Here is a 60,948-nt window from a genome sequence, read left to right as displayed (position 1 = left end):
TAACCATGTCCGTACACCGTCAGCGCAGGTATTTTGAGCACTTGTGTTTTACCGGCCTGCAAATATTTGTGAAAAGTTAGTTTTCAGCTTAAGGTTCGAATATTCACCAAAAGTAGATTTCAAACTGTATAAGGGACTCTCAGTATTTCAGGCCATATTATATCATTATTGCCATTCGGTCAGAGAGCAGAAACTATGTCCCCTGACTTAATTTGCAATCATATTCATAACACTCTTTAAGATCAATCTGAAGACCACGGTTTATTTGCTGAAGAAATTCACCCGGAATTTCAAAGAGTGAATACATTTGAGAGTTTTCCAGTTTGCTCCCAGTCACACTCCGCGAACAGATTAAAAAACGTGAAATGCATCAAATCGACTGGGTACAGGAAAGACCCTACAGAGTAACCGTGCAAGTTCCTTCCCACACCAAAGCTAAGGCAAGGCATGTGCTTACTGCAGATGCAATGAGTTAGTTCTGGCTCTTGTGTATAGATGGACATGGCTTCTTTCCCTCTTTTGTAAAAGGAATTTCATATGCTGGAGACTCTTTGTACATATTTGTAATGACTTTATTAAAAAAATCAATTGTTCACTGGGAAGAAAAGGTCTTACTTTTTATTTTTTCTCCAAAATAGAGAAGATCATTTACTATGAATTCTTTCCCCAACCTTGCTCCTGCTCCTACTGAAGTCGATCCAAGTTTTGCCATTGACGTTCACTAGAGTAGGCGTCGGCCCTGTGTTACCTTCTGGAAGGCTAACTGCCATGTCTGAGAAGAGGCTAAGACTCTTTTGCCCCATGAATAAGAATCACCACAACTAATATGAGACAGGGCAGCTCAAGGAATTGCTAATAGACTATAGAGCCCATTACCTCTGTGCTGCCCAGCACATGTTGATAATGACCAAAAAAAAAAAAAAAAGTATTTGACCCACAGCTGTTTGGTGGAATATGTGAACTGAGTCCACCTCTGCCCTTCATGTGCAACAAGTGCCCACAGTACAAAAACACCACTATACGTGGCACTAAACAATCTCAGGAGGGAGGGGGAAGGTCCAAGGAGACTGAGCTAGTCTCTCACCTCCAGACATGGCTCTTCCACATCAGGACTGAAGTCCATTGGCAGCAATCAGCATGAAGAGAGTTACTCTGCTACGGCTAGCTCTGCACCTGCTCTGTAGCGAAAGGGAGTCTCCATTTCAGGCTCCAGGAGCGTCAGACCAAAACCCTCATGTGCTTCTGTAATTATAGAGACACTGGAAGCTTAGCATGGCTCGCTCCCTCAGGGCGGTCTGATCACATATCATGGCCTAATGTACTGAAATAGAACATAGGAGAACCATGCACATGTCTCTGAAGCTAGAATACAGGTCTGGAACAGAGGGGAGAAACAAGAGTCAATAGGGCACTTTGAGGAGGCACAGAGATGGAGAAAAGGCGCTCACATCTCCCAGCAAATTAGTGTGTTGTGGCAGGTGTATAATTCTACTGAAAGCCTCAACCAAACGGAGAGATTCTCCCCAGTGAGCAGTAGTATCAAGCCTTGTGTTAGGCTTTTCTGGAGTGTTTTGGCAGAAGTGGAGTGTTTTAATCCTATCAAGTTACTATTAAGATGCTAATTCACTCTCATGTTCGCAGCTGGAAGACAATAGTCAGGGGGGGAAAAAGGGAAGAGAAGAGAAAAGACCAATAACAGATATATTTTGCACCTATTGATGGCAGGGGAGGAAACACTAAACAAAAAAAAGCTTATTTACAATCAGAATGTCAAATGCCATCAGTAGTTTTAATCTTTCTCCTATTAACATTTTAATGCACTTCACTATCGTTCCCCACAACACAGATTTAGTTCCTAAAGGCAAGCAAAGAAAGAGTCACTGCTAACTGGAACCAGGTTTTCAGAACAGCCTTGAGACTCTAGAAAGCAGAAACTACATATTAACCTATAAGTTTCACTCAATGGTATTACACAAAGAGAACTGAAGCTGAACCCATTCATACTACATTCACCTGTGTTTCCTTGCAGAGTCAGCCATTTGCCATTCCACCCAGATAAAAGTTCACCCAGGCTATGATACACATGTCAAAATTTTATGCCAGTTGGAAATCTCTCCTGTTTCTTACAGAATCTAAGGGACCTTTCCTTTGGAGACAACCAGAGGACTGTTTGACTTAGTCCATGCTTTTCTAAAGAGGCTTTTAACAAAGGCACCTCGCATTTTGTGGGGCAAAGCCTATACTCCTCTCCCTTCATCCCAGCTCTCTCTTAATTCAGGTTTGATTCAGATTCTGCCTGCATCATTTCTCCTTTGTCCTATTTTTTTCCAAAGAAAGTTAAGACAAAACCCAGTTGCCATTAGCTCCTGTTTGCTTTAATTTTTCCCCCAAGGAGGCTTTACAGTAGGAGGGGAGGAAAGCAACCAATACATACGTGCAGCCCTGTTTCCCTGAGATACAGTTCTTCCTGCTTGATTATCCAGTCAAGTGGGATTGTAACCTTACAGCCATTTCCACAGTAATGAGCATGGAAGATGCCATGATTGCTTAATGAAGCCATTTCTCTGTGCGTTCAGCAAAAAGTAAATTGTCTAGTGAAAGAGAAAGCTCCAGCTTGAGACACAGTGAACAAACATCAAATCCATTTGCATCCTAGTGCCAGCATAAGATTCTCGACAGACACTGTGACAGCAGAATACAGACTCATGCTACTCCAGCACATAGTCTGTTCATTTGCCTATTAAGGGTACAAGCCACTGTCCTTAAAAAGCTTTTTCTGAAGCTGAGGCATTTGCTTGTTTAGGTGAGCTGTGGTTTATCAATAGAGAAAGTTTGTCCCAGTCTACCCTGGATGGTGGAACCTGACTGCAGGGTCCTCATAATGAACAAACTCTCAAGTAAAATGCACCCTGCATCTATTTCACACAACCCTCATAGAAGGAGGGGGCCACTAATTGCTTTTATTAGAGGAGTTGTCACTGTGATAGGGAATTTAGAAATATTGTCTGTTTGCATGGAGGCTGGCCACATCCAGATATATACCCTAGATCTAGGAGAAATCTTAAAATGAGCTACAGGACCGTCTTTGGACATCTCAAATGAAGCTCGAAAGACTCCAAATTCTTTATGCCTGTACAGACTGGTAGCATTTGCATGCAACGCTCCACCCTGTTAGCAGGCATCAGTCCTGCTAGGAAACAATGAGGTGGATTCTGCTGACTCCCTACAGAGAGAGGATCAAGTGTGGGCTGAGCAGCCCCGAAAGAGGAGCCTTCGTAACAGCCAAGCCTAGGAAGAAAGTTCTGAGCTAAACTATATGTTATTGGATTGCCATTTTGTTTTTAAATAAAGCCAATCCCCAGGAAACAGCACAAGGTGCTTTTTTTTTTTTTTTAATTAACTCTATAGAGTTTGTGGGCTGTGTTTGAGAAAGCCACCTCCGGACATGGCCTTCAATTAGCACTTGAGCTTTTGTAGTAAAATTCAGACCTGGCTTTAATCTCTCCCCATCTCGCCATGCTCTCCCACTTGCAGAGGAAGCAGGTAATCTGACCATGAACATTAAAGATGGAACATTCCAAAACTGAGAAAATGCCACCCCCTCGTGGTCTCTTTAGTATGGCCCTCTCCTATTTCTCTTGAGGTTTCAGAAAGATCAAGATGGCAACCCATGTGTTTTAGGGTATCAATGACAACAACAGGGTTATCGGCCACCGGCCTCTCCCAAAACCCTAAATGAACCTCTGAACCAGTGGTACTGAAGGAGTGTTTCCCCAGGTAATATAATAGTGGCCATGTAACTTTATGATGACAGATTCTGGGGAGTCAGGAGGCTGTTTAATGACATAACTCCAGTCTGCTGTCCTCTCATGAGTCAGTTGAGGAAAGCTTTCCTCCAATATTATGGACTACACACATACAATGGGAAACTCTCATCATGTTTTCCCTACAAACAAGACATTTATGTACACTCAGATAACAGACAAAGAGGGGCCAGCCTGGGGTAATTTGTGCTGTAGACAGCAAGTTCAAGCAAGGACCTCGGCCCCAAGTTAGCAGTGAAGAGTGGCAGGGATGGATTCTGACTCTGAAGAGTTGAAAACCCACTCCCCTTCCCTCTCCTTAGAGAACTCTTCATGCTAACGGACTCTGCTCCCTGCTACAGACGTAACAACATGCCAACCTGCTCCCCTGGTTGGATGGAGAGAGAGAGCTGCGTGAAAGACCGGGACAACAACCCACTAAATACTTGGAAGCAAGGAGTTTCCCAGCTTTTTCTTCTGTCTGCTCACATGTCATCCTGATGGTGGTATGTGTTGTGGTTAATAAACCTGGAAGTGAGCTGAGGTGGTACCATCTTTCCAACAGCGCAGAGTCTCCACCGCGATGGAGCGACAAAGGGGACAGGTCTTCTCCCTGTCAAACCACAGGCAGAGGCACTCTTCACAAAACACATGCTGTGGAGAAAAAGGGACTCGTCAGGCTGAGGGGAGGGGAACAACCCCGTCACCCAGTGCCCGGATGCAACAGAAAAGCTTTGGTACAGGAAGCAATGCAAGTTCAGAAGGAGGGAGCAACCTGTAGGATCTCACTCACCCATCTGCATGAACAATAAACCCAAACATGAGCACACTAGCCCCACACAGGTAATAACTCAGACATCGGCATCTCTTAATGAAGAAATGGAAACACACCTGTCCAAACTATAGTTCAGTGCGGGATGTCTCTCTGAGTGCATAACAGCAGGGCTCTGTGCTCTGCCCTAGCTATCTCTTCTCTTCAAAGTGCAATTCCAGGTGCGGGCCAGGCTCTCCAAACCTAGGGGTATGTCTAGGCAACATTTTGGAGTGAGTCACAGCAAGGCTCATGCTAGGGCTCTAAAAACAGCCGTGTGGGCAGCACTTTGAAGTTGCAGCTTCAGCCAGAGCTCGGGCTTTGAAGCCTACGGACGGCGGTTGGCTTCAAAGCCTGAGCTGCAACTTCCAAGCGCTGTCCACACAGCTATTTCTAGCCCAGGTCTGTTGACCCTCTGTGTGGACCAGCACTAGAGAAGGATGAGACACACAGTGCCTGCAAGTTTCACAGATGTTTGCTGACAGTAGAAGAATGGAGAGACTTGGGGATCTTGGTTATAATCTAGGCTCTGCAGGGGAGTATCTATGTCTATGCTATGTTGGGTGCTTGGACAGATGTCCACTGGGCACTAGACAGAGATACTATGTCTATTTCTATGCTATGTTTAGAAGTGACAAGGCTAAGTTTGATCCCACAATGGGTTTGTCAATTTTGGTGTTCTTACCTGGCACATAAGGATCAAAGGTTCCCTGAACTCCACTTGGCAAATAGCACAGATGTCTCCAGCCTCACTGCACTGCTGGCTGGTTGCACGGACTCCATAGGTCTGTTAGGGAGAGGGAAGAAAAACCTCTCATTGCAAAAGGATTTAGATTGCCTGGTTTGTTCTTGTACACGCACACAGATGCTTCTTTTCATGCCCAGCTTTTCTACACTTACGAGAGCCCACTGGAAACTAAGTTACATCGCTGCACTGTGGCGGATACACAGAACTTGGGAGTCTGGAGATGAGGGTCCTAGTCCCCGCTTTCACAGTGACTTTGTTGCAGGATGTTGGGTAAGTCACTTCACCCCTCTGTGCCACAGAGTCTACAGCTGTGGAATAAGGATAATGATATTTATTGAGCTCAGTGGGGTGTTGTAAGGATTAGTTCAATATCGTTTGCAAAGCACTGATAGAAGGTGCTTGGAAAGTGCTAAGTATTATTATCAACAAGTTACCTCCAAAAAACCCCCAAAACACTTTTCATCCACAGACCTCCAAGCTCTTTATAAAAAGGAGGGTTTATGTCATTACCCGCACTGTGCGAATGGGGAAACAGAAACCTAGAGAGGTGAAGTGACCTGCCCAAAACCATATGATGAGAGAGTCAAGTGTCCCAACTCATAGTCCAGTCCCCTATCCATTGGGCCACACTGTCTCCAAACATACACAGTGCCCATGCCAAGTGCTGAGAAAGTACCATGGTGTTAGGTCCCATATCTATACTCCACATGGCAGAAAAGCCACTATAAAAGATAATAACCACAGTATTCTCCAGCAGTGGCTGTAAATACCACCATAACACCACTGAACGTTGCCATGTTTGGGGCGAATACGGTAGTATTTATTTTAATAAAACTGCACATCAGGGGATGTCTTAAAGTCTCTGCCTCACACAGACACACACACAAACGGCAATTCGCCGTTTTATTAGACTCAGTGCATCAAACAATACTATTCAGCACCTCTCACCGTCACATCTCGTACATACTTGTCAATCTGTTTCCAGAAAAGGGATGCAGCATCTTGCAATAGACCCGCCATGTTTCATTAACATTGTTGGGAAAGGGCAGACATCAGGAATTGCTTCCCCACCCAAAAGTTAGGTAGGGCTACCCGTCACAGCCATGGGGTGGTGGGTGTCTTTTTCAAAAGTACCATAGATCTGGCACCCTGAGCAATGCTTTACTGAACCTTTCCTTTGTGGCAACATTTCCCACGTCAACCTGGCCACACACATTGACTACTTACCTGAGGGGTGCAAAGGACCTTCAGTGCCTTCCGGACACTCCCCACACGGCCACAGATGTCAAAAGACTGCAATAGAAACATTTAGCTTTAGACACTGTTCACAGGGTTATAACAGACGTAGAGTCCTGTAACTTGGAGAGCATCTAGGGTCTTTTTCTCCAAACCAATACTCACAGGAAAGAAAGAGCCTGGGAAGCAGTAATACCCAAAGAGACTTAGGGGCGACAAAGAGCAGAGAAACAGACATGAGCGGTCACTGCAATATGGTAAATAAAAAGGACTATAACTTTAAGCTGCATACCCAGAGACTTCACGTTAGAGGAAGGGGGACAAAATAGTCTCTCTCACTTTCTCGACACCTCTGATGTGACCACATCTGGAACATGGTGGAACATGGAACATTTCTGGACTCTTCATTATAAATTGGGAGGAGTTCAGAGAGGATCAACAAAAATGGGGGCGGGGCCTGATTTCTGAGAAAAGATTAAAGGATCTAAATACATACAGCATGGCTAAGTGTGACAAAAGGTGAGTGAGTGTGTGTGGTGAGGGACACGACACCTGTCTACATATCTCAAGGAGGCCGAGAAATTATTTTGCATAAAAATAGCAGTGAGGATAGAGGTAAGAAAGGGAAAAGTCTGACAGAGCATCAGGGATACATTTCGGAGAGTTTAATCTCTCAGCCTGTGGGACAATCTCCCAAGACAAATAGAGAAAGCCATACTGCAAACTAGACTAGACAAGATGTGAGAAAAGGCCCCATAGGGAACAGCTCTGCATTAGCAGGGAGTGGGGCTGCATGGCATAACAGGACTTTTCCATCTCTAGCTTGTCTGGATACGAAGCGAGTGGGAGGGCAAGGGAAAGACCTAATATGAAGAACTGCATTAGACTTACAGGATATGCACACACATCAGAAACACTGGATTTTTTTGTGTGAGGGTTTTTTTTTCTTTTTGGTTAGTGTGACTAAGTGGGCTCTCTGCAGAGAATGCCTGTGAGATCACCATGCAATAGATGTGGAATAAAATGCAGGCAGCAGTAATGCTTCCAGTCAGCAGATAAAAGGGCTCCAAGGGTCCTTCCGTAATGTTTCCAGTCAGCTCCTAGGGCTTGAGGCTGCGGACTGTTACGGATCTTTGAAAGTTAATGATCCCTAGATAGGTAGCAGCAGCTCTCTCTCACGCAACCCCATTCTCTCTCTCTGGGGCTTATTTGTATCTCTGCTGGGGCCCCACAGTCTCTTCTAGCATCCTCCCTACAACGTGTGTTTCCCTTGCCACCCACTGAAATCTAAATTGCAGCCACCATCTTTCTGGCCGAGGAATTGCTTCACCTCTGTTCACAGCTAGCCAGTGCTGCTCCTTAATGAGCCGGAAGGGCAGCCATAAAGCAACACCAAGTACCTTCAGCCTCCACTGGTCCAAGGAGAGTGAGACTGGATGGGGCTCAGATCAGGGTCCCTGATTTGGCAATACAAATTCCTGCCTGTAGGCCGGTGAGCCAGCCCTTCCAAACTGTTTTCCCAACCCCTCTCCTCTCCTATGCAAGTGAAGCCTATAGAACTTTGGGCAGAACTCCTCTCTCTGGTAGGGCATTAAGACATGGGCGTGCATGCATATTAACAGCTGGGATTCCCGCACCAACAACAATCCCTGTGTTTACACGTAAGTCAGCCATAGGCATTGAGGTGACCACTGCCAGCTGCTCTACACAACCTCCCTATAACTCGAGCCTGCCCTTTGTGCCTTGGAGAGGTGATACAGTCCAAGCTAAGCCCTGGATTTCTGCCAAGAGCACAGAAGGTCTGAGCACCAAATAGGCTTTTGTGGTTTTTCTAATGTGGTTTGTGGCTTTGCTAATGTGGACTCTTAGGGGTATATTTTCAGTGTGTCGGGCAAAGAATTAGACTTGCAACTCCTGTGACTGTAAATGGGATCCGAGCATCTAATATTCCATGCACTGTATTGGAAATGTATACCAGCCTATTCCCTCTCCCAGTCCACATCTCTCACACAGTGTCTCCAGTGAAAGGGGAGCTGAAATCCCTAGCCTGATTGTCCAGGATTTGGGGTATGGCTGACAGACACTAGGGGCACCATAAATGAGTCCGGACTCTCAGCCACTGGGTTGTATTATCTTCCCACTTACACTGGTTTAACTCTACTGACTTCAACAGAGTTACTCCCAACTTACTTCAGCGCAGAATGAGAGGAGAATCAGGCCACGTTTTGACAACTTCTTTGGCTTTTCCCAACACTAGGCTGTAGGCTAGAGGCCTTGGTTGCAGGCAGGAATTTAGGATTAAAACAGGTGTTTCCTGGTTAAAGGTAGCAGATATTTGCTTACAGCAGAAGCGGCCGGGTAGTTCCCTCCCATTCCTGACCTCTGCTGTTGGTTATGAGCCATGCGTTGGCAGTGTCATGAGCAGGACAGGGCAGAATTGGCAGTCAGAATTACGCAAGCGAAGAATTCACAAAAGATGCCGAAGAAGGGCAGCTTTAGTGGCAGTGGGGCAAGGTCCTGATCTGCTACAAAGGTGCTCTTCTGAAGTATGTGCACTGACGTCTCTCCTCCCACCACAGAGCCCTTGTATATCAACAAGGTCCTTGAATAAAGCAGGAAGGAAAGAAACTTGCACGCTAACAACATATGCAGAGAGACTTCAACAGAAGGGAGCCCTGCAGTGCTACTCCTGAGCCACAGTGGAGGGCAGTAGATTGTTATTCTCCTTCGATACTGCAGCTTCTAAATCACAAAATAGGAGAACTTTTCAGGACAATCAATGGCTTCATCAATCCAACTTGCCATCCAGGTACCTCAGAAGTCAGCACCTCACCCTGTGGAGAAATGTCAGCCTATTCCATAAAGAAGAATGACCTGAACCTGGGATGCTCTCTCCAGACAACAGGAGCCATATGAGGAGCCCAAGACTGGAAACATCCCTTCCCCTTTCCCAGGCGCTGCCCATTTACATAACAAGAGACACCTAAAATACTACAGGAAATCAGAGTCACTGCATGATTCAAAGCCACGCCCCACATGGTGCAGGAAGGACACAGAAGATCGCTTAGGCCCCTCCTGGAAGCTTACACTCAATCCCACTTTTGTGTAGGGAAGCTTCCTACCACCCTAAAACATGAAACAGTTCAGTCCTCCAAAAGCACAGTGGAGAGCACAGGCAGGCAGTGTGCACCAGTGGATAGGCACTGCACTGGGACTCAGGAGTCCTGGTTCCATTCCTGGTTCTGCCACTGACCTGCTATGACCTTGAGCAAATCACTTCAGCGCTCTGTGCCTCAGTTTCCCCTCTCTCCATTTGTCTTGTAATCTCTTTAGACCAGGGACTGTCCCTCATTAATGTCTGTACAATACCTAGAACAAATGGAGCTCTCTAGGCAATACAAATATATTACAAAGAAGCAGCTATCTCTGGACTTTACAGACTTAGGCCATATCTAGCTGAGCAACTTGCACTGACTTAAGAAAATCTGTTTAAAAACTAATTCCAGTTAAATTGGTCCAGCCCCCTTATGTGGACAGACTGATTTTGGTTTAAGAGTGTCCACATAAGAGGCTTACACTGTTTTAACTTAATCAGTGATGCACCTTTTTAGTTTAGAGAAGGCTGTAAGCTAAGCATTCAGCCTGCCTTTCTTGAGCAAACTAATGGAAAGCATGGCAAGAGCAGTCTTCAATTACATCTGTCCACCACTCAGCCCCTGGATCTCTAATCAGCCCGGTTTCAGGCAAGGACACTGAATGGAAATGGCACTACTCATTTTGTCCACATAGGGCAGCAGAAAAGACTTATTCTCCTATTACTAGACCAGAGGTTCTCAACCTGCGGGCCCAATCAGTACACAGCTGCAGCCCATGTGACATCCTCAGGGCCATACAAGATGCAGTCCACATAACACAGAGAGGGCTGCATAGGGCACCCACAATGGTAAATAGGTTGAGAACCATTGCACTAGACCCTTCTGTATTCAGTACTGTTGATTACATTATACTTTTATTCTGCCTCACAGGAGGAGCAGGGATTGATGGGGAAACCCGGAGCTGGCTGCAATCTTTCCTCTGAGGCTGCACTCAGAGAGAATGGTGATGGGCAACTTCTCCTTGTGCTACCAGACAGTTCATCTGCAAAGTCTCTCAAGGCCCTAGACTGTCTCCCATCCTCTTCACTGCTTCTAGATACTTGGACAGCTACAGCTGCTCAAACCAGCTTTTTCCATCTGTAATTGGCCAAGGGCTGTCTGTCCAGGACCCAGGCAAAGCAATCCATGCCTTTGTGATTTCTAGGGTTGGCTACCACAATTCATTGGACTAGAACACATTGACCTTAGAAAACTCCAGCTCGTCCAGAATGCAGCAGCTCGCCTCCTTAGCAACACTAGCCACGAAGAACATAGCACTGCAGCTCTCGAATCACCGCACTGGCTCCCCAGACAGAACTGGGTAACTGCCACGATCACAGTCCTCATCCTGAAGGTCATCCATCACAACAGACCAATTACCCAAGAGCAAGACCTCCCTTGGGAGTTATGTTCCACAGGAATAAGAAAACCATCAGCAGCATAGGTCAGACTGATGAAAGCGGGGCACACAGCTTGCTCAGAAACCACCTCAAGGCAATGGTGAGAATCACACTAAGGACCTTACATCCTTCAGAACTAACTGCAAAACTCACTTCTCTTCCCTCGTCTTGCCTCGGGTGAAAAGCAGAGAGGAAGATGAGAAACTCTTATACACACACACCTCTCCCAGAAACCGCCTGCAGAAGAGGGTGAAATTTAGTTCATTTGTCCATCTCTTAGTCTGGGATCTAACATTTATGCTTGTAAATGCAATTCTGCCCTAGAGCCTGGTTATTGTAATTAAGAACAACGTCAAACTCCAGGAAGCTTCCCATCTGGACAAGATCCATCGTGCTGGTGGGGATGCCAGCCTCAGTCTCCAGTGGTGTTAATCCAGTATCTGCCATAAAACTATGTCCATCGGTCAGAGCTCTCGTTCTGGCTGCACTAGTATGATGTCCTCACAGGCACATAACTAAGCATGGCTGCTTTCATAAGTGTAACGGGTAAAAGGATGAAACAGCAATTAAGGTGCCAGCCTGATACACAGGGCTTGTCTACGTGAACATTTAGACCGTGGCAAGCTATAAATCTATCTCGCACGAGTCTGCTGTGGTCTCACTGTCCATGTGGACCCTGCTGAGGCGTGTGAACAGTTAGCTAGAGCACTCGGAGCTAGAGCAAAGTGCTCTGAGGAATTGTTAACGCACATCAGCACGGTGCAGGCTGACAGACAGTGGCAGGCCAGTGAGGGGCAGGATTCAGACCCCAGCTTGCTGAGGTCTAATTGTTCATGTAGGCACACTCTCAGAAGACTAGGATTCAATTCCCAGCTCCACACAGACTTCCTGTAGAACCTTAGGCCACTCATTTAAATCTCTCTGAGCCTCAGTTTCACCATCTGCAAAGTGGGGATAATAGTACTTCTCATGGGTGTTGGGTGGATAAAATACTTTGAAGAGCATGAAGTGCTCAGATACTTATATGGCCCCCATGAGTGTTATATCTAAACTAGTACATTTTAAAAGAGCTTATTTAAAAAAAAATCAGGGATTTTGCTGCCGTGTACAGAGTTTACTCACCAGGCATCCCCTTACCTTGCAGAGACTATACAGTATGATCAGGATCCCTCCTAGGAAATAGCTGCTGGACGGATCATCCCCCATGATGTATTTGCACCACAACTGGATGGGGACAAGCGAGCGGAACAGCTGGCTCAGCTCTTCAATAACCAGATAAAACTTTCCCTGTAAAGCATAAATGATACAAATCATCATCACTGCCAGGGGCCCAAAAGGAGAAAAGAGAGGCTCAGACATAAGAGTTCATGCTATGAGGAGTCCTGCGTGTCCATTAGCCACTCAGGCACTTTGCAAATGGTTGCACACACCAGTATCAGTGAGTTGCAACTATTGCCCTCTTCACTGTCATCTAATTCAGTGCCCAGAAAGGGAAAAGTATCATCTCATTGCTTCCTTGTGCTCCCGCAAGCAGTTTGTTTTATCCAGTTGTTGTCTACAGTCCTACACTTAGAAGATTTTCAGGGCAGGGACTCTTTGCTATATGTTTGTATAGTGCCCACAAGGCACTGGCTTGTAGGCATTGTTGTATGACCAATAATACTAACAAATAGGAAGAGGAGTACAAAGACATATTTCACTTTCCCTGGTCCCACCACTATGCTGAAGGCAGAGAATTACTATTGTACAATCAGCTTGGCCTCCCTATTTTGCAGAGAATCCTGGTGAATCAAATTGCAACAGGCCCTCCCTTGCTTTCCAGCATTCCCTTCTGCGCAGTATGTGCTGGTCTCACATACAAACTCTGAGACACAAAGACCAGCTCTGAAATACAACCTTTAGTTTCAGAGTTGCTAAATCCTCCTAAGAATTGTATTGGGAGAGAGAGTTCATCCAACTAACTGCTCTACATTAGGGAGCCATGCACCTTGCAGGAATGGGCCCTATGCCCTTTTTAAACCTCTACTGAAACAATCCTCTCATCTTGGGTATTTCCTCTAGATTGGAAACCATTTGTTCTTACAAAGGACACCATCAAGACGTCATTGATTACCTCCAGGTTTTTCATAACCCCGGGAGGCTGCAACAGAAGTACGTTTTCTAACCACATTTTCTTTCACTCTATAGCAGCACCGAGAAGCTGGTCACATAAGTAGGATCTAATTTTGGGTCTCCCAGCCTTGATGAGGATTTGTTTTTGTGTTGTCACTCATAGTTTAGAAGGAAGAATTGATGCCAGGGCAAAGGGGTGAGATATGGGGTCGTAAACGTAAACGAACAGATCAGATGTCATGGCGTTAACACTCTGAAAAGTTAAATTTCAAGATGTCAAGATTTGGGATGGGAAAAATTCCCCTAGAATTTTGCTGCGTGCATCACAGTAACAATATCGTTGATGATGTCATCACAGGTCGCTGTCATTAATCGCCATCGGTGGGGCGCAGGGATTCAATCCTCTGCAGTCCAGGAAGAAAGCAGCAGCCAGCACCCTCCCCCTGGGTCTCAGAGATGAGATCACTTGGCAGGCTGTCCTGCTGTGCTGAACAAATCGAATCCTTCAGAGAGCTCTGGCATTCTCATGATCTCATATCCCCCCTGGGACAGTGAGTGAGGTCACACCAGCTAAAGGACCTGGGCTTTTTTTCCCCTTCCCCCAAGCCTCCTCTTTTTAATCCCGTGTGGCATCACATAGCAAAAATGTAACAGCAACAATCTGGGATTCTAAATGTAAGCAATTTATTAAATTAGCACAAAAGGCTCTCTCGCCAGACTCACGCTTCAGTACGATCATCATTTATTTCATAAGCCCCTGTGACAGAGGGTCGCAGTTTGCTAATGACTAGTCTATCACTTCCTTTAGCATAGGCAGCTCTCCACACACACATACACACACCCAGCATCCAACCCTGATGAAAACAACTGGCAAGTAAAATGCACTGCAAATTCCTAAAGCAATCCACTTTGCCTCTCCTTTTTAATCCTTTCTCCCACTAGACTCAGACTTTTCCTTCATCCAATTCAGCATCCGTAACAGACGGCCCTGGTATAGGTCAACACTTGATCCGCCAAAGATTTCAGATGTCTTCTGTGAAGCTATGGGATAACAAGAGGAGTGCCACTCCTGTGAAGCTCGGGAGCTAGCAGGGCTAAAACTAAGCTCCTGCAGAGTTTCTGAGCTTCCCGGGGGTGGAGCACAGGGCTTGGAAACATTCAAGTGAGCTCTGGCCAGGGAGCAGAAGCGTAGGAAGAGGCAGAGATGTACTTGCAGCAAATGGAAGACTCTGATTCTGTTAACTATGGTGCCTCCACTCCTGTAAAGCTAAGAAGTGTTACATATAATTCCAACTCAGTCACGTCCCCTAGGCTAGCACTTCCCACAGGCTTTTACTGGTAACTGGAGGACTTCTCAGCAGCCTGGAGATGTGTTAACAGCCCCAGCTACCAGCATGAAATGGGTATGCACCATCCTAGATGACTCACCACCACCAGAATGACCATCCAAGAGAACCCTGCAATCGGATACACTATTGTCACAGCCAGGACGGGTGCAGCTACATAGATAGCGAAATGAGATTTCATAAAAGGAAAGAGTGCCCTATGAAATGTTGCCCCAACAAAATTAAAAGCATTGCCTTCTGGGAGCATGGAGTACAGAGCCTGTACCCATCAAGTACACCAAGTCTCAACCCTCCAGGACATTTGTCTGTGACATGGCCTCTTTTTAAATTTAGGAAAAATCTCAGAATAGCAATAAAACACTGGCAGAGATATGAGCCAGGAAAGAAGTAAGGTCCTTCTCTTTTACCAGGTATATAGTTTCCTTTACCCTCAGCTGAAAAATTTAGCATTTCTGATGTCCATAACTCATTACAGGCATCTTTGTGAGTGCTGCCTATTATTAAGGTTGGCTGACATGTCCCATTCTAAGACCCTGTTTCCAGTTGCTTATAAAACTTTGCTGAACTTTAACCATGTGGGCTGAAGTTTTCCATGCCACGTGTCCTCCTCAGGCTTTATGTTATTTATTTAATTAATTTGTAAGTTTCAGCTATTTCTGATAATGAGGTGAGGGAAAAGTCCATTGCTTCGCCAGTGTTAAAAATAAATCAGTCATAATGCAACCCTTTCCCTAAGAAGGTCCAGCACCCCTACACTTCAGAGCAGGGACCAAGGAGTGGCCTCTGTCAGGATATGCCTTTTGCTATTCCCATCACCATCTTCACAAATGTGGCCAAACTATTAGCCTTTGAAAAAAATCTCCCTTCATACATGCTTCTTAGAGACTTGTTAGAGCGTCACCTAAAACCTGAGGATTCTGTCCACACCAAGCATTCGCCAGCCTCCCACTGCTCCTTCGTGTGACTGGATTGCACATGTGCCATCCCAACAGAGCAGATGAGCATGCTCCAGCCCAGGGCTGCAGGGGCTGAGGAGGCTCCTGAAACTGCAGCTCTCACCTGCTCCAAGACAGGGTGGGGCAAGGAACCAGAACTATGAGCAGAGCTTCTGTCTCTCCTGTGCTCTCACTGACTCCTGGCTGGTGTCCAGTATGGAGGAGGAGGAAAGTGCATGGATAGAATGTAGAGAAAAGTTGAGGGAAGGGGACAAGGAGAGAAAGAGAAATTGGGACAGGGAGCTGAAGTGGGGCAGTGACTAGAACTGGTTGGAAAAGGAAATAGGATCTGGGATAAAAAGCTTGAGGAGTGGAGACTGAGAATGGAATGGGGAGTCAGTGATGGGGAAGAGATAGGACTAGGACAGTGAAAAATTGGAGGGGACAGAAGGGTCTGTGACCACTAGAGAATAGTCTTTTCCAGAGTCTGGAATGGAACCCAAGATCCCAAAGTCTCACCATTCCTCTACTGTCAGCAATTACCTGTGAAACTCACTAGCAAAGTATGTGTTTCATTTCCCTCTGGTGCTGGTCCACATAGTGGATGACAGCCTACTACTGCTCTCAGTTATTCCAATAGCTCAACTGGCAGAGATCTGTGTGGTAGATCGAAAGGTGATAAGACATGATGGAATTTCTTTTTTCACTTTCCTTTTTCTATCTCCCCGCCTCCCGCAAACAGAGGAAATTACACACAAAACTAGGGGAAAATATTATGAAGGTTGCACTGTGAGAAGTTAGGAAATGCCAGAATTAAGGTTGCCTGTACAACCTTAATTCAGACCCCATGTGTGTATGCTTTATGATACAGTCTTAATTATATGATCACATACTTTTTTCCTCACAAGCCCTCTGCTTCATTCAGTGCACAGGATGGATGGTGCTCATTTAATGAACAATTATTCAATATTTTGTCTTCATGTCATTCCATGCATGATCTCAGGCCTCATTTACTGCACAGTGTTTAAACCCTGCTCTGAAGCCAGAATTAATTTCCGCACAGGCTTTTCTATGGCTCTCATCCCCATAGTATCTGAATGCGTCACAAACATTAATTTATTTTCACAACACCCCAGAGAGAGGTAAGAAGGTGCTATCCCCATTTTACAGATGCAGAACTGAGGCACAGAGAGACTAAGATCAGAAGTATCCACTAATTTTGGGTGCCCAGTTTGAGAGACCTAGCACCCAATGTTTCTGAGTGCTTCCCATTATATAGCACTTTATCTGTTCAAACCGCAGCTCCTGACTTGAGTTGCAGCTGTGAGTGCTCAGCATTTCAGCAAATCAGCCCATAGAGTCTCACACCAGGCACCCTGAAAACGAGGAACACACTCTTACTGACCTCCTGCGGAAAGTCTGTTCAAGTGACTTGCCCAGCATTGCACAGGCACTCTGTGGCAGAGGCAGAGAGAGAATCCAGTGCTCCAGGGTGGCATTCAGCTGCCTTAACCATGAAGCCATCCTCACCTCATTCACTATACACCTCCAACTTCTGCAAGAAATGAAGCAGAGGACCTACAGAGAAAAGTGTCCTTCACTACACAACCCTGATTCATTCCTAGAGCAGGCTGAGCCAGTGCATTGAATGTGAGGGGTCCTGTGGAGAAAACAGCATGGTGCTCATGTAGTTAAAGACTTGCATAACACATATGCGCAAATGGGCCAAATTGAGGCTGTAGGGGCAACATTAACTCTGGTATTTCCTAACTTTTGAGTGCTTGACGTTGCAACCTTAATGTTCTTTTAACGGTGGGTGGGTGTGCGTGGCAATGAGACAACTGTAAATTGCGTGTGATTGATTCCCTGGAGAAGTTCTGAGTCACCCTTGTCCAGTTGCCAGCATTGTTAGGACATATCCTAAAAGAAGAGTTGCAGTGGGGGAGGTTTAGATTGGATATTAGGAAAAACTTTTTCACTAAGAGGGTGGTGAAACACTGGAATGCGTTACCTAGGGAGGTGGTAGAATCTCCTTCCTTAGAGGTTTTTAAGGTCAGGCTTGACAAAGCCCTGGCTGGGATTATTTAACTGGGAATTGGTCCTGCTTTGAGCAGGGGGTTGGACTAGATGACCTTCTGGGGTCCCTTCCAACCCTGATATTCTATGATTCTATGATTCTAAGAGGATGCTGAAGAAATCTCTAAGAGAAACCTGCTGGCTTTCAGACCACAGGACAGCAGGGAGATAGGCTCTAAGGGAGAGGGCTTTTGGTTACTTTGCCAGCATAAGGAAGGAAACAGGTTGGATAGAATGAAAAAAGAAAAGAAAAGACTGTTGCCAATATGTAAAGGCAGGTGAAAATTCACTGCAGCTAACTATGAATAATTTAAAAGGGGTTTTCTTTTTTCAATTTCAGTAAACGTGAGCAACTCCCATTGGACCTCTGCCTAGTCATTGGGAGTTGAAGGTGCTCAGCACTTCTGAAGATCAGGTCCCAGATCTCTCAAGTTGGCAAGTCAAAAAACTAAGGTACCCAAAATCAGTGGCCACCTCTGAAAATGCTGCTACGACCCTACCTCACGGGGCATTACGAAGGTAAAGACATTAAAGACTGTGAGGCACTCAGATACCACTAAAAGAAAAGGAGGACTTGTGGCACCTCAGAGACTAACAAATTTATTTGAGCATAAGCTATCGTTAGCTACAGCTCACTTCATCGGATGCATTCAGTGGAAAATACAGTGGGGAGATTTATATACATAGAGAACATGAAACAATGGGTGTTACCATACACACTGTAACCAGAGTGATCACTTAAGGTGAGCTATTACCAGCAGGAGAGCGGGGGTGGGGTGGGGTGGGGGGGAACCTTTTGTAGTGATAATCAAGGTGGGCCATTTCCAGCAGTTGACAAGAACATCTGAGGAACAGTGGGGGGTGTGGGGTGGGGAATAAACATGGGGAAATAGTTTTACTTTGTGTAATGACCCATCCACTCCCAGTCTCTATTCAAGCCTAAGTTAACTGTATCCAGTTTGCAAATTAATTCCAATTCAGCAGTCTCTCGTTGGAGTCTGTTTTTGAAGTTTTTTTGTTGAAGAATTGCAACTTTTAGGTCTGTAATCGAGTGACCAAAGAGATCAAAGTGTTCTCCGACTGGTTTTTGAATGTTGTAATTCTTGACGTCTGATTTGTGTCCATTTATTCTTTTACGTAGAGACTGTCCAGTTTGACCAATGTACATGGCAGAGGGGCATTCCTGGCAAATGATGGCATATATCACATTGGCATATGTGCAGATGAACGAGCCTCTGATAGTGTGGCTGATGTGATTAGGCCCCAACGAGAGACTGCTGAATTGGAATTAATTTGCAAACTGGATACAATTAACTTAGGCTTGAATAGAGACTGGGAGTGGATGGGTCATTACACAAAGTAAAACTGTTTCCCCATGTTTATTCACTGAATGCATCCGATGAAGTGAGCTGTAGCTCACGAAAGCTTATGCTCAAATAAATTTGTTAGTCTCTAAGGTGCCACAAGTCCTCCTTTTCTTTTTGCGAATACCGACTAACACGGCTGCTACTCTGAAACCTGTCAGATACCACTAAGCACCATAACCACTTGGCTTTGTGGTGATCAAGGCATAGTTTGTTACCAGCAACGGACTGCGACATGTGAATGTGTGAGTCATCTCTTCCTTTGCAGATTCAAGTGTCATCAAGGACGGGAGAGGAACGGACACCTTTGGCTAGCACCGCTATCGGAACAAACCATTGTTTTTCAGTCACACTATAGCAGAGGATTGGGAAAAACTTAGTCATGGAATGTGAGTTACACAAAAGAACCCTCCTGTGTCTCCCACACTGCGTCTAGGCCAACGCTGAAGCCACAGATGATGAGACAAACTATGGTGATGCCGTGAGGCGGGGAGGAAGCGAGTAAAGGGAGACTGAACTGAATGGAGCAGTGGAAGGGTGGCAATTTCAGGCACAGGGTCCAACCCTTCACCTTTGAAGCCAGTAGAGCATTTTAATGGGAGCAGGATCAGGCCTATAATGACAGAATGTAAATTACCCACAATGTTAAAAAGGCCTCTTTTTCCACCTAAAAAAGCCCAGTGGAGCAGAGCAGAAATTTAAATAGCAGCTGGGTTCCTAATTTCCACAGGAGTGGGGCTTGGCTGCCACCCCACATGCTGAAAGCTCTCCATTAAAAAAAAAAAAAACAACAAATATCATTTGGTTCAATATAAAATGAATTAAAGTAAATTAAACTGTAGGAGCCATGTGGCCTGTGAAGGCCTCCATTGTTGTACATCTATAAATGGCAGCTTTTCATCTTCACTGCTAAGGAACGACAGCTTGGTGGGTGTGGAATTAAAAGTAAATAAATAGAAGAGACACGCTTACTGAAGATTGCAGTTTAGAAAATCCCAGGTGCATGTGAGACTCCCCCATCCCCTTCCCATGTGGCTATTAAACAATCTTTGCTGCTCTTTCAGGGAATGGAATAAAGGGGAACAAACAAAAAAAAGAGAGAAAGATGCAAAAATGCGTGAGGTAAGAGAGAAAGGAACCAGGCTTCTACTAGGGACAAACTTCCATCCAAGGAATCTTGTTTGCTGGAGGCTTTTTAACAATTGATGGGGGCAACTTTTCTTCATGGCAAAAGGGCTTTCCTGGTCCTGTTTCGTATTATCCATCTTCCCCAGGAGAATCATGGAAACCAGAAGCTCCATTTAGAGGGGAGAAAATAAATACAAGGGGAAAAAAATCCAAGGGCTCAATTGTTTTAAAGCACTTTAATGAAATACTTATCACTCCTTTTAAAGATCTGGACCCAAATACTCCCAAATGTCCAGGGCGTTTAATATGGCCCATTGTGATTTGGGTCCTGGTCCTGAAAAGATTTATGCATGCACCAAGTCTGTGCCCTTGTGAGTAGTCCCAATGGTAGGTATTCAGCACCTCTGAAAGTCAGGGCTGAGCTATATAAAGTCGGCCACTCAGGACAGAATCCCCTTTTGAAAACTTGTAAGTGACTTATCAAAGGACGCAGTGTCAGAGATGAGATTAGAACTCAGGAATTCCTGGGTTCCTGGCCTGGATCAGACTACTACTCCATACCTCTTATCAACCTCTATTCCTCGTCTCCCTTCCAACCCAAGGATTTTCAACATGCCCAAGAGAAAGAGGAGAATGAGAGCATTGGAGAAAGCCACATAATGTTCAGAAAAGCCTGGGAACTTTGATGAAGGGTAGGAAAATCTTGAGGCGTGGCCAGAAGAGCCAGAGTAGTTTTGGACTCAGAAGGATGGGACTAATCTGAAAGTGACTGGTCTGAAGTCAAACTGAGAAAGATAAAAGCCTGTACATTAGGCCCCAATTACCAAGTTTCACTATAACCATTGCCGAACACCAGAGAGGCACTGCCAGCAAACACAGGAGAAAATCCCGGCCCACCCCCTTCCTTCTCCATGGTGTTGAAATATATCATCTCTTTCACTGGTGGCATGAGGTTTTCCACTCCTGCTCCTAGGCCTGGCAGCTGGAAACCACTGCTTTGATCAGGAAGAAGAATCCAGTAGCACCAGCATTATCTCATGGCAGCTGAAATAAGCATCCATCTCTCCACTCTGATTTTAAGTGGACATTCCTCTGGTAGCTTTCACCTTGAAGGATCCCAAAGCATTTTGCTACATTAGCCACATATAGATAAGACTCACCTCCCCCGTCAATGAAATCACAGACTCATAGAATATCAGGATTGGAAGGGACCTCAGGAGGTCATCTAGTCCCACCCCCTGCTCAAAGCAGGACCAATCCTCAACTAAATCATCCCAGCCAGGGCTTTGTCAAGCCGGGCCTTAAAAACCTCTAAGGATGGAGATTCCGCCACCTCCCTAGGTAACCCATTCCAGGGCTTCACCACCCTCCTAGTGAAATAGTGTTTCCTAAATCCAACCTAGACCTCCCCCACTGCAACTTGAGACCACTGGAAATGGAAAGCAGCAGCTGTTTAAACTGCAAACAGCAATGCCATAATTATAATTTTGGGCAGAAAGTGAAGAATACCCTATCTGGCTGACACTGCAAGAGGAGCTGTCAGACTGTAAATACCTTGAATGGATTTTGGCCAAAATACAAAGAGTATGTCTACACTGCAAATGGGAGCATGCCTCCCAGCCTGGGGAGATAGACACTTTCTAGGTTCACTTGAGCTAGTATGCTAAAAATAGCAGCATGGACATTGTGGCACAGGCTAGCCACTCAAACGTGGACCCTGGGGATTGCACTACTAGATCCACTAGCTACTAGATCGCACGCCCTGGTTCTCATGGGTGACTTTAATTTTCCTGATATCTGCTGGGAGAGCAGTACAGCGGTGCACAGACAATCCAGGAAGTTTTTGGAAAGCGTGGGGGACAATTTCCTGGCGCAAGTGCTAGAGGAGCCAACTGGCGGGGAGCTTTTCTTGACCTGCTGCTCACAAACCGGGAAGAATTAGTGGGGGAAGCAAAAGTGGATGGGAATCTGGGAGGCAGTGACCATGAGTTGGTTGAGTTCAGGATCCTGACACAGGGAAGAAAGGTAAGCAGCAGGATACGGACCCTGGACTTCAGGAAAGCAGACTTCGACTCCCTCAGGGAACGGATGGGTAGGATCCCCTGGGGGACTAACATGAGGGGGAAAGGAGTCCAGGAGAGCTGGCTGTATTTCAAGGAATCCCTGTTGAGGTTACAGGGACAAACCATCCCGATGTGTCGAAAGAATAGTAAATATGGCAGGCGACCAGCTTGGCTTAACGGTGAAATCCTAGCGGATCTTAAACATAAAAAAGAAGCTTACTAGAAGTGGAAGGTTGGACATATGACCAGGGAAGAGTATAAAAATATTGCTCGGGCATGTAGGAATGAAATCAGGAGGGCCAAATCACACCTGGAGCTGCAGCTAGCGAGAGATGTTAAGAGTAACAAGAAGGGTTTCTTCAGGTATGTTGGCAACAAGAAGAAAGCCAAGGAAAGTGTGGGCCCCTTAATGAATGAGGGAGGCAACCTAGTGACAGAGGATGTGGAAAAAGCTAATGTACTCAATGCTTTTTTTGCCTCTGTCTTCACGAACAAGGTCAGCTCCCAGACTGCTGCGCTGGGCATCACAACATGGGGAATAGATGGCCAGCCCTCTGTGGAGAAAGAGGTGGTTAGGGACTATTTAGAAAAGCTGGACGTGCACAAGTCCATGGGGCCGGACGAGTTGCATCCGAGAGTGCTAAAGGAACTGGCGGCTGTGATTGCAGAGCCATTGGCCATTATCTTTGAAAACTCGTGGCGAACGGGGGAAGTCCCGGATGACTGGAAAAAGGCTAATGTAGTGCCAATCTTTAAAAAAGGGAAGAAGGTGGATCCTGGGAACTACAGGCCTCAGCCTCACTTCAGTCCCCGGAAAAATCATGGAGCAGGTCCTCAAAGAATCAATCCTGAAGTACTTACATGAGAGGAAAGTGATCAGGAACAGTCAGCATGGATTCACCAAGGGAAGGTCATGCCTGACTAATCTAATCGCCTTCTATGATGAGATTACTGGTTCTGTGGATGAAGGGAAAGCAGTGGATGTATTGTATCTTGACTTTAGCAAAGCTTTTGACACCGTCTCCCACAGTATTCTTGTCAGCAAGTTAAAGAAGTACGGGCTGGATGAATGCACTACAAGGTGGGTAGAAAGTTGGCTAGATTGTCGGGCTCAACGAGTAGTGATCAATGGCTCCATGTCTAGTTGGCAGCCGGTGTCAAGTGGAGTGCCCCAGGGGTCGGTCCTGGGGCCGGTTTTGTTCAATATCTTCATAAATGATCTGGAGGATGGTGTGGATTGCACTCTCAGCAAATTTGCGGATGATACTAAACTGGGAGGAGTGGTAGATACACTGGAGGGCAGGGATAGGATACAGAGGGAGCTAGACAAATTGGAGGACTGGGCCAAAAGAAATCTGATGAGGTTCAATAAGGATAAGTGCAGGGTCCTGCACTTAGGACGGAAGAACCCAATGTACAGCTACAGACTAGGGACCGAATGGCTAGGCAGCAGTTCTGCGGAAAAGGACCTAGGGGTGACAGTGGACGAGAAGCTGGATATGAGTCAGCAGTGTGCCCTTGTTGCCAAGAAGGCCAATGGCATTTTGGGATGTATAAGTAGGGGCATAGCGAGCAGATCGAGGGACGTAATCGTCCCCCTCTATTCAACATTGGTGAGGCCTCATCTGGAGTAGTGTGTCCAGTTTTGGGCCCCACACTACAAGAAGGATGTGGATAAATTGGAAAGAGTCCAGCGGAGGGCAACAAAAATGATTAGGGGTCTGGAACACATGACTTATGAGGAGAGGCTGAGGGAACTGAGATTATTTAGTCTGCAGAAGAGAAGAATGAGGGGGGATTTGATAGGTGCTTTCAACTACCTGAGAGGTGGTTCCAGAGAGGATTGTTCTAGACTATTCTCAGTGGTAGAAGATGACAGGACAAGGAGTAATGGTCTCAAGTTGCAGTGGGGGAGGTTTAGGGTGGATATTAGGAAAAACTTTTTCACTAGGAGGGTGGTGAAACACTGGAATGCGTTGCCTAGGGAGGTGGTGGAATCTCCTTCCTTAGAAGTTTTTAAGGTCAGGCTTGACAAAGCCCTGGCTGGGATGATTTAATTGGGGATTGGTCCTGCTTTTGAGCAGGGGGTTGGACTAGATGACCTCCTGAGGTCCCTTCCAACCCTGATATTCTATGATTCTATGGACGGGCTTGTATTCAGGCAGGCAGCCTGTGTTGCAACATCCATTTTTAGTGTGCTAGACATACAAGCTTTGCTTGAGCTCTCTACCCAGGCTGGGAGGCATGCTTTCAGCTGCAGTGTAGACATACCTCAAGGTTGATGCATCTTAGAATCTTCAAAAAGAAAAGGAGGACTTGTGGCACCTTAGAGACTAACCAATTTATTTGAGCATAAGCTTTTGTGAGCTACAGCTCACTTCATCGGATGCATACTGTGGAAACTGCAGAAGACGTTATATACACAGAGACCATGAAACAATTATTATTTTAATAATATTTTAATATTATTAAGGTATTGTTTCATGGTCTCTGTGTATATAACGTCTTCTGCAGTTTCCACAGTATGCATCCGATGAAGTGAGCTGTATCTCACGAAAGCTCATGCTCAAATAAATTGGTTAGTCTCTAAGGTGCCACAAGTCCTCCTGTTCTTTTTGCGAATACAGACTAACACGGCTGTTACTCTGAAACCTTAGGATCTTCAATACTCTTAAGTGGACGAGAGCTTGGGTTCTCCTCTGCCAGTGGGGCTTCCAGCATCTCAATGCGCCCTAAAACTAAGCTGGGGCATCATCTCAGCAAAACCTGCTCGACTCCATCACTAATAGCACTTCCTGCAGTGTGCTGGGTTTTTCTTCGAGGTCTCCCATTCAGGTCTGATCCTGCTTAGTTTTCGAGATCAGAACAGATCACAGCCCCAAATGGTTTGACGGATGCAGAGAGAACAGTGTATGTGTGTGTGCGCGCAAACCCATGATTAAGTGATAGCAACAGAGCCTCAGATGTCAAGGGACAGAGAAACCATCAACAACATCTCAAGACAAAAATGGACGAAAAAAAATTGGAGAAATATCACTGTGCAGAAAAAGGTATTAAAAATGAAGCATCTGTGCTGCAAGCCATTATAGGCCCTTGACAGATGTGATCTTACCAGCCTCCCACTGTAGCTGCAAATAAAGACCCAGTCTCTTTCTTCTCCCCGGACAAGGATTAATGAGTACTTGGGATAGCTCTCAGACTAGCAAGCAAAGGCTGTGAACCTTTTCCAGTGCAGCAATTTATCTTGGGATGACTATTCACATCACTTTTTTTGCAAGCTGGATTATGCTCTGACCCAGCACATTAATCTCCCAAAATAAAATAATAACAATAATAGAAAAAAAAAAGAACTGGACAATCGCCAGAGATAAATTAATAACCATCTCAAGTACCCCTGGTGCACAGGAACAAACAGCTCAACTCCCCTGCCACCCATCTTATTTGTAAGCATAACTATTCCTGCTTTAAAAATTCCCTTTAAGTGCTTTGCCTGAGACTTTCAGTGAGGGATGATGATAGTAATATCTTGCATTTATATAGTGTCTTTCATTCCAAAGGCCACCAAAGTGTCTCCTTACAAAATTTAACTGATCCACAAGCTCTACTTACCACATCCATCACTGGTGACGGGTTGGGGGTGGGGGCAAAGAGAACATGACAGCTCTAATAGTGAACAGGAACTTTACACAACTGTTTAGGACAGGAAGTGAAAAACCATCATACACTGAGACCTAGTCTACACACAGTTTCAGTATCGATGGAATAGGTTCAGTTAGGGATGCAATTTTCTACTGAAATAGTTAAATGGGTACTGCACCTGCTTTGGGTGCAAAGGTGCCAATATAGCTTTCCCCCTTCCCTTACAAGAATAAGCTATACCCATATAAGTCACCTTCAGACCCACATAACTGCATCCACACAGGAAGGAGGTGTTGTGCTGCTTTAACCTGTGTGCAGACAAACCTTTAGGGTGATATAAAGTAATTATTTAAGCTGGAATGTTCCCAGAACACTGGGGTTAACACATCTATTCTTGTAAAACTATAAAATAAAAAGAGTGTTACAGGTCTGCAGTGAACACAAGAGCTCAGAACCAGAGTTTCACATCTCATCCAAGAATCACAGCAGCATAATGTACCCTAAACATGCTGGGGGATTGGATAAGTACTGGCTCAGAAGGAAGATCAGCCCCCACCGGCCCCCCGGGGGGTGGGGGGCAGAGATCTCAGGTTCAGTGCCCAAAATTAGAAACTACTTTTTTTAAACAAACATTCACCTGCCATAAGAACTCAAATGCAAGAGCACTGAGATCCCGCATGCACATCAGGAAACCAAGTCCATAAAATGAAATGGATTCTAAACATGAAATGACACTGGCCTGTTTAGTTTCATTGTACACAATGAGTGATGATAGAATTCAGGGTAAAAAACAAGAATGGTGAGGGAAGGGAGAGAGATTGTATCAATTAATAAGTACATATAACAGAGAAGTTTCTATCAGTTCTACAGTCAGTCAGAAAAATAACCCAGGAAAAATGGTGCAAAAATTTTACCAAAACTTTCCAGGATGTTTTCTTCCCTAACATCACATTTTCATCAAAATGTTGATATTTGAAAAATTGTGACCAGTTCTACTACATACATGGTAAATCAGATTTTTAAAATTCCATTTTAATAATTTAAGGTGTTATCAGTTACAAGGATACGGATGCTTGTCTTCCACAAAGCATGCAATTTTTATCACTTTAATCTACTGTTTTTCCAGCAGTGGGAGGAAGGGGTGGGGGGGTTCTTCACAAAAGGCTACATAGTGCAAACTGCCCACAGCCTGTAGCAAGGGGCAGTGCTTCACTCTCACCCATTGTTGTTGGCATTAGCCCCACCTCCCCCCTTCCCTTTTTGGAGCAATATGCAGTTCTGGGAGGGAGGGAGCCAGCAGCCCTCACCCTACCTTGAACATAGGAGTGAAAATCTGTCTGGTCCTTGCACAAATCATGCAAGGGTTTGGGAAAATGGAGACTCCATTGCCTTTGCACACCCAGGCAAGGACCAAGCAGAATCTGTATCTAACCTCAGAGGCATAGTTTCATTGTGTGGCTCCCATCAGACAAGGACCAGGAAGAAAGCGGAGTCCTTTACCTTTGACTTGACAGCCAGAATGATTTTAGGCAGGGCAACGACCAGGCATTTCAAAGAGATGGTGAGATACTTCAGCACAAAGTCCGTGATCCCCACAGTCCACATCAGGTCAAAGAAATCCAGGCTCTCCAGGTTGGGTTTCAGAAATATCAGGCTGAAAAGCAGGACAGCAAGACCCAAACATTAATGAATGGCACATCATCTGCCCTTCATCAAAGCTCCAGTACAAAGAATGGGCCCAGGGACTCCACCAAACGTGAGCACAGGTTCTTAAGAGCAAGTGTAACAGGAGTAAGGTCAGCAGGTTAGTCCCATAGTCCCTCCGGGCCTTTGACCCAGGCCTGCTCTTATCCAGCCCCACTGAGGTCAACGGCTTCAGACTTGCCCATTTTCAATAAAGGGAACATAGTCATCCACAAAGCCTATGGTGGAAATTAACCCCCTGCACTCCAGGCCGATATAAGAAACTTCCCTCCAGGGGGGTGTTCCCAATATCAGCAGCTCTGGTCTCCAAGTTTTCCCCCTCCATCCTATTCCTGAAGGAAAAGCCACCTACATCTCTCCGTCTTTACACTGGGGAATGCTCTGAACCATGCACTCCACTGCAGTTCAGAGCCGCGCTGTGGGTCGTTGCCATTCCTCAGTCGGAACAGCACAGGCCAATCCAAGAGCACCGTGCTCTGTAGACCAGTCTTGAAGCCCCACAAAAGCACATTCTGGCAAAAGCAGAACTACTGCAGGTACAGTATTCTCCACAGCACCAAGCTGGCTGGGTATGCAGGGCAGGCATGTGACAAGGGCAGCATCGCATTAGACATAGAACGCTCAGGGCCATTCAGCATGGGGTAATTGCACTGAGACAGTGGCTCACAAACTTCTGAGGCCGACTAAGAGCTGAGCTCTGTGAATCAGCATCGCCGATTGAAGCGCATGTATTCCAAACCTATAGAAAGTGGAATCCAAGCTCGGTCACAGATTCCAGCAAAGACAAACTAATGGGAGGTGGAGAGCAGTGACCCAGCAGGGCTCAGCATGCAGACCCTGCAGCTGCAAAGGATCCTGGGGCCGCAGAAACCAGCATGGTTCTGCTGCAGAGCGACAGAAGGCTGGATTCCAGGCGGCTGTTCAAGGTGTACATGCTCCATGTGCGGCATTCAGCCCAGCAGCTCACACTGAACAGGAAGGAGCGGGGCATGGGTGGGGTAGGGTCAGAGTATCCACTGCGGCACACATGATCTGATTAAGCCCCTCACATGCGTTGGGGACACATTAGGGAATGTGCAAGTCTACTTCAGCCATGGGCTAGAACAGCCTTCACAGAGCAGCAGAAAGATGCCTCTCTTTTTCCTCCTCCTGCCACCCCCCGTTCAGCAACTGGGGCTGGACACTGAGTTGAATATTTGCTCCCTTAGGTAGGAGGAGCCTAGGGTACCAGTATTTCAGGATATCACTGCATGGGGTACCAATTAAATCAGGACCTTCTTCAGCAGCCACAAGGGGCTTCTTGTTGCTATTACTGTCCACCAAGCTCTCTCATGTGAAAAGCAAAAACTTAACAAGAAAAACCCAAAACAAAAAGCCTGAGCATGAAATTAAAATACTCACAACTCTGGCACAGCACAACAGGTAAAATTAAACCCTAAAAACAGAAACAAAATCAGAGACTTAAATATTATTGTGGGCTAGGAAAATAAATACACAAAAACAGCAGCAAAATCAGGAAATGAAAAATAACTGAAAGGAACAAAAAGCAAATGGCAATTTCTAACCTCACAAGCCTGTGCAGGACTCCGGGCCCCAGTGCTGCCAGGGTCTCCACATAGACAGACCTCTCCATCCACACGGAGCACTGCTGAAGTCCAGGGGACTCTGCATGGGGCTGCTTGGCGGATCAGGCCTTGGTGTGGAACTCTTTGTCAGCCTTTTCAATATATTTAACCCTTTCATATCAACACACCACTCCCCAAAGAAAGGGGCACAATATTCCTGTTTTGCTGAAACTCTTTGAACTAACCTGCCCCTCTCCCAGCCCACCTCTGCTGTTCCTTTCCAAATCTGCCTGGCCTCATCAGCTCCCCCACACCTCCATCTCACCTTCCAGCTGCCCCATACCCCGATCATCATCCTCATCAGATCCCCCACACCCCATCTCACCCCCGCTGCTGCTCAGAGCCTCCCAGCAGCCTCCTTGCTGCCTTCTGTTTCCCAGCTGCCCACTATGGCAGCCTTTCCAGCACATTCTCTCAACCTGTTTCTCCTGTTCCACTCTGACGCAATCCTTCCCTCCAGAGCCTCTGAACTGCAACTTTCCCTACCATGTCCCTTCACTCGTCTGCTTCCAGTCTGATTCATACTACAGCAGCCCCTTCACTCCAAACACCCAGGCAGAATCCCAGATGAGAGTCATATTTTTTTTAAATAAAATAATTCAGTGTCGGGGTCAAATGAAACTCATTTTTCTCCAAGCAACAGTTAAAGACACAGGTATTTCTAATAACTGCTAATGACAAATTTGGTTTAATAAAGCAAATTCAGATGGGTGCCATGGTTCTGAGCGTACAAACGTTCTACCAGTCAATGTGCATTTTTTCCAGGGAAGAGATGGTTCTATTACCGCTGCCTTATCACAATTAAAAATAGAAACACTCTACCTGTGATGTCATCTAAGCTATTGTTGCTCATCTGATGCAAGACTGTTCAATACAATGCATAATCCAATGATTTCTTTAATATATACAGTTCCAAGTCTCAATCAACACTGTCAGTGGGACTCCCAAAACTTCCCTTGGGAAATTATTCCACAGGGGTACAGATCTCACTGTCAGACCAATTTTCTTAACGTTTGGCCTAAATTTGCCCTTGCATCATTTCACCCCATTTATCCTAGTTACACTTGCTTAGCCTAACTCCAATAGCTTCTCCTATTTTTAGCATTTAATTCTTCCTTTGTCACTGTAACAAGAGATTGACCCCAACCAAAACCCTCAGCTTCGGAAAAGTTGAGCTCCATAACTAAATTTGGAGACTGGCCCCTATTTGCACCAGATCCAAACACCCGCAAATGCTGGGAACATTTGGCTCTGGATCCAAATCTAAATGTTACTACTCAAGTCCATCTTTAGTAACAGAGTAAAAGCCTGATACATAGCAATGGAAAGAAGCCATTTTGGGAAGGGAAAATGAATGTCAGTATTATCATCTGGTTCCAGCACTCAGGCTCTCTATATCTCAATTACACCATGATAGAAAATTCCAGCTTCCATGGGCAAAAAGTGACCCGCATGCTTTCCCTCCATTTACTGTAGCAGAGATGGCAGATTCCATGGAACTACACTTTCATCTCATAAAAGTGTGAGAGAAGGTGGGCACCCTCTGTTCCACCCTGGCAATTACTGCCTGTTTCCACCAGGCAGGAGTTACCACATGCCCACCTGTTGTATAGCTGCTGGGAGCTGAAAGTGTAAAGCAAGTATAAGGTATTCCCCAGGAGGAAGGCCAGGATCCAGAAGACAATCAGCACCGACCTCTTCTCCTGAGCACAAACAAGAGGCAGACAAGACATATTCAAAAGTCTAAAGGGAACATGCATATTGTGCACAAAGCCTTTAACTGCTGAAAAATGTGAGACCAACCCAGGGGACAAACACACACTTCTGAGCATTCAGTAATTAGTTATTTACATGGGAGTGAGACATAAAAATAGGCAGCAAGGTACAGACATAGATAAACAGGACCAGAATCTGCTCTCGTTTACTTTATCAAGCACAGTTACTCCATTGAAATCAAGGGAATTACACTGGCAGAAAGGGAGAGTCAGACCCACATAACCCAGTTTTCAAAGGTGGGTGCCTCAACAGGACATCCAAATCCTACATGCTTACACTCAGCTTGATAAGTAGGAGCAGATATGCTGTACCATAGGTCTGAGCTTCCATAAGCAGGATCTAGATGGCCTTATCAGGGGACACATTTGATAACTGGACCTATCACATCTAAACATGTAGCTTTCAAAACAATATATTACCTAGACTCTTTTAGACCATTATCATACCTAGAACATACTGCATAGAGCATGAATGGACAGTGTTTGGATGCAGGGTGGTTTCAGAGCATGTGATATAAGCAAGAAACAACCGAACAGATGAAAGAACCAACAGTAGCGTAAATTCTACATCTGTGAAGATGGGAATGAATGACAGAATATTAGATCCTAAACTCAGCACGTGTGAAGGTCTGAAGGTTGCCTCTTCTGAGCCTTGGACCAGCGTAATTTTGAGAAGGAAATTCCCCATTTGGGAGGGAAAATGAGAAAGAATTTTTCGGGCAGGTTTATTTAGTAAAAATGTGGCTCTGTGAAGCTGTTCAGAGGAATGCTAGATTGAGTCTTCAAGCTAACGTATTAATGGGCAGGGTAAGGTTTGGCAGTCAAATGTGCAAGACAGAGATAATTAATACCTAATTGAGCAATTTATCCCATCAGTCTGCATTTTGTCACATTTATTTCATTACCACATGTGCATAATTATATATTTATGCCACTCACATATCAGCTATATGAAAATGCAGCCCCAACCTGGCACTGCCATGCTGTTGAGATATCCCAATGAGACTATAAAACATGATACCTGAAGAAGCCAATTGGTTTATTTAAGATGTAACCAGAACACCAAGTATATTAATAAGTAATACTTCTATAGCATCTTTCATCTGAAAATCTACAGGCTCTCTGTAAGCATTAATGAATTAAGCCTCACCACATCCTGGTGAAAGGGGCATTATTATCCATTGTTACATATAGGCAAACTGGGGCACATAGCTGTTGCTTGAAGTTGCACTGCAAATCAGTGACAGGGCCAGGAATAGAAACCAGTTCTGATTTTTCATTCTCTAATCACTATACCAGGCTTCCAGCAAGACAGGGAGGCTGTGTGGGGCAGGGAGGGAACAGAGTGTTCATATATGTAAAAAAAATTTGTGCACATTCATGGTTTCATCCACAAAGTGCAAGACAAGATCTGGCATCAGCATTATGTTGTATATTAAGAGCAATGTCTCAGGAACACCATAAAGCAAGATACCGTACTCACCTTCAAAGAGACCTGTTCTCGGAGAGTTGAGTTAGCATATGCAAATGTGCTGGCCATACCAATGCACACAGCAATCCCTGCAAGGAAAGACACGCATCAAAGGGCTGTTGAGCTGGGGAGGCAGTATTCACATTGTTAAATTATTTTATACTCAAAGTTTTAGGTTTAAAGCAAACAAACAAACAAACACCACACCTGTAATTGCTGGATATAGTGGGGGATGCTAACACACTGGCTGCTAAGCTCTGGAGAGCGGGGTTCAGATCACAAGCCAAATTAACTTGAATGTGTCATGGCCATTTCCAGTGCGTATATGCCCAGAAGCACAAGCTGCCACCCAGTCTAATACAATACTGAAGAAATGGCAGCCTCTGTTCAAGAGAGACCCAGGAACACAATAGCAAAGGCACTGCAGAGCATGCCTGAGTTGCACGAACAGAGCTAGGGAAGGAGAGAAGACTGGAATAGCAGCTGGTTCTGCAGATCAAGACTGAGGTGCACTGGCAACGCTATGTTGTGACCCACTAAGGGATCTAGATGCCCAATTCCCATTCAAATTAAAGGAAACTGGGTGCCTGAATCCTTTAGGCAGCTTTGAAAATCTCAGTTGTAAAGTTTAACTGGTGATCCCATCAGATCCCATCTCCCAGCTACCATCCTTCCAGCCAAGCACAATTTGAATCCCTTCTGAGACTTTCAGTACCACACAAGATCTGACCAGCAGAGGCTGCTGTAAGCATTCCTATCCCATCTGTCCCCTGGAGAGGTCTGAGTGAGAATGGAGAGGGGCAGGGAGAGAGACCAAGACAAGGAACAAAACAAGAGTCTGCCACATGGCAGGACAGGACATAAAACATGGACCTCACACAGCTGTAACAGCTAGTAATGACATTAAAGGGGAAGAAAAGTCAAGATGCCTAAAGACAGGTAGCTTCACCCCTGACCGCCTAGGTCCCCTTTACCCACTGAATTTGCTACCTCTAAGAATTCTTACAGAGATGAACACAGCAGACACTGCGGCAGGACACAGTTGCTGAATCACCCTCTCTCAACCTTGGAACCAAATCAAAATGGCGAGTTGGCTGCTTACCAAGCTTATGCTGGAAACAAACTTTAGCCAGGAGTATCAGGATGAAGGGAAGCCCCTTCTGGAGCCAGCAGATCACAGCCTTCAGCTCCGAGAGGGCAGGGGCAGGAGTCCCAGGCTGGTCCTCAGGATTGTCTTCTGCGTGTCCGTGTCGGTCTCCACTAGCCATGTGCAGCAGAGAGGATCCCCGATGGTGGCCATGGTGATAGTGATGGGGCTGCTGCCGGTGGTGGAATGGAGCTCCTTCTGTTCGGCTGGACCCTTCTTCCCTTGGGGCTGGCATCTGAATGAACACATCCCCGCCTCCTGCTGAGGAACCCAGGACCAAACCTGACTGGAATGGGGTAGTTGGGATGGTACCAGATGGGATGCCTGCCAGCCCCGAGAAGAGCTGCTGGGGTGAGGGAGTTTCGGACTTCAAACCTTCGAAAACTCCACCTTCCTCCACGCTGGTCTCAGAACTGACCGTCTGACTCCGGCTTCTGCAATGGGGAGAGAGACCCCACAGCGGGAACCATCAAACAACCAGCTGTGCACTGGGAAAAGCATCCTCCTGATTCTCCAGAGCACCGAGGCTGGATTCGATTCACCTTGGCATGGCTGGAGTCGTTAGGCAGTTCAATGGTGCTGGTCAAATACTGTTGCTTCCCCCACCCCCGTATGGGTCATAAAGTTCCTGAGCTCCTCGCTGGCTTTTTAAATCAGTGTTGGAGGGTTCCCAAAAACAGCTCAGTTACCGGCCAATTCAAAACTGTACATCATCTCTAAAATGGTTTTGATAGTAAACACATAGTGTATGCAAAACACCGTGGGCGGTGGTGTACATTTTTTATCGGTACGAATCTGAGATGGCCACACTACCCATGAGTGAATTAACTGTGTCATCCCAAATAAATGACCTAACAGCTCCACTTGCCAGGCTCTTCCCACTTTATTTAAGGGTGACCAACTGCCATCCTGGCACTGTCTGGAGGGAAAGCCAAATGACAACAACATGGGTGTAGGCTACCCCACTCCTAAAATAGAAGAGGTTAAAAGCAGCTCTGGAGAGGGCTGTGGCTGGCTGATTGGGGAAGCAGCCGCAGCTGGGCCACACCCCAATCAGGCCCCAGCTGGCCTGTATAAAAAGGCTGTGAGCCAGAGGCCCAAGGAGTCTCTCTCCAGGCTGGGAGAGAGCAGGGCCTGGCTGCCTGCCTGACAGGGGTCTGAGGGTGGCGCAGTGCTGGGGAAGGAGCAGGCTGAGCGAGGCGCTCCAGGCGGCAACTCCCCAGGCTGTAGGGCCTAGTCCAAGGCAGAGGAAGACAGTGGGTCCGAACACCCTTGCCTATGATGAGTGGCCTTTACACTGCAGTCTGCCCCAGGGAGCAACAGCTTGGTGATGACTGGCACTAGCCCAGACTGAGGCAAGGTGGGAACAGTGGGTTGGGGATTCCCCAGGAAGGGGAGACCCAGAGGCAGAGTGTGGGGGTACTGCCAGGGGGCAGAACCCCAGAGAAAGGGGCACCAGGGTCTGTGAGGGACACAGGGGCCAGAGCTGTGTGGATCACCAGCCTGCAGAGGGTGCTCCAGGCTGGAAAAGAGCTAATTCCCAACGACCAGCAGGAGGCGCCGCAGGGGTGAGTCTGCCCCTTCACAATGGGGTAGAACAGCCAGAAAGAGCAACTTCCCTGTCACATGACCCAACAGGGGATTTAAGGGAAGAGACTATCCACCTGCATTTGTTTTGGTGGTGCACATAAATTTCATGTTTCACTGATAAATTATGCCCTGAGACAAGGGTCTGAAACAGACTTCAGCACAGCATTTGTCCCTTCCTGTGCTGGGGATACAGCCCACCCTACAGAGAGTTTCCAAGAAGAAGTTCAGGAATCTCATTATTTCATCCTAATGCCACATGTCAAAGGAAAATATGCTCTGTTTGTCTGTGCTCAGTGGCATGGCTCTACAGTGAATGCATGGAAGGTCTGACCCCATGTGACAGAGGAGACAATTCCCAAAGCAAGTCGCTAGCGAAGAAAATGCCCAGTGCAAAGTAAACACTTATAAACACTGACAGAGAGAGTAAAGAATAAATACAAAGATCAGCAATAGGTTGAACCCACAAATAGACACTCAGTGCAGCGCTACAGTCTCTCCGGATCCTAATCCCTGGAAGCCTCCAATTTTAGAAACAGTGATCACGAGCTGAGATTACACAGGCGCATACAGTGCCCACACCTTCCCGTAGCCCATCTCTCCCCCCCGAGCCCATAACGCTCCCTAGACCTCTTACTTGGCACACAGCTTTGCCTTTCATCTTGCTCTGGAACCAGCTCCAGCTCCCTCTTGGGCACTTTCCCACTAAGCAAGCTCTAAACAAGGCTTTTCATAGTCACACCCCACTCCCAGAGTCTCTGTGCAGGCACCCGCAAAGACTCAAAGCAACCAGATACTGTACCTTTTTCTATGGTTCAGAATTAACCAGATACATACTGGATGACACACTTAATGCCTTGAATCAGGGTGGGACACCAGTAGCAATTCTGTATTTATCTCCAAAAACATAAACATCGACAATATAACATAGCTGGGGCAGCTCCATATGCCAATCAAGTACACTGATGTTGTTTGGAACAATGCTATTAAGACTCATGATTATTCCTCCAGCAGGGAAGAGGTTAACTAGCCACTAGTTAAAAAGGGATACTGTGAAGGTAAACATTATGGGTGAAATCTTGGCTCTCCTGAAGTCAATAGGAGCTTTGCCACTGACTTCAATGGGACCAGTATTTCTATATATACATATATATATATTTAAATAACCCTTGCCCATTAGTTAGTGAAAGTTAGTGAAAATATTTGATTGTATTAAAAATGAAAGTTTTTAAAGTCCAGTTTACTTTACATTGCTTACTTCTTGTATTTGATAATGATACAAATCCTGAATTTGTACAGCACCTTTCATGCTAATCAATCCCAAAGTGCTTTACACATTTTTTACTGACTGGGGGCAAGCCTCACCTCATGTCAGAAGGCCCATGCAACATCCTATTAACCACTCAGCTCCCAAAACCTCTGTTCCAGTGCTCAGCCCACACACCAGACTATATGCCAGGTAGGATCATGGGAAGTGTGAGGTGACAAAACTAGAGGTTGGCCAAGAACATGAAAATAATTTAACAAGTGCAGAAGAGACAGGCCATGTATTTCTAAAAGAAAAGTTACTCTCCTGTCAGAATTTGACCAGGAGACCAGATTTAACCTGCTCTTGTGAAAAGTATTATGATCATTAAGTATTCCATAAGTGGTCAGGATCTTTTGCTTCACATTTCACTTCACAGACATTTCCCTCAACTTCACAGAAAAATGAGACTGGTTAGTTTCACTTTTGTTTCTGATTAATTTCATTTCCCATTCTTATGCACTAGCTCAAGAAAAATTTAACATTGAAAACCACCACCACAATAAACCTGTGTTCACTGAAGATATAAAAAAAGATTAAAAATAGAGGAGGCATACCTTTATCTAACCATGTACAAAGGGATAAACCCTGGTTTAAAGAAGGTCTCAGGGACCATCCAAAATCTTCATAAAATTTGGGGTTGTGCTAACCGGGAGTTTCAGTCTACTGAAGCACCTAAGCTCCGAGGAGTTGCAGGTAAGTTCTTAAGGAGTTCCACAAGAACATTTCAAGAACATAGCTGTAGAGGACCTCCAATCCTACAGAAAGAAAAGGAGTACTTGTGGCACCTTAGAGACTAACCAATTTATTTGAGCATGAGCTTTCGTGAGCTACAGCTCACTTCATCGGATGCATACCGTGGAAACTGCAGCAGACTTTATATACACACAGAGACCATAAAACAATACCTCCTCCCACCCCACTGTCCTGCTGGTAATAGCTTATCTAAAGTGATCATCAAGTTGGGCCATTTCCAGCACAAATCCAGGTTCTCTCACCCTCCACCCCCCCACACACAAACTCACTCTCCTGCTGGTAATAGCCCATCCAAAGTGACAACTCTCTACACAACGTGCATGATAATCAAGGTGGGCCATTTCCTGCACAAATCCAGGTTCTCTCACCCCCTCACCCCCCTCCAAAATACCCACACACAAACTCACTATCCTGCTGGTAATAGCTCATCCAAAGTGACCACTCTCCCTACAATGTGCATGATTATCATGCACATTGTAGGGAGAGTGGTAATCAAGGTGGGCCATTTCCAGCACAAATCCAGGTTTTCTCACCCCCCCACCCCCATATACACACTGTGTATGGGGGTGGGGGGGTGAGAAAACCTGGATTTGTGCTGGAAATGGCCCACCTTGATTACCACTCTCCCTACAATGTGCATGTATATGGGGGTGGGGGGGTGAGAAAACCTGGATTTGTGCTGGAAATGGCCCACCTTGATTACCACTCTCCCTACAATGTGCATGATAATACACGTGTGTGTATGGGGGTGGGGGGGGGTGAGAAAACCTGGATTTGTGCTGGAAATGGCCCACCTTGATTATCATGCACATTGTAGGGAGAGTGGTCACTTTGGATGAGCTATTACCAGCAGGATAGTGAGTTTGTGTGTGGGTTTTTTGGAGGGGGGTGAGAGAACCTGGATTTGTGCAGGAAATGGCCCACCTTGATTATCATGCACGTTGTGTAAAGAGTTGTCACTTTGGATGGGCTATTACCAGCAGGAGAGTGAGTTTGTGTGTGTGGGGGGGTGGAGGGTGAGAGAACCTGGATTTGTTCTGGAAATGGCCCAACTTGATGATCACTTTAGATAAGCTATTACCAGCAGGACAGTGGGGTGGGAGGAGGTATTGTTTTATGATCTCTGTGTGTATATAAAGTCTGCTGCAGTTTTCACGGTATGCATCCGATGAAGTGAGCTGTAGCTCACGAAAGCTCATGCTCAAATAAATTGGTTAGTCTCTAAGGTGCCACAAGTACTCCTTTTCTTTTTGCGAATACAGACTAACACGGCTGTTACTCTGAAATCAATCCTGCAGAGTTTACTTCCAAATCTTCAGCACTTAGGATCCCCACAGGACAATAGCCTAAAGTTCTTTTATGGAGTTTAGAACTTCCACAAAAGTAGAGCCTCAGTCAGTAAAATCTTGATGGACATAACTCTGGCTTATCTGAAATTTGGTTATCAGGAGTTTGAGCTAGGCCGAATTTGAAAAATGTTTAACTGTATGTATACAAAACTAAATGTTGGGCCTAAACTATGTTGACCATGTCTCTTTAATAAACAAACTGTAGGAACCATGGCGTAGGATTTGCAATAGTGGATTGGCCCACGGGGTCATCTGATCTGATATTCTGCACTGGGTCATGACAAATGGTTTCACTTTTCTATGAAACATGAACTACCTCCCAATGTATCAGCAAGCTTTGCCATGTTATAGATAAAGAAGGAATATCTTCCGTTAACCCTGAAGCTTTTACCTTCTAAAAAGGTATGAGATACACCAAACAAATTAATCAGAATATTGCCTATTGGAGAGGAATGTGGAAGAAACATGAGAGGAAAGAAGACTTACCTTTCCGGAGGAAGGCTATCAGTGTTGCTGCTGTGCCGTCTCTGCATTTTCCTTAACACCTTGAAACACAGCACACTCAACATTAACGTTGCAGATCAGCAATCCCCAGCGGGACTAGTAACAAAGGCCCAGAGGGTCAGAGAGCTGTGACACCCATTCACCCAGTGACATGGTTAGCAAAAATCACCTGCTTCTCTGAACAGTGGTTCAGCAGTGTATCAGTTTTTTTGGCACACTAGCAAAAAACAACTCTTGAAAGGTATTCCGCTGACATTCGGTAGCGCACAGAAACAGCTCTCCAGTCGGGGCAGGAAGGAGCCAGATCACATTCTATAGCACCAGTAACAAAGTTGAAAGTCACAGGGACTTTAGAATCCTACGATGAGATGACCTGAGAAGGGACTCCAGGACAACCGACAGTAACCCTAGTTGTGACATACAAATTGGCTGTTTTCTGTCTAGGAATAAGATCTTTTCCTCCTCTTCTTCTGAAGGAGTTTTCAGGGCAATGTAAAGCACAACAGGAGAGGGGGGAAAAAAGTAATATTTTATGAAAAATGCAGTCATATCAGGACAACACAGTTTTATTTTTTGCTACATAGTGCATCCCTGGTAAATCACATAATTCACACTAGCAAACTTTCCAGGCTTCCCTTAAATATGTGCATATATGAAAGATCAGATCATCTTTTGGGCACTGTCAAGTTATTTAATAAACTAGGGTCTGGCGTAGGAGAAGAATAAGCACAGAGATTATAATAACCTTAGACTCTTGGCTATAATAGCCTTTCACAGAATTGGGATGAGGTTTTATTTATTTTTTATTCTCTTTCAGGCAGCAAGTTGGAGTCCATGAAACTATTTTTCTTAAATAATCATTCTGCTTGTTGACTTAAATCACTTTGATTTAACTCAATCCACCCTAGTAAAGACATACCTTTATTCTGGTGATATTTCCCAACTCTCCCTCAAGTATCCTAAGCTTGTTTGACGTGTAGCCTATACTTCGTGGGAAGCTATAGAAGAAAAAAAAGATTTAACTTCAAAATTTTTTCTGCTCATTTTGCCTTTGTTGCCATATTCCTCATCCCTCATTCTTTATTCCTAAGGCCACACATGGAAACAGAATAAACATTTCTTTGGCCAAGAAGCAAAAGGCCATGCAAATTGTATCAAATACAGACTTTATCCATTACATTAAAAAATCCTGGTCCTCCAACTTACAACACGTGAGCCGACGGATGCACATACAGGGAAGTCAGTGGGGCTAGGTGCAGGCAAAGGAGTCCATCTGCATATTGTAAGATGCAGGAGCAGGGTCAAAATAAATACTTTACATAGAACCTTTCCTCCCAAAGCATTTCACAAGATTATATATATACACATAAAGATACACATATTCCCGCCCCCCCATATATATCTCAAGGCTGAAATGCAGCCAGCTCAAAGGTGGAGCTAAGTGACAAACCAATGAGGAGAGAAGAATATTTTGGCTAGAATACACAAGCAGATGCCTGTACTATTAAAGAGTACCAAAGGATTTTGATATCTACAAAACCCAGAGAGGACCTTGGTTTGTAAAGCCTGATCCTGAAGATTACAGTTTACTGTGCATGTCTTTGTCCTATACCTCAGAAGGATGAAGGGCTGGATAAGAGTCAATAGCAAGAAGAGGATCTCAGCATTTCAAACAGCCATTCCATCTGACATTCTTTTACTGAATATTTTCATAATTAGAGAGAGAGAGAGTTGGGAAAACCACAAATTGCCTACTAATATGGCTGAAACTACATTATACAGAGAGTACACAGATGGGCTGACAGACTCGTGAGCTTCAAGAAAGTAATTCCATTCAGGAGCTTTGGTGACTCTCTAAACCACAAGGACTGTTCTGATTACAAACATCTTCTTTGTAACTCATGGCAGCCCTTTGTTTATATACATTTTTGAATCCAAGGTTGTGTTTTAGGGTTCAGAATATATTATAAAAGATACCCCGCCCCCTCCCCGCAAATAAAATTGAAGCTGCAATCATGGTGACAGTACTTAGCATTTTAACAATAATTTACCTTTTCTCCCCCCCGATGCTGTGTAAATGTTAACCCATTCTCACAACACCCCTGCAAGCTACATACACAATATTACCCCCCTTTTACAAATGGAGTGAGACAGAGAGTGGTTAAGTGACTTGCCCAAGGCCTCAGTCTGATCCATGCAAGCAGATTCCTGTGCCTATGCACAGCCACAGGGCTCCACGTTATAGCAGAGATCTGCCCATGCAGGTCTGATCGCAGGATGAGAGCAGAAGTCAGTGTGAGAACTCAGGAGTTCCTGACCCCTCTCCCAGCCCTGAGCTCAGTCTGTTGGGGCACCATTAGCTTGTGCTATAGGGTGACTATCCATCAATTTGTCTTTGCAAATGTTTTCCCCTACCAAAGCCAAGCATGGTCCTTTGCAGAGGGACGTCCTTTTAGGCATCAGCCATAGTGGGGGCAGTAAAGAGAACCGCAAAGCGTTAGGAACCAAGACTAACTCGGGATCCAATAGGACAGCTGATCTTTGGCCTTGTACCCAGTACTACAAACCGAAGGCCAGATACCATTGGGGTAGATACCATCTCAAAAGATACCTAACTTAAACACTGAATGATTGAGTTGTGTCTGGATTTGGCAGTTCCACATCCTGTTGTGACATATGGTAATTTTGCACCTGCTGTGCCATATGCACACTAGCATTTATACCAGGAAAAAACAAACCAGGCTACATACTTCTTGCTAACAGAGGACTTTGGATAGTCAAAGATTGCACAGTATTCCAATGTTCACATCCCAGGCAAAGAGTACCATACTAATTAGGTATAAGAACAGCATGCTCTAAGGGGTCATATTTGCAAAATAAATTGTTTTTATTTTTATTATTTGTATTTCAGTACTAACTAGAAGCCCCAGTCAAGGACTAAGGCACCATTGTGCTAGGTGCTGTACAAACACAGAATAAAAAGCAGACATGCAAACCTTCTTGTCTGTTTATTATGCACACACACAACAGGGCAGGCCTGTCCCGATGCCTCACAATACGCTGCAATTTGAAGCTAACCTAACAAGGGTAAGGCTGCAGAGTGTTTGATCTGATGACCGACTATTTTCTCTGGCTGCGCTCAGGCTTCCCCAGCTATTACGAGATTTGACAAATGAAACTTGTGATGAAGGAGGTGGCTAAACAATTGCGGGGGGGTGGGGGGGGGTTGGGTAGGGAAGGAGAGGAGAGGAATCTCCCCCTTCTTTGAACGCAGCAGCACAATAAACACGGATACCACAGAGTCACCATCCCACCCTTTTAAAATGCAGGATTTCACTCTCGAAAAACACACCACGCTAGACAGGAGGACAGACAGCACCGAGCCCCTTCACCTACCCTCACAATCCAGCAATCACAAGCTCCATCGCCCAAACCCTGCCAAGCCAACGGGGAGAAACAAAGCCACCCACGTGACTGGTGACTTCCGATCCCCCCCCGCTTCCAGGAGGGACACAAAGTAACTTCCTTCCTCCCTCCCTCCCTCTTCTCCCGCGGCCTATCAGACTGGGGCGACGGGCGCCGCGGGTCCTGCGCCGGAGCGGGATCGGGATCCGGATCCGGATCGGGAGCGCGTTGCGGGTGGGTTTCGGTTCCTTTGGTGCAGGTGACAGGAGCAGGGAGGGGGCGGGTTAGCGGCGCTGTAGCTTCCGATTCGGCGCTTCGGAATCAGGGACTCCGTTTGGGTTTTTTTTGGTTGATCCTTTTCTGAGAAAGGAGGCGAGGGTATTTCCCCCCCCCTCCCCCGTTGGATATGGGGGGAAGGACAGCTCGGTGGTTTGAGCATTGGCCTGCTAAAGCCAGGAGTTCAATCCTTGAGGGGGCCATTTAGGGATCTGGGGCAAAAATTGAGGATGGGTCCTGCTTTGAGCAGGGGGTTGGACTAGATGACCTCCTGAGGTCCCTTCCCACCCTGATAGTCTATGAGTGCCTCTACTTCACGCTAAATCTGTGCGTAAAGATAGTTAGATGGACCTGGCTGCAGCTGAGACTTCCCTTTGCTTTTTAAGTGTGTTCCCTCCTGAAGTGTGTCCCCCCCTAAACAGCTCGGTTTAAACATTTGCTCACGCAGGGAAAGCTGCGGCTTTTCTCTCTGTGTTTAGTCCCAAACTCCTGGTGAGGATTTTAAGTGATAGCTTTTATGTTCAAAGGGTTTTTTTTTTTTGGTTTTTTTTTTAGTGTTCTTCCAACTCCTCCAGAGACTTCTCCGGCTGGTTCAGTGTGCAGCTGATTGATGCACTCCTGGAAACATTAGTTTACCTCTAGGAATTCTTTACATTCCCCGCCTAATGGAGCAAGTGCAGTGGCTGAAGGATAAATGAGAAAAATCCAGGGAGAATCAGAACCTGATGCAGGTAGTGCAACAAGGGGAAAAACCCAACAGAGCAGTCTCAGTGAAGGTGTATATGGGAATGGTGCACTTTCTGTCAATGGTGTGGCGCAGGCTGCTGAGGAAGCGTTGGGTCCTGGGTATTGTATTTGGACTCTCCCTCATCTATTTCCTTACCAGTACCTTCAAACAGGTCAGTATTGGTTTTCTTCTTTGTCTTTTCCCCCCTCACTGCCCCATTTCTCTGTAAGTCTAGGCCCAGCCCTACAAAAACACTTAATGTCAAATATGGTGCTTATTACTGCTGGAAGCGCTCCCATCGTATGACTACAAATTTGAAATAAGTATTGCATCTGGTGATGGCTGCAGGTTTGGGCCCCTTGTCTGTAAGCTCCTTGAGATAGAGAACATCCCCCCACCCTGCCCAAAGTAAGGGTAAGTTTACCCTGTGTAAACTTGCAGCACATCGTAAGAGATTTTAAAAATGATTTCTCTTGCAGGTTGTAAATTATTTGTGGTGGTTAGCAGAGTGACCTAAAAATAATATGCTGAAATACTAAGATTTTTTTTTAAAACTTGTGTTAATGATGGATCTCAAAATCTTATCATGGGTTCCTTTTGTTCCACCAACATCTTCAGTAAGATTTAAGGGGTACTGTTAGTAAGTTAGGAGCCTGAACCTGAAACTTTGTGTCAAGTGAACGTTTAACATCACTAATACCTTATAGCAACGTGTTCGTGGGATCTAAAGGGCAACTGGAAAGTTTTATGGGATCAAAGTATTCTCTTGTAATGTATGTTGTGAAATGCCATTCCAAGCAGGATAACAGCATTGTGCATAAGGGCCAAAAAGTAAAACTAACTGCTCCAAGCAAAGGCCCTAATTCTACATTAGGAGCCATGCAGGCATAAGGGCCTGTAGTTGTAAATCTGGTTGAAGGATTGGGACCTCAGTGAGCTGCTGAAAGAGAGCAGATATCATAAATGGTGAAAACTAATGGGAGCTGAATACTTAACTCCCTTAGGTGACCATGAAAATCTCTACATGTGTAAATTCATTATTTTCTTAAATGAACTAACCTTCTTTTATTAAAGGTCAGGACATTTTCCCCCCTTGTAAAAGAGCTTTGTTTAAAAATATCCCTGAAATTAGGTCTTTGTTTAAAGAAAAATACAGATTCCTGCTGGTGAGACTTGCTCTAGAATTGTTACAATCTTAGGATAAGTCCAACATGAGGCCTAAATTTCTTGACGCCTGTTGTATTTTCTTAAGCAGCACCCACATAAAACCCTATTCTTTTGGTCTGCAGAGCTGCTTTAAAGGTGCATGTGTAAGATGGGTTTCCAAAGGCAATCTTGAAATGTTTTGAGTATCTGTCCATCCTCAAATGGACCTCGCCTGGCTGGTCTTGAACTGCCTCTATCATATATCACAACATCTTTATTTGAGGTGAGGTAGAAAAAGCAGCTTTGTTTGTCTGACCTGTCTGGAGCAATAGTAGATCTTGCAAGGGAGAGTGTTTTAGTGACTAGAACATGGGGGCCAGGTGTCCGGATTCTTGGTTTCTGCCCTGGCTGCCGCACTCCCTATATGACTTGAGTAAATCAGTTAAGCTAAGCCAAATTTTTACAAGTGGTCAGTGATTTTGGGTGCCGAGCATCTGCAGGACCTGATTTTCAGAGGTGCCGAGAAACTGCAGCTCTTTTTGACCTAAACTGAAGTCCTGCAAGGGCTGCACCAATGAAAATTAGACCTTAGGTGTTTCAAGTTATCCAAAGTTAGTGAAAAGAAAAAGAGTTCTTGTGGCATCTTAGAGAGTAACAAATTTATTTGAGCATAAGCTTTTGTGAGCTACAGCTCACTTCATCGGATACTTCTGGAAAATGTAGGCTTTCAGTGCTCTATGTCTCAGTTTCTCCCATCTTTAAACTGGGAACACAATATTTAATAAATCTCTCCAGAAGTGGGTAGCAAGGCTTACTTCAAAGTGAACACTGACCAAGTACTTTGGGATCCTTGGATGAAAGGTACTACAGAAGTACACATTTTATTGTTCTTAGTGTCCCTGCTTTGTAAAGATGGCTGATGGGGGATGGAAAGGAGAGAGCATTCTTTGTGTTACTAGGAAGAGGGTGAAACAACTTGTAATGTAGATTACTTAGAGAAGGGAATGCTACTTTTATGGCCTGAAATAATGTCTGAGGAACATTGTGTTAAATAGTTCTGCACTTAATATCTACAGCCCCCTTAATTTTTATGGTGCTGGTTTAATGTTACATGCAATATGTGGTAAACCACTGTTTTTGACTGTCGGTGTGATATCTCATACTATGTTAGTTTCTTGCAGTTTCCTTCTGTCTTGGGAATTGCAACAATTAGAGCAGGGGTCTCAAACTCAAATGACCATGAGGGCCACATGAGGACTAGTACATTGGCCCAAGGGCCGCACCGCTGACCAACCCCCCACTGCCCTGCCCCTGCCCCCACCCCACCCCTTCTGTGAGGCCCCACCCCTGCCCTGCCTCTTCCCACCCCTTCCCTGCCCCCATTCCAACCCCTTCCCTGCCCTGCCCCCGGTGTGCACTGGGCCAGAGCCGCTCTAGGTAAATGCTGGAGGGGGCGCGGGGGTCTCGGGGAGCTGGCAGGCAGCAGAAAATAACGCTGCAGGCCGTGTGTTTGAGACCCCTGAATTAGAGTTTAGCTGAGGGAATGGAGCGCAGAGTTGAGTAAGAGAAGGGAACTGTGTGTTAACTTGCATTGCTGTGGTTTGTTGCAGGAAGAGAGGACAGTACATGATCGGAATCTTCTCCAGGTACAGGAACATGAGCCCATCATGTGGAAGGTGCAGTTCAGCCTGGGAAATAGCAGTCAGCTGAGTAACCAGTGCAGAAATTCTGTCCAGGGGAAGCTATTCATTACGGATGAGCTGGGTAAGGCCACTGATAAGAGCCTTTCCTGCAAACCATAATGCTCAGCACTGTGTGTACCCTCTGATCTTTGCTGGGACCCTCAAGTAGCAATTCCCTCCACTCTCATGCATTCCCACTAGAGTAAATTCTTCTGTTGTAGAAATGTTGACTCAGATTTAAGAATTTTATTAAGATGTTTAAAAAAAAAAAAGGTACAGAGTTTAAGCATAGAAGTTTCTGGTTATCAGGGAATAACATACAGATTATCAAGGGGTGTGAAGTTCAGTTTAGGATCGGATGGCGTAAGAAATACATAATCTGCAATATCCCCTATTGGGGTTAAAAGGTTAACGGGTCAAAGTACAGACACTGAGATATGCGGGTATGTTGTTCATATAATGGCTATGTTCAGCTTCCTTGCAATAGGACACCCCCTTGAATTGAAGCACGGGATGTTCAGTAATGGCTGTAGGTACTTCTGGGGTGAATGCAGCAACTATCTTAACAGCACGCCAGAGGTAGTTGCATACATTCCTGATCACCCTTCACTTCATCTGGAGACCATGTTCTATTATAGGGAAGTAGCATTTGAGACATTTCCCATAACAAAATAATTTACTCTAGTGGGAATGCACTAAAGTGGAGGGATTGCTACTTGAAATTTGAATTTAGCCAGGACAGTAAAAACTCCAGTCATTGCACTTTTACGTATTTTTAAAAACACCATGCTTGGAATTTTGGTTCAGTGTTGACTTGGGGAAGTGAATAGAATGCTTTCTGCAGGATTCACCTTCTGTAGCACTTAAATGGACTCATCCAAATTCTGAAGCTGACCCCATCCCTCCTTAGCCTCTGAGATCTAACTGGTTCATAATGTGAGATGGCTTAAGTGTAGGTGACATTTCCACCCTAGTTCCTTTTCATGTTTTATTGCAACAAAACCCTAAGATCACTGGCCACCCATCCTTATCAAATGGTCATTTTAAAGTTGTTTGAATGTATCTAACTGGTCTGCCCCTAATAGGAATGCAGAGGGCATATTTCATAATGGCATCCGTTAGAGGTAAAATACATGCAGTTTTTCTTTTAAAGGTACACTACAAACATCATCTTTCTTTCTTTTGGCTTGTCTGAAAATGATTCACGACTTGCTCAAATGCTCAACTAACCTCATTGTTTTATTATTGCAAATCTGTTTTTAAGATACTTACAAGCGCAGTTCCCCTTTAAGTTCTCTGACTCACTCTTGAGTACACTGCCTTGTTAAGTTAATCAGCAAGCTCCCTCTGTCCCAAGCCCTGTCATGTCCCACTTTGCTCTATGGAGATGGGGTAAGTGGGTTCAGAAGCAAGGGGGAGGGGGACACCCTGACATTAGCCCCCGTCTTCTTCCCTCCTGCCCCCCTCCCTCCCCAGCAAGCAGGAGACTCCAGAGAGCAGCTCCAAGGCAGAGGGCAGGAGCCGCACATGGCAGCGGGGGGAGGGACAGCTGAACTGCTGGCAATTGGTAGCTTGCTGGGCGGCTGCCGCTCAGGGAACTTAGGGGAGCAGGGAGCTGATAGGGGGGCTGCCAGCCCACCCTGGTTCTAAGCCCCCACCAGCTAGCTCCAACGGGCTGCTCTTCCTGCAAGCAGTGCACAAAGCGGACGCCTGCCAAACGAGGTTAAAAGGGAGCATTGTGCAACTTTAAATGAGCATGTTCCCTAAGTGATCAGCAATGTAACAACGAAACAACGTTAACCAGGACGACTTTAAGCAAGGAGTCTTGTACAAGCTTCCCCCACAGACAGCTTTGCAATGCACCTTGCTCTTGTTCCAGCACTGGGCTTTTCTTGACGAGAGGTCGTCATCAGTCATGCAAAAATTGTGTAGTAGCTTTTGTGATGTATGCAAGTAGAGACTAAACTGAGATCTACTGCAGGGTTCTCAACATTTTTCTTTCTGAGGCCCCCCCAAAAGGCTATAAAAACTCCACAGCCCACCTGTTTTTTTTCTGCATATAAAAGCCAGGGCCGGCGTTAGGGGGCAGCAAGCAGGGCAATTGCCCGGGGCCCCATGCCATAGGGGCCCCTGCAAAGCTACTTTGCTCAGCCTTCAGTTTTAGCCCTGGGTGGTGGGACCCAGGGCCCTGGGCTTCCGCCCCATGCAGTGGGGCTTCAGCTTTGTGCCCTGGGCCCCAGCGAGTCTAATGCTAGCCCTGATTGGCGGACCCCCTGAAACCAGCTCATGGCCCCCAGGGGGCCCCAGACTCCCGGTTGAGAACCACTGGTCTACTAAACTCGCTGTCACTTGTGAGTCAAGCTAGGATTTGAATGCCAGTCCCCAAAGTTCCTAGTTTACACATTCCCTAAAACACTGAGGCGATGCTACTTCTTCAGAAAGGTTCATAATGGACCTACTCAGTTAAGCCTCCTCCTAAGTGACAAGTCCGTTTCGTACGCAGGGTATATCTAGACTGTAATCATGGGGCATGATTGCAGCGCAAGCTGATATACCTAAAATAGCTTTAATTTGCTAGTATGGGACCCGGAGCAATGAAGCTGCTGCAATGTGAACGTCAGTGCCGGCTAGCCTTAGAAGTACTTACCCAGGATTTCAGTTGGATTTGTGCAGCTCACACTGCCACGGCTTTGCTACTCCGGTAGCCAAACTAGCAAGATTAAAGATAGTTTGGGTATGTTGGATCAAGCGACAATCGCACCCGGGGATTACTGCAATCGCTAAACAGTGTGTATTTGGGACAGTGTTCGTTTTCAGATTGAGAGGGGCAGTGATCTACCTGGAGAAGTATTGGGTGAAATTACTATAACCCCTCCCCCCCGCCCAAAAAAAAAAAAAAAAAAGCACTACGTCAAATTAGGAAGAGTGTAAGTTTTGGTCCTTAGAATGTATTTTAGTCCAATATATTTATCTACAAAGAATTATTATAGTACAGACTGGCCGTAAGATTCATTATTTCCAAATAGCATCTGCTGGGCCACCTGGTCATATCAGTCATTGGTGTACAGCAGCATTCCTCAAACTTGGCTGTTCTCAAATGATAGGGTCCTAATCTTGTACATGCGCTCCTTATGAGAGCCCCGTTACGTTCCATGCCCCTGCTCCAGTGGGAGGCGCAGCAGAGTGGATTCTATAAGTTACTCCTTTTTCCTCTGTTTTTCAGGCTATGTCTGTGAAAGGAAGGACGTGTTGGTGAACGGCTGTTGTAACGTCAATGTGCCTAGCACAAAGCTCTATAGTTGTGAGAGCTGCCTGCCCAACGGTTGTTGCAGCGTGTACGAGTACTGCGTTTCCTGCTGCCTGCAGCCCAACAAGGTGCGTGGAGCGCCTCTTTGCTTATCCTGTTCAGACGGCCGGCCACGTGTGTACGCTCATGGTGAGGGGACCTGGACATGGGGGAAAGCCTGCTAGGACCCTGTCAGAAATTGTCTCACAATAACCGCTCGAGCTCTGTGGAGGATGGAAAGTCCATTTTGCGAGGGATTTTGAGATTTCTTCATTCCAGTTAAGAAAGAGAGGCAGTAAATTTCAAAATTCTCCATGAAAGAAAATTTTTGAAAAATCCATTTGTCGCCATCCTCCCTCTGAGTCCAGGTGCCCTCTTGGCAGCATCCATCAGTCAGTGTGTCCATTGGCTGTTCTACCTTATAGCCACATAATCACCCAGATATCATTTCAGGTCTCCAACAAGGAGAAGTCAACCATTCCTGCAGTCAGCTGGTAGCCCTGGCCTCCTGGCAGGGTGGGCACAGCACAGTCTCGGGCTCTGACCCTCTGGGTGTGGGCAAAGCACTTCAGCAGTCTGTGGCCCGCTGCCTCCTGGCTGGGGCAAGTAGCAATAGGCTAGAGCTCTGGCCTGCTCAGCATGGGCAGAGCAATTAACGGTTTATAGCTCTCAGCCTCCTCGATGGAACAAACAGCAACAATTATCTATGTTGCTGGCCTTCTGGCCTAAAGGTTAGTGCACTGCTAGCCTCTCACACAGGGCTGGGGGCAGGGGATCCGGGCCCACCCTACTCCACCAGGTCTCAGCTCAGGGCCCTAGCAGTGGCAGGCAATCCCGCCACTGGGTTGGCAGGGAAACATGTGGTAGCTGCCTCACATCCCGGCAGCACAACCAGACCAAAATCTTCTTTCCCTGGGCTACTTCCTAGCAGTTCCTGCTGTCGCTACTCCATCACTGCTGGGACCTGGCTCTCAATCTCACAGTCAGGCAGGCCTTCCTCTGGTCTCTCCCCAGGGTCTTCCATCTCCTGGGGCAGTGGTTTGCCTTTTCTCCCTGCTGCCTGTCGCAGGCTTTGCTGAGGGTTCAGCTCCCTGGGAGGGACGTCTGCCTCCTTTCCTGGTGTAGCCACAACTGAGCCGCAAATAGGGCGGGGTGGGGTGAGGTTGGTGGTGCCCACCAGGGGGCGGTAACCCTCTTTGTATGAGAGGGAGGCCACTCTGCATCATTATTTTGAGTTAAATCAGTACATTTCCTTTTGACAAGATTGAAATGTTTCAGTGCACCTTTTTTATGTAATACAAAATAAAAAAAAAAATTCAAAACAAAAAGTTATTTCCAAACAGAAAAAAATCAGTGTTTCGTTCCAACTGTTTTGGATGTTTTGATGTCCTTGGAACTCTGTTCCTGGTTTTTCTCCAAAATGAAATTTTGGCAAACTGGCGTCATTTTTGTTAAGTATTCTGATTTTGACGGAACCGTTTTCCAGAGAATGCAAAAATGTCAAAGTTTTTTTCAACCCGCTGTAATAACAACGTCTTATACTTGTATTACACCTCTTATCCCAGAGGATCCTTCATAACTTTCCACTGCCTGTAAACTTATTTTTGGATGCTTAATAATAACCAAGTGTCAGGTCTGTAGGATGCCAACAGATGTCACCCTAAGACTGCAAGCTTATACCAGTTGACTATCCTGACATTCAGATACCTCCCCTAGAGAGGTGCAGATTGGATCAGATGTGCAACAAAACTGGCATCAGACTTTCAGGGGGGAAGGACTGCTCCTTTGCCACTTCTCCAGGTAGTGCTTAACCCAAGATGCTGGTGGCAGAAGCACTAGAGTGAAACGGAGAAGACTGCTGCTGCCAGCATGTCGGGTTAAGCACTACGTGCCTGCTCCTTGGTGTTGGTTTTGGGGCAGCACTGTGTATGTGAACAGCAGAGGCATGAGGCTGAATGAGCTTGGGGAGGTTGATACCTGGTAGCAGGGAATGTTGGCTTGGACAAACACAAACCCCTCTCCCTGTAGTGTCTGAGTGCCATGTAAACATAGATGAAGCTTCTCATGAAGTACAGAAGGGAAGTATTATCCCCATTTTACTGATGAGACATCAGGGAAAACCGAGGCACAAAGATTAAGGGACTCTGAATCAGGAAATGAGCCCAGATTTCCTTCTTGCATCACAGAGCTGCGGCCACAAGAATATCTTTCTTCATGACTCAAAGCTCTCCTTTTCAACGATCTTGCCTGGTCCTTGAGTATTAGCACTGCAGCACTTCCCTACATTCCATTAAGCAGGCACAGTCCAAAGCTACTTTGAACATTATTATTAAGAAATGGAGCACTGAGAAAGCATTGCTAATAAACCTTTCAAAAGACAATGTGAGAAGAAAAGTTTGGTGAAATTGTTCTGCTGTAACCTTAATTGTCAAACTCGCAGTGTATGCTAACAAAGAAATCCACTTTTCTCCATTCCCCTTCCATAACTAACTTACATAGGTGCTTATTATTTCTGCCTCTCTCAGCAACTTCTCCTGGAGCGTTTCCTGAACAGGGCAGCTATCGCTTTCCAGAACCTCTTCACGGCTGTGGAAGATCACTTTGAGTTGTGCTTGGCCAAGTGCAGGACTTCATCACAGGTCAGATGCTGCAGCATGTGAAGTGGAGGAGGGAAGGGAGGTGCCAAAAATATCTGAGAAGGTGGTGTTGATGCTCTAAATGTATGGGTTTGTCTTTACTACGGGGAGATCAATGCTGCTGCAATCGATGCAGCAGGGGTCAATTTAGCGAGTCTAGTGAAGTCCCACTAAATCGATGGCAGAGCACTCTCCGGTGGACCCTGGTACTCCACCTCTCCGAGAAGAATAAGGGAACTCGACTGGAGAGTGTCTCCCATCAACGCAGAGCAGTGAAGGCACCACTGTAAGTCGACCTAAGCTACATCGACTCCAGCTACGTTATTCACATAGCTGGAGTAGCGTAACTTAGGTTGACTTACCCCAGTAGTGAAGAGAAGCCCTATATTTCTTATATGTGCACATGTGAGTGCATGGCAACAAAAATGATTAGGGGACTGGAACACATGAGTTATGAGGAGAGGCTGAGGGAGCTGGGATTGTTTAGCCTGCAGAAGAGAAGAATGAGGGGGGATTTGATAGCTGCTTTCAACTACCTGAAAGGGGGTTCCAAAGAGGATGGCTCTAGACTGTTCTCAATGGTAGCAGATGACAGAACGAGGAGTAATGGTCTCAAGTTGCAGTGGGGGAGGTTTAGATTGGATATTAGGAAAAACTTTTTCACTAAGAGGGTGGTGAAACACTGGAATGCGTTACCTAGGGAGGTGGTAGAATCTCCTTCCTTAGAGGTTTTTAAGGTCAGGCTTGACAAAGCCCTGGCTGGGATGATTTAACTGGGAATTGGTCCTGCTTTGAGCAGGGGGTTGGACTAGATGACCTTCTGGGGTCCCTTCCAACCCTGATATTCTATGATTCTATGTGAGCCAACACTTGTACGCGTTGAGGTTGTCCTTGGGAGCCAGCCTTGGGAGAGAAGTGAGTAGCTTTCTCACTCAACTAGGGGCATAATGCCCTGCTAGAGCAGTACAGAAATGGACACTGACTTGTTCTTAGCACTAGAGACATGCTGTAAAGGGACTACTAGACTGAAATGCGGCCAACCAAGTACATTAGTCTGCCTGTTTCCCCAGCAGCTTTAGTAATCCTATATTGTACTGTAAATGAAACAATACATCTGGGTAATCACCACTGTAAGTCTGCTGACTGTAGAAATTTTAAGTGATGTTAAAAATACACAAACCAATGCTAGGTACTTATAATTAAAACCACCACCATTTCAAGCCTGTTTGGTTAGCAGAAGTCTTGTTTTAAGCAAACACGGTACCTGTTGGAAGTTGGTGGTGAGGTGATACCCCCACCTTCTTATGGTGTACTTAAGCAGGAGCTCCTATTACAAAGTAGAGATGATGCCTGAACCATAAATGAGGGATGATAGCTCCAAATGTCTCTAGGTCTTTGGGAAGGGGAGATCCAGTGTCTTGACTCTAGGTTCCTCTGCTATACACTTCTATATCTCAAGCACTGACTTGTTTTGTTTGTTTGTTTTTGAATAGAGTTTGATTAGAATGTGTGCACAGGAACTGGAGCAGTCTGACTCCAGCCTGCTTGGGTATTTACTCTAAAGGAGCTTCTGGCTACAGTTCAGCGATTGTGTGTTGTAATGTTGCAAGTAAATTTTTTTTTTTTTTAAGCTATGCTCCGTAGATACTATGATGGTGTGTCTGTGAAACAGCCATTGCCATATAAACACTACAGCCACCTTCCTTTTGTGGGAGAGGAATGAGGTATTTTACACTGGAGAGCTGCTTTTTAATAGCACATGTTGTTCCTAAGGGCTTTTCCCTCTCTTTCCAACAGAGCGTGCAGCACGAAAACACCTACAGAGACCCCATTGCAAAGTACTGCTATGGCGAGTATCCCCCTGAGCTCCTGCCTATTTGAAAGCTGCAAAATATGAACTTACATGGGGAAAACAAACTGAGGACTGGCGTCCGGAACAGCAAGACAAGAGCTTAAACTCTCATCTTGAGATTTCCAAAGACAAACAGAGTGATTTGCAATCTCAGCTTGGGACTTATTTCTGTGGGAAAACCTCTCCTATTAAGAGGGAAGAACAGGACAGACCTGCCATGGATGGGGGGAGGGGGGGGAATCCTTTGAATGGTTTAATCTAACTGAAGAGCTACCATTTAGGATACACGCAATGGATTTAGACTATAGATCAGCCTAGAAAAGGGCATAATACAGCCTTTCATCTATACATAGAAGTTAAATTATATTTCCAAAGAACATGGACTTTAGACTGACTGCTGTAGATATGAAGAGGGATTTTTTTGTGCTTAAAAGGTAAAGAATGCCTATGGAGCTTATTTCCTGGAGGACTTTTCAGCATCCACGATGCAGACTTTATATGTAACTATGAATTATTTATTGGGTTTATATGGAATAGTTGAAAGTATTGATGTTTCTTGTAGCCATTGGCTGACTCCTTCCAATCCATAGATTATCCTGGAGAAAGGTCATCCTTCATCTTGACCAAAATAACTCATCTCTCCCTTCTGTCAGGGGTTGTTTTTTTTTTTGTTTTTTTTTTACTGGAGCCCACCATCATAGTATTTGTGTGCCTCCCACTTTAAACTGGCAGAGCAAAGTGCCCTCTGGAATTCATGGAGCCTTCAGTTCCCATAACATGAGAGAGAAGGGAGAGCTCTGCAAGGGCTGGGGCTTTTTTGTGAATGGACACATATGCCATCCTAGCTAGGAAACCTTAACTAAAGAAAATCTCGCAGGGTAACCTGTAAGTCCTCCAACTCTTGATTATTCAGATCTCCTTGCCTGAAGAACTGAGGCTTCTACTGCTGGTGCTGCACATCTGTGTCGCTCCAAAATGCTTCGCTCCTGTCTTGTGCAGGGGCAGAAAGCAGAAGAACTGAGGTGTTTTGGGATCCTGATTGTAGTGAGATCCTGATGTAGTAAGTAATTAGACTAAAATGTCACGTGGCTCTAGCCCTCCTCTGAAGTTAGATTAGCAGCCAGTTTTGCAGTAGTTCTATTAACAGCTTATTAATGACGTTCCAGCATGGGGTTCTGACCTGCTGCTGGGAGGACTCTCTGGGTTGAGATTTCAATCTAATTAGCGTGCTAATTGAACACAATGTTGATTTCCCCCTGCAGTTTCCTATCTCTCTCATAGGCTGCAGTTTAAATCTTTCCTTCTGATGCCTCTGCGAGGCCAGTCTGAAAGAAGGGAGTTGGGAGAAATGTTTTTCCCGTCCTTCTAAATGCAGAGAGAATTTGTTTCCTGAAAGTCAGACTCCCTGGCACTGAGCCAAACTGGGCAGTTCTGATGTATACAGCACCTCACTCCTGTTCTCTTCCGCTCTCGGCTCTACCATATCTGTGCACCTTGTGTATTGCCATGGTTTGGACTTTGTGCTCATGTACATAAATACCTCTTATTCCTCCCTTGGGATAAAGCAATTTACCCAATTAAGAAATTAGAATAATGTGGCTGGTATTTTAGGACATCCCGTTGTTAAAATATTCTTTATCCCATTGCAGGGTGTTCTGTGTACTTATAGTTAAACTGCATGTGGCATAAGCGAGAATTAAAAAGTTACCAGCCATCTCTGATACGTGAAATTGTGAAAACTCACTTGCATTTTTTTCCTTATCCTTTCCCAAAAGTTTTCAAATGAGAGAAGGTCTTGGAAAATAAAATGTCCCTGGCCAGCACGTCCTATGGAAAGTCTTAAAAACTTGTATCTCATGGAGCTGTGACGGCAGAATTTTATTTGGTCACAATCCTTTCTCCCATTTGCTGCCCTTCTATGGCAACTTGCTGGAAGAAACATCATGGTACATAAAGTTGTATGTCTGTGCTTTTGGGTGGGCTTGGAGAAGCATGGTACTGAGGCATGGCAGCTGCCTACTGATGGGCAGATATAGCTGTGCCGATAAACCTTTACTGGCAGACCCCCCAGTGGAGATGCAGCTTATACTGGCAAAAGGACTGTGTTGCCAGTAAAACTGCATCTATTCCTAAAACTTAAGTTGACTGAGCTATGTTACTCAGAGGTGTGAAAAATTCACACCCCGAGAGATGTATTTAAGCCAACCTAACCCCCATGGTAGACACAGCTAGGATGACAGAAGCATTCTTCCATTGAGCTAACTACTGCCTTTGGTGGGGGGTGGATTTACTACAGTGAGGGAACAATTCCTTCTGTCACTGTAGCAAGTGTCTGCCCTACAGTGCTAGAGTGTCAGCTGGTAGCATGTGTCGTGTGTACATAGCCTCAGGCTTTTGCCTACATCGCTGTGTGGGTTGGGAGTGTGAAAAAATCACATCCCTAACCATCATAGCTATGCCAGCAAACAAATGTAGACCAGGACTTTGAGAAACAATGGAGCATGAAGTCTAAGGAGATAGCCAATGTGATCATCTTAATGTCAAAGAAGGTGTCTGGTGCTTTGTCCCTGTACCACCCCACCACCCCCAACCTGTCTTTTCAGAGAGGACAGTCAGATTTGTCTAAGGCCTTGTCAATGCTGAGCTGTATGTTAACACTTCTCACAAGTGCGCAACCATGCCAGCACAGCTCTAGTACAGTGCGGCACCACCAGGCCCTGGCTCTTCTTCCTTCCGTGTCTTCCTACTTAGACTGAGTTTTTAGGTTAAACAATGTGGTTGTAAAATACCCTAATGCTTTGTCTACACTAATACCCTAATGCTTTGTCGCTGATATCACTGGTAGAATGGCGGTGGTAGGAAATTGTAAGAAAAGCTCAGCCTATACAACCATAGGGGAATCTCTTGGACGCTGTCTAGACTCGTGAAATAGGTGGAGTTTAAAAATGTGTTAGGGGACCATTGTCAATTCTGGGAGTACTGTGTTCAGCTCGTGCATTTGTAAAGGTGTCTAAGTCCTGTCTATGCTAGGGGCCAAAGGGTATGTAAAAAGTCAGCTAATGTGTTTTAAAACCTCACTTGTTTTCCTAGTCTTTGTGTGCCCTTGTACTATGGGGTAGATGGAGCAAAACAGTAAATCCAGAAAAAGCAATAGGGTGAGACGTGACAGTGAAGGTAAATATATCCTAATCAAGGAAAGCAGGTGTGGGCAAACAGGAAACCATTTTTTTCTTTCCGTTCCATAAAGAGAAATAACATGGTTTCTCTTAATGGTCTGAAAAAGGCAAAGTGTGAGAGCTAGCCTATAGAAACTTATTCTCCGTTGAGAAATCTGAGGTAGCTGAGTGCCAACAGAAGATTCCTGCAGTGGGGTATAGTAATACATGCCAGAAACTTATCCTTCCTCCATTCGAAGTATCAACTTATTACCACGTGACTAAATTTTATATGTTGGTTATGAAAGTGACAGCCGCATTATATGACATCTAGTGATTCTACCTGTCAAAGCAATCAGCTAAGCAGAGTTAAGATTCCTGGAAAACTTGTCCTGTGCTTAGAAGAGCTTGTGCACGATTCCTTTCCTGCAAATCCTCAGCTAGTGATGACTTGGAAAAGGGTAGTGTAAAAACTGTGCGGGGACCAGGGCTGAAGAGAAGCATGGGACCTTTTTTTTTTTCTGAGCTTAATAGAGTGAAACGGTGAATGGGCAAATGCAGAGTCTGGCTTGGGACCCTCACTGAACATTGGATGACCATGGCTTTAGCATTCTCGCCTCTCAATCTCGCGGAGTCTCTTAGGTATTTTGACTATATTACAGTGCAAATTTATCACTCCACTTCCCTTATTGATAAGTTTTTAGGCTCTGGACCCTTGCAGTAGTTAACATGTGGTCATAGGATTAAAGAATTGAAAAGCTTTGACTATAAAGCACTAGATACAGCAACTGCTAATATCCTTTTACTTCTGACAACCTTCTACCCTCTCTTTGCCTTCTGTCTTCTTTTTGCTGACTCTGAGCTTTTTACGTAATTAGCCCATGGATTTGTTTTGTGGTGGGCTAATTGTTTTGCTCCTTCAGTTCCAGTCTAATCATGCCAATTTCCTTTATCAAATTTGCATGCAGGATTGATACTTTTTCTCAATCTTGGCAAATTGTGGGGAGGAGAATCCCTTCTCCCCTAATGAGTAATCTCCAAGGGGTTAACAAGTTCAGTAAATTGTGGGAGTCTTATAAAAGGGCCCTGTGCATTCCCATTATATCAGTGGGAAACTACTGTAGGCGGCGAAAAAGAAAAAAACAACAACCCACAGCCTTATCTGCTGGAGATGAAGGGAAAGCAGAAGGCAAAATGGTGTTGGTTTCTGTCTCTCATTACTAAGGACTCCCAACCACACGCTTCTGGCTCTTAGCAACCTGCACTCTATATATTGTGCTTTCTAACACTGCACTGGTCTGACTCACTTGGCAGCTAGTGTAGTTTTTAAACCACAGCTTCAGCTAGGTTGGAAATATGAATTTTTTTCAAGGATGATTAAAATGGCTTTAGAATGAAGGACACTTGCGGTAGCTTGGATATCTCTGGTGCAAACTGTAATATGAAGGTTGCAGAGGGGAGAGGAGTGGGTAATGTGGCACACTTTCTCCCTGGCTGTTGAGAGCCTGCTGTTTGAAAAGGAAAACCAGATAGCAAGCATTATGTGGTTTGAGAAAGCAGAATTTCTTGTGTACAGGGAAGACCACACATTACTGTTACAGATGGGACTGAGCAGCAGAAAGGAGATCCAAAGTATGTGATGCACATAGCTGAGATTGCGGATAGCTAGTTGTAGAGACAGATCATATCTGATCTTCTGCCAGTTTTGTGGGAGTTTCAGATTGGGCCCAGCTCTCCTCACATACAATAAATATTTTTTACCACAAGGTGCAGTCCGTATGACCAGCAGATAGAGCACTGAAGTGAGAGCCAAGGGACCTGGGTTTTATTTCCAGCCCTGTCACTGATCTGCTGTGTGACCCTGGGTAAGTCACTTCATCTCTCTGTTTCCCCTCCCCGTTTTGTGTCCCTTTTCTATTTAGATTGTAAACTCTTTCGGGCAAGGACTCCATGTACGTACAGTGCCTAGTACTATTGGCCTTCATCTCAGATGGGGCTCGTGGTCTTATTTTAATACAAATTATACCTAGCTCTTGTGTAGATTTATAAGTAGAAAGTGCAACAGTCTGATAAGAGGGTGATAAGGGAGGGTATAACTTCCTGGAAGACTGTCTGGGTAGCCCAAACTGTTCTGCAAATACACAGTCCTGATCCACACACGGCATGAAAAATGAAGCTTCCAACTGTGTAGACTGCCACTCTGTATGGAGGTTGGAGAATTACATCCTATTTCAAATGTATTAATGTGTCCAAATCACATTTTCAGGGCCCCTTTGTAGTAATTTACATGGCTCTGTCATCCTAGCAAGTAAACTCGTTCATACTTGGATGGACAGTTCATAGTTTGCATAATATATAAACTTGAAATCCCCATATCTTTTAAAAAGTCCATGGCAGTTATGAGTAATCAATTCAACACACCTCTTACTTTCTTCACCCCCTCTTTACTTTGATCAGTTTTTGTTGAGATCAACTGCCAGGAAGGCAGGCTGAGGCTAACACCAATGTAACACCATTGATCAGCCAGCAGAGGTTACTATAAGACTTAAGTAGCATTCTCCCATTCAGGATGAAGTCTGGCATGTGTCCCTTTGAGCTATTGAGACAAAACTTCACTTGGCAAAAAACAGGAACGCTTTCAGAGTGCAGGGGACAAAGGTGATCCATGTTCCTCAAGGAAATGTGCAATTCCTCCTGTATTGCCAACTCTTGTTCTTCAACAGTACTGCAGTCAAAGGGCAAACAAACCCACAAAAAACCCAAAAAGTTAAGGCTGCTTGGGTTTTTAACATTTCACCCTCTGTCATGCAGAGTGTGTCATCTAGAGAAGTCACTGGTTTGAGGCAGCCTAATTCACAACCACTGTAATAAAGAAAAGTACCTGACCCTGGGAGAAACAAAAGAGATGGTATCGCACTACACAGCAAACTGCCAACAGCTCAGCAATGACAAATGTACCCCTCCGATCAAGCCCCAAACAGACCATGAGTAACTTTCCGAGGCGATCTTACTTACTTCTGACGGATAACTGCCAGTATAACTGTCTCTTCGAGCTTGTCATGCCCACAAAGTCTCCTTGACTTGACCTGTGTGCACGCTGCAGCATGGAGGTAGCAAGGACTGAATCCGCAGTACCGAGCCAGTCTGTTGATTTGCTTTTGCAGAGCAACTGAAAGTCCTGTGCGGATACGGTGCAGCGAACGCTGGTCAGAACTGTCTGGTCGGGCAGGGCTGGAGGAGTCGTCACAGGAACGCAGCTCCAGGAGTAAAGCTGAGAGCGGACGCGCTCAAATTCCAGTGAGATGTACCAGCAAGAGTCCCGCCCCCAGCTCCTGTTCTGACCAATGATGGTCAAGCGTTGGTGGCAGCCTTCCCGCGTTTTTCTTGCCCCTCTTCCCCCACACTGTCACTGTGGGTAGGCTGCTGAGACCTGCTTCCCCTCTCCAGGAGCCTCATCGAGAAGGGGGCAGCCAGCCTCAGGGAGCGGGAGAACCGCTGAGAAAATTCTCTCCTGCCCTAGTGCAAAGACAAATGGCGGGGAGGGGACAACCCCTCAGCTGCCCCTTTCCACACAACCGAGTGGGGTAGCAAGGGAGAGTGGAGACGTACTCAGCGCTCCCCAGCCCTGGACCCTGGGACAGAAGCAGCTACAGAAGAAGGGTGACACCCTGGTATCTGAGAAAAGCAGCTGCTAGGAGGGGACGGGAGAGCAAAGCCCCCCTCCTTTCCCCCAGCTATCACCTGCCTCAGGACAGTGGGTGAGT

The 60,948-nt window shown here is 45.5% G+C and overlaps 2 protein-coding genes across 5 annotated transcripts; one reads left to right on the top strand and one right to left on the bottom strand.

Annotated features, from left to right (window-relative positions):
- Positions 1 to 242: 242 nt before the first annotated feature.
- Positions 243 to 42,506, bottom strand: RNFT2 (ring finger protein, transmembrane 2). Of its 4 annotated transcripts, XM_084649035.1 has the most exons (12): positions 42,416 to 42,506; positions 39,939 to 40,017; positions 39,189 to 39,489; positions 39,002 to 39,060; positions 33,473 to 33,951; positions 32,383 to 32,459; positions 30,727 to 30,827; positions 27,296 to 27,449; positions 12,270 to 12,419; positions 6,590 to 6,655; positions 5,300 to 5,401; positions 243 to 4,457 (listed from the first exon to the last, which is right to left on the bottom strand). In XM_084649035.1, exons 4-12 carry the CDS (start codon positions 39,046 to 39,048, stop codon positions 4,323 to 4,325), a joined length of 1,311 nt encoding a protein of 436 aa, XP_084505161.1. In that variant the 5' UTR covers positions 39,049 to 39,060; positions 39,189 to 39,489; positions 39,939 to 40,017; positions 42,416 to 42,506; the 3' UTR covers positions 243 to 4,322. The 4 variants fall into 4 exon arrangements, with proteins under 4 accessions (XP_084505161.1, XP_084505159.1, XP_084505162.1 ...); XM_084649033.1 differs by having other exon boundaries at positions 39,002 to 39,489; XM_084649036.1 differs by lacking the exon at positions 39,189 to 39,489.
- A 24-nt stretch (positions 42,507 to 42,530) lies between these two features.
- On the top strand, positions 42,531 to 55,852 carry SPRING1 (SREBF pathway regulator in golgi 1). Its single transcript, XM_084649485.1, has 6 exons — positions 42,531 to 42,658; positions 43,256 to 43,599; positions 46,184 to 46,337; positions 49,479 to 49,630; positions 52,067 to 52,180; positions 53,975 to 55,852. Exons 2-6 carry the CDS (start codon positions 43,426 to 43,428, stop codon positions 54,056 to 54,058), a joined length of 678 nt encoding a protein of 225 aa, XP_084505611.1. The 5' UTR covers positions 42,531 to 42,658; positions 43,256 to 43,425; the 3' UTR covers positions 54,059 to 55,852.
- Positions 55,853 to 60,948: the final 5,096 nt, after the last annotated feature.

Source organism: Lepidochelys olivacea (genome assembly GCF_965140295.1).
Source record: "Lepidochelys olivacea isolate rLepOli2 genome assembly, chromosome: 15".
Lineage (NCBI taxonomy): Eukaryota > Metazoa > Chordata > Testudines > Cheloniidae > Lepidochelys > Lepidochelys olivacea.
Note: the sequence above shows the minus strand (reverse complement) of the source record. Positions and strands in the feature narration are given on the sequence as shown.

Excerpts from the sequence above, each read along its gene's own strand:
- RNFT2 (XM_084649033.1), bottom strand. The coding sequence starts at position 39,084 with ATGTTGAGTGTGCTGTGTTTCAAGGTGTTAAGGAAAATGCAGAGACGG. Across the intron at positions 32,460-33,472 it reads TTGTTTCCAGCATAAGCTTG|GGATTGCTGTGTGCATTGGT; the intron begins GTAAGCAGCCAA and ends CTTTCCTTGCAG. Across the intron at positions 27,450-30,726 it reads TCCCAGCAGCTATACAACAG|CCTGATATTTCTGAAACCCA; the intron begins GTGGGCATGTGG and ends CCTGCTTTTCAG.
- SPRING1 (XM_084649485.1), top strand. The coding sequence starts at position 43,426 with ATGCAGGTAGTGCAACAAGGGGAAAAACCCAACAGAGCAGTCTCAGTG. Across the intron at positions 43,600-46,183 it reads TTACCAGTACCTTCAAACAG|GAAGAGAGGACAGTACATGA; the intron begins GTCAGTATTGGT and ends GGTTTGTTGCAG. Across the intron at positions 49,631-52,066 it reads GCTGCCTGCAGCCCAACAAG|CAACTTCTCCTGGAGCGTTT; the intron begins GTGCGTGGAGCG and ends TGCCTCTCTCAG.